This window comes from Diadema antillarum, unplaced genomic scaffold (genome assembly GCF_040938485.1).
Source record: "Diadema antillarum isolate AM-2024a unplaced genomic scaffold, OU_Dant_1.0 seq00000217_RagTag, whole genome shotgun sequence".
Taxonomy (NCBI): domain Eukaryota; kingdom Metazoa; phylum Echinodermata; class Echinoidea; order Diadematoida; family Diadematidae; genus Diadema; species Diadema antillarum.
In genome coordinates, this window is record NW_027271272.1 from 2,496,531 (window position 1) to 2,560,307 (window position 63,777).

The window sequence follows — 63,777 nt, forward strand, 5'->3', positions numbered from 1 at the left end:
TTAAAATTCCTCCAGACAGACAGATTTTTTTTTTTCGTCTAGACTATATGTCCCCCGTCCATACCTCAGGCCTGGCCCCACTACTTGCCAAATGTGCATGCATACTTGCATCCGTCTGTATTATCAAAAAGACAAAAGTTACTATTAGCGAGGGCATGGTAGCATCAAATGGTACAGCAACATTTGTAGAGATGGGGGGGGGGGGGGGCATATGGAAGTCTTTCCCTATTATTGGCTATTTGGCTACACAGAGGTATTCAACTGCTGTAATTTGTTGCCACACAGCTTTGAGGTCCCCTGCGACAAGACCTGAGGCGTGTGACTCTAGACCTCTAGACTAACTAAAATGAGGATTAACTACCACTGTGAACATTGGTGAACCCGGAGTGCTCCACTGTCTACACTGTGGGCTTCGCGTTCGGGCTGATCACTACCACTGGCACTGCACTGTATCTTACACAGTCCTGCCTAGCCTGACCAGACGCTGTTAGTACGCTGTCGCGCTACTTACACTTACAGCGACTGGGCTGTGTATAGTTAAGTCTTGACCGAAAGATCGCTCTGTATCTGGTCGTCGGGGAATGTTCTGCGGAGACTACGTCAGGCTTCACGGATCCCCTCCTTATACCGTCTATTATGGAGGAGAGCGATAACGTCAAAAATATAAAAGACTCCTCCAGACAGACGGATCTTTCTGTCTAAGTTATGTCCTGCCATGTGTCTGTAATGTCGCATGGGGTTGGCACAGCGTCGGGTCTTTGGCATGGTCCAGCTAGTCTACTGGCAGTACTGCTATTGCAGCTCCAGGGACCCTCGCTCAGCTCACGATCACATTTAACACCACTACCACTGAGCTAGCCCGACCAGACGCCGTTATATCCTTACGCTGTGCTGTGTGACAACAGCGACTGGGCTGTGTATAGAAATTTCTACTACTATAATAGTTTACCACAGTGAGCGTGAGCCAAAATGGCTTCCTACTACACATTCATTGTACGATTGACTACCGGGGCGGTATGTGTCAAAGAATGTCATAAAAATGAACAGCAATACTTCATTACGATCGTACAGTTTCAGTACTGCACCCCCGCTGTAACCCCGGGCGCTCCTTGTACACAGGAACTAGTGAACTGCTAACTAACAGTTACTAAATTACTGACTACTAACACCAGCAATAGCCTACCAGACATGTAAAAATACAACTCCAACTCCACTTCACCTGTAAAAATTTAAAGCTTTAAGTTTAACGTACGGTATTAAATTACACCACATGTAGGCCTAGCCTACACAGCAGCTCTTGAGCTGGCAGTGTAGGAGTGGTCCGTGATCCACTAGCACTAGATCTAGGCCTACTATAAATGAACACCATTACGGGCATTAGCTTGTTCTGTTCCATCAGCTAGAAAATATGATAAAAGGCCTCAACCTTACCAGGCCAAGTCAGTAGGTGTGCTCCATCAAATCAAAATAATGGTAATTTCACGCAGCACTGATTTCACGACACAAGTAAACAAACCCACGTGCGGGAGTCCGTCCGTATCCTTTATAACCCGGAGCGTATCCTTACCACAGAACTCTTACCTGTGATCCTTACCAGCTGAGAGGCTCGGCGTGCTCATCGCCAGTCTGGTATGGAGCGCCAAGTGTCGCATGGCCTATTTCGTTAACGAAATGGTCATTTCGTCAACGAAATGACTGGTTTCGTAATGAAACATTTCATTAACGAAATTAACTTTTCATTAACGAAATGCTTATTTCGTCAACGGAATGACTGATTTCGTAACGAAATAGGCCATGCGACACTTGGCGCCCCATAGGTCTGGGATCAACAAAATCCTCAGAGTTGATGCGCAGAGTGGATGCGCGCCCTGGATGTACGTGGGTAGTTCGGTCGCGAGGCAATTAAAGCTGCCAAGAGCAGTATAAATTGGTACCCTGAGGGCTGAAAAGGCATATTTTTGGTGAAAAAAGCAATATTTTCCCCCTTTTTTTATATAGACATGTGTAGTAATACAATTTGGAAAAACTGTAGTTTTAATGATGCCTGCAATGTTGTGTATCTTTTTTTTTTCGCCAAAAAATACAAAATACTGCAAAAATGTAACATTTGGAATTTCTGTCAAACCTCTTCAGAATTGGTTAGTGGAAGGGAGAAGGGCGGGGGGGGGGGGCACATTGGAGGCCTCTTATACGGTATACAGTACCATGACACACTGTCTTGAACTTGACTTTACAGTGAATGGTTTGAAATACTCCAATATAAACATAATGGTATAACAGTTTCACTGAAATTCTTAATAAGATTTTTTTTTTAAAGTTATGGAATCTAACTATTTCAAGCGCTCTCATGGATTAATGATGATGGGATTGCGAGTGAAGTATAAGTTTACTCTGTTTTTATTTGTGTGTGTGTGGTTTTTTTTTTTTTTTTTTTTAGCCAACTTGTACATGGAGTCGGGTAGAACTCCCTTGAAATAGCATGCACTTCAAGGAAATATTTTGTATTATTACGAACGCAGAAAGTAGGGTTGCATGTAGGCTATTATGCTTGAAACCACTGGTCTAATGTTGTGTGCATGTCCAGAGCAAAAAAAAAAAAAAAAAAAAACAGAATCATATGAACGCCTTGTGATTAGGCTATAATTCAGCTTCCGAGGAGACAACATAAACACTCGTTTTGGGAATTTATCGGTACTGCAGAAGCTCCTTGGTACTGGCCTTGCAGCCGAAGCTAATTCTCTTTCCTCTCTCAATTCTGGTCACTAGTAAAACTTATCTTCTCCAATTCGGTCATCTCTCTCTGTATTTGCTTTTCACATTTGCTATCTTCCGTCCGGCTGGAAAGCGAGACACCGCCCGTTCTCTCATCTAGCAGGTGGCACCTCGTCTACAACCACCCTGTCCACTGTCCACCTAGTCTAATGCCTTCTCGTCTAAACTCACTTCGTCTACTACCAACTCGTCTACCAACCATTTTGTCTATAGGGCCTATGCCAATTAGTCTAATTGTCATTTCGTTTACTAGCCATTTATCTAATGTCCAATTTGTCTAAGTCACATTTCGTCTAACACCCATTATGTTTATTGACCATTTCGTCTATTAATCATAAGGTCTATGAATAAAATAGTCTACAGCTCATTTTGTCTAATAGCCAATTGGTCTACAACTCATTGTCTAATAGTCAATTAGTCTAATAACCAGTCAGTCTACTCCCAACTGGTCTACTGCCAACTGGTCTACTCCCAATTGGTCTAATCCCAACTGGTCTACACCCAATTGGTCTACTCCCAACTCGTCTACTCCCAATTGGTCTACTCCCAACTCGTCTACACCCAAGTGGTCTACTCCCAACTCGTCTACTCCCAACTAGTCTACACCCAACTGGTCTAAACCCAACTCGTCTACTGCCAACTCATCTACTGCCAACTTGTCTACTGCCAACTCGTCTACTGCCAACTCGTCTACTGCCAACTCGTCTACTCCCAACTGGTCTACTACTAGTTATAGTTTTTTTTTTTTGTTATTTAAGTCTACTTCATCCAGTTTCTTTTTTCCCAGTGAAATAGGTTGAACAATCTTGGTGCCCCATTTGGTTTAAATTTTTATGTTCTAATTATGACAATTTTTTAGGAAAAAAAGATAATGTTACAGTGTGAAAAACTTGCTGTGTTATTTTTGTGGTGGATGTGTAATTTAACTAGTGTACCAAACGCAATGAAAATCAAATTACACTCGTACTCGATAATTCCTCATTCGGATCCCGCCAAGATCGCTGCATGCATGCGCACGGAGGTACGGGTGGACTGGGGTGGTCGGTCGAAATGTAATTCTGTTTCGTATGACTGACAATTCGTTTGTGATGGAGGATTGTAACTGAGCTAGTTTATCATTATTTAGTTATTTTACGGCCAGAATGTAGACTGGATAGTCATGTCTCACCATTGATTAGTATGATTTTATATTCAGCATGTGCGGAATAATTAACAACTAGAATCGTCTAATATTGATTTTTGTGCTAATCAAGGGCAGGGTTTAATAGGAATAGTTCATGACAGTGAGACAGACTGGACACTAGACAAAGTGGTATGTTCAGTATTAGCATGACCAGATGGAAATGATCAGTTTGGGTAAATTGTTGAGAGTAAAACTATATCAGTTGGGCTAGTACACCAATTGGGTATAGACGAGTATAGACCAATTGGGAGTAGACAAGTTGGGAGTAGACCAATTGGGAGTAGACCAATTGGGAGTAGACCAGTTGGGAGTAGACCAGTTGGGAGTAGACCAATTGGGAGTAGACGAGTTGGGAGTAGACCAGATGGGTATAGACCATATTGGGTATGGACAAACTAAGGGTTGGACGATATGATAACTAGACAAAGTGAATGTAGACTAAATGACTTGTAGACGAGGTGGGAGTAGACTAACTAGTAGTAGACAAAATATATATTAGACGACATGGCAAATAGACATTGTGAGTGTAGACGATTTGGCTATTAGATCAATTGTTTTGTAGACGAAATGCTCCTTAGACGAGTTGGGTATTAGACAGTACGGGTAGTGGGCAAAGTGACTATTAGACAATATGGGTACTGGACAAAACGAGTTGTAGACCAAATGGGTATTAGACGAATCGGTAATAGACGATATGCCAGTAGACCAATTGGAATATAGACATAGTGGTTGTAGACGAGGTCACTATAAACCACCGTTTGTCGTCCTACTCTTCGTGCTTGTTTGGGTCGTTTATGTACATTCGATACGTTAGACTGAGTTGTATCCACGTATTTTGATTCTGGAAATTGTTATTGAACTTTTTCCTTATTGTTTTCAATGACACAAAAAGACAACGTGCGACGGACGGAGCAAGAAGTGTTTGTGCCATTGTTAAGTCCCATCTGTTTATTTTGCCGTTAGTTGTCAAAACCCGTGTAATAGGCTATAGACCATAGTAGCTAGAGTCTATAGCGTAGGGAATCAAGACGGGCTAATAAATCTGTCTCTGTGTATGCATGTTGCTTGTTACCAGGTATTGTTATGTGGGCAACATCAGTTAAAATAGACAATGAAATCATATTCCAGTGCGTGCCAGTGGGACCAAGAGTTTGTTCATAAATGCTATCTGTAGCGGCAGAAGTGTGATTTTTCCTCTGTATTTGACTTATAATGCCTACACTCATTCAGAATAATAAGATGTCAGTAGAGGAGATCTGATATGTATATAGTTCAAATATATTCATAGAGAGACGTGGGTCATAAGGGTTATGACAGAGGTCAAAAGAGGACTAACCGTGTCAAGATGACGGATCACTAAGGGGAATCTGTCCGACCCAGTGCACTTAGCACCACTGTCGGCACTGTTTCAAGTAGTTTCACTTCTAGAAATCTGGTTTTTGATATAATTTGTATAGAGAAAAGGGAGAATTGGTTTTAAACAGGCAAAACTTCTGACACTTCTTCACTGTGCAACTATCGGTGATAGAAGGCAGTCAGAACCAACGAAGCAGTAGAGGCTGCAAAATACAGTATGGGACTGTATGGCAACAACTGACTGGGGTTCTCAAACAGTTGGTAAGTTGAGATAGAAGCTTAATACTTGTTATTTCAGCCACACATCAATGATTGTCCCGATTCAATTGTGATATAAGAAGAAATGTTTGTTGTCATCATCATTTGGTATAATTAAAGGTGTGTACAGTTGTACAGTTGTAGTAGTAAAGCTTTACAGCAATTTGTATGACAAAATCTCAGTTATTTGAAGGAGATTCACACACACACATAATTCCATGCATTGTTATGACTGTATTATGCAATGATTATAAACCCTCCGTTGACATTACCTAGACAGGGAGTTTATATAATGATTTGTAGAAGGTTATGAAGTGAACCCTTCAGAATGATGAAGTTATAAGACTTTGTCCGATTACATTGTAAATATCATTCAGTTCAAGTGTTATGTTTATGTTCATTGATTACTGTACTATAATCAATTATTGTTTATTAGTAACATTAGTCAAGTATACGCAAGGTGAGCTATAACGACGCTTATGTACCATTTGCAGTAGGCATTTACAGTGTAATTAAAGTGTATTATACATGTATTCCTTTGTTACAGTAAACCACTTCACCCATGAGACACTTTCGAGACACTTTCAAGACACTTTCAGGACACTTCTCTACGACACTATACTTCATCACATCACTTCATCCCACGTTTGAATCTTAAGTTCACGTCGTGATACACATTGGTGTATTTATGTTCAGTTGTGATTCTTCAAGGAATGTTTGATGAATCGATCATTAAATCAGGACAGGCCTGGATTATTGATTCAAGCAAACAACGAGTTGGACAGTGTTTCATTATTTTCTTGACGACTGGTCGTGTGCCGGTGATGCAACAGTGCGTTTACAAGAACGAATCCCACCCAATGTAGTGAAGCTACATTTGAGTTTACAACTGGTTTGGATTTCAGTTTACAAGTGCTTTGAACTAAAGTTTTCAACTGGCTTTGAACGCTTACAACTAAGATGGAACAATCTAACCCTGTTGATACAACAATGGAGCAAGTGACCGCGCTGAAACGGTCTTGTATCGGTCACCTAGGAAACCTCACAAGGAGGTATAAAGAGTTGGAGCAGCTCTTTGTGAATTATGAAAATCAGGATGCCGTGCAACACAAATATGATCAGCTGAAAGGAATGTTTCTTCTTTATGAGAACAAGTACCATCAATACATTGCTTTGCTTAGTGGAGATGAATTACAGGACGCTATGCAGCAGTTTGAGTCGTACAAGCTTAATAAGGAGGAGTTCAACAAGCGGCTGTCTGGCTGGATGGAGGAAGCGACGAAACAGCAGAATGGTGGAGACGACGACGACGATGGGCGCCGATCTGTGAGGTCGATCCAATCAGCTCGTTCCATCCGCACTGCGAGTTCGACAACGAGTAGTATGAAGCTCCGCGAGGCCAGGGCAAAGCAGAGGCTCATGCAACAGAAGCTTGAACAGCTAAGGGAAAGGCAGAAACTGGATAGAGAAAGGCTCGAACTGGAAGCGCGCATGGCTGAGATGGACATTGTTAATGAGAAGGAAAATGCCGACCTGGAAGCTGAATTCTGGGCACAAGAAATTGCAGACGAAGGCAATTCAGCTAACATCGCTGCAGAGAGAGACGTAGAATTTGGTAACGTAGAAGTACAATTACCTAACAATCAAGTAGTACATGAAAATGTTCGTGCCGAGAGTGAGATGTACAAGAAGACTCTCGATAGCAAGAAACCAGGTGAAACTGTTTCTACAACACAATTGTGTAATATGTTGATGTTGAGTATGAATATGCCGAAACCAGATATGATAACATTCGATGGCGATCCAATCAAATATTGGAATTTCATGAACAGCTTTGACATCAATGTAGCAAGTAAAATTTCCGATGATCGCATGAAATTGATGTATCTTGTGCAATTTTGTGAAGGTAAAGCTAAGGAGAGCATTGAGTGTTGTGTGTTGATGGACCCTCACATGGGTTACATGAAAGCCAGGGAGATACTGGCAGAGCAATACGGGCAACCACACGTGATCACGAATGCATTGATGAGAGAAGTGTTGGATAGAAACCAAATTCGGCCAAACGATGGAGCCAAGCTCGTGGAGCTTGCTCGTCAAATGCGCAAGTGTGAAATTACCTTGACACAAATGGGTCACGCGGCAAACTTGAACAGCAGTGAAACTCTGTTGAAGATACAGCAAATTCTCCCAGTTCACATGCAAGTGGACTGGGCAAAGCGTGCTCAGACAATGCTACGATCACGTGTGGAACCCAATTTCTCTCACATGACGGAGTTCATAGAACAGCATTCACAGGTAGCAACCAATGTCTATGGCCAGAACATAGGTAAGTCCACGAGAGACGTTAGTCAAGCAAAGAAGGGTGGAAGGTCTTCTAGTGGTAAGAGACTGACTTCCTTCTCCACTCAAGGCTGCGAAGAGAGCCAGCCAACGAAAGAAAACACAGAGCGGCCTAGACGTAAATGCCCATTGTGTTTACAGGACCATGATCTGTTCAAGTGCAAGGACTTCCTGGCCAAGACGCCGAAGGAAAGGCTGCGAGAGGTGAGGAGGAAACGATTGTGTGACAACTGCCTGAAGCCGTCTCACATTGCGAGTGAATGCAGGTCTTCACAAAGGTGTAAAAATGATGGCTGCGGCATGAAACATCACACCCTCCTTCACTTTCAACGGGACAGTAGCAGTGTCAGTAACCAAACTGGGGCCGGCGCCAGCAATAATAACCCTCAACCTCAGGGTACGAATCTTTCAACAATAAAACAAGGCAAAGTGTGTCTTCGGGTGCTCCCAGTCAAGGTACGCGGAAATGGGAAAGAAGTGACCACCTGTGCGCTTCTTGACCAGGGAAGTGATGTCACCCTGTGCGATGAGAGGCTGGTCAAGGAGCTAGGACTCAAAGGGTCGGCAAAGGAGCTTGAGCTAACAACAATCAACCAACAGAATCACAAATTAATGAGTGTTGAAGTCGACATGACTGTTACTGGAATTGGGAAAACTGAAATCATCCAACTTGACTCAGTTTGGACGGTCAAAAATTTACCAATATCGGAGAGTAGCATGCCGCATGCCGAGGATGTTGAGAGATGGCCACATCTCAAGGGGATAGAACTCCCAAACATGGAAAACAATGAGGTCATGCTGCTAATTGGTGGTGACGTCCCAGAAGCGTTCTGGGTCATGGAAGAACGGCGAGGAGGAAGAAAGGATCCATACGCCATCAGGTCACCACTGGGTTGGACATTGATCGGACCTACCAACAATATGAAGAGGAAAACTGACTTCAAGGTGAATTTCGTCCACAACAAAGATGAGCAACTTCAGCAGCAGGTGGAGCGATTTTGGTACATGGACTTCAGGGGATCCACACTTGGTGCCAAGGTGGGAGAGTCCCTCGAAGACAAGCGAGCGAGATCTAAAATGGACCAATCCATCACCAAGGTCGATGGCCACTATCAGCTGGGTCTTCCGTGGAGGCACGAAAATCCATGCTTACCAGACAACCTCACACAAGCAGAGGCACAGCTGCAATATCTCAAAAGGAGATTAAAGAGGGATCCCCAGCTCCACCAAAGGTACACAGCTACCATGGAGGGATACTTGGATAAGGGTTATGCCAAAGAAGTGGAAAAGACGGCCTAAGGAGAGCCACATGATGGAGACTCGCGGAACGATAGAACCAATAAGACTTGGTACTTGCCTCACCATCCGGTACTTCATCCAAGAAAGCCAGACAAAACACGGGTGGTATTCGACTGCGCAGCGCAGTACAAGGGCATATCACTCAACAGTCAACTCTTGCAGGGACCAGATTACACCAATAGCCTAGTTGGTGTGCTGACAAGGTTCCGGCAAGAGAAGATAGCCTTAGTCGCCGACATAGAAGCCATGTTTCACCAGGTAAGAGTGACGCCAGAAGACTGTGAAGCGCTTCGATTCATGTGGTGGCCTGGTGGAGACTACACTAAGGAGCCGAAACACTACAAGATGCTCGTCCACCTGTTTGGTGCCACCTCATCCCCCAGTTGTGCGGGTTACGCCCTACGCAAGACAGCAGAAGACAACCAAACAGACGAAAATGAGGCTGCTGTCAAGGCCGTACAAGAAAATGTCTATGTCGATGACTGTTTGACATCAGTTGGCACAAAGGAAGAAGCAGTGAAACTATGCGCCGACCTGCGAGAGTTGCTCTCGAAGGGAGGATTTCGACTCACCAAATGGGTGAGTAATGATCATGATGTTCTCCAGACTATCCCTGTATCTGAAAGATCAACCTCAATTCTAGATCTGCATCTCGATGACATGCCTGTTGAACGCACATTAGGAGTACTGTGGAATGTTGGAACTGATCAATTTGGCTTCAGAGTGTCTGTTAAGGACAAGCCAGCAACCAGGCGTGGAATCCTCTCGATCACAAGCTCACTGTATGATCCACTCGGATTTGCAGCACCATTCATCTTGGTAGCCAAGATCCTGCTGCAAGACATCTGTGCGAAAGGTCTAGGATGGGATGAAGAAGTAGGAGATTCTGAATGCATGCGATGGCAGCAGTGGCTGGAAGAGTTGCCCCAGCTGGAGCGCATCACCATAGACAGATGTCTAAAACCAACGTCGGAGGTCAGTCAGTACGAACTTCATGCATTTTGTGATGCATCTATGCGTGGATATGCTGCATCAGTGTATCTCCGCACTACGTCTACTGATGGAAGCATCAAGTGCACCTTCGTCATGGGAAAGACCAGACTGTGTCCATTGAAGACGATGACAATACCGCGACTAGAATTGTCGGCGGCAGTACTAGCATGTTCATTGATGGAAGTGGTCAAAGCAGAACTCAAGCTACCGATTTTGACCACTACTTACTGGACAGACTCTACTTCAGTTTTGAAGTACATACGCAATGAGAGTAGAAGATTCCAAACATTTGTTGCGAATCGTATCACAAAGATCCAAAGTGTATCTGACCCATCTGAATGGCGTCACGTGGACACCAAGTCAAATCCGGCTGACGATGGATCAAGAGGACTTCAAGCCAGAGAGATGACAAGTGACTGTAGATGGATATGCGGTCCAGAATTCCTACAGAAACCCCAAGAATGCTGGCCACAACCTCCAATTGACTTGGGTGAAAACGATGACCTGGCAGGAAGCGGAGAAGTTCTCAACGACCCAGAAGTCAAAAAGGGTCTGGTAAACCTGACAACTGCTGATCCTGTACAGAAGCTCACTGAACGATACTCCACATGGAATGGCCTGAAGAGAGGCGTAGCGTGGATACTGCGGTACAAGGAATATCTGAGAATGCGGGTGTCAGGAAACCCACTGGCAAGACAGATGAGACACGACCTCACAGCGAAGGAGCTGGAAGTTGCAGAGCTTGAAATTGTCAAGCACGTTCAAAGGCATGCTTTCCCTGAGGAGATGAGAGTCAGGAGCAAGGCAGACTCTGTCAAACTCCAGCGGTCAAGTCGTCTTGCAAAACTGAATCCCATTGTGCATGATGGAGTGTTGAGAGTGGGAGGGAGACTCGCAAAGGCTCCACTCTCAGATGATGTGAAGCATCCACTGATATTACCACACGATCATCATGTGACAAACTTGTTAGTCTCACATTTCCATGAGGAAGTAGGCCACTCAGGGGCGGGAATGACTTGGACAGCCTTGAGGGAGAAATTCTGGATACTTCGCGGAGGAGCAACGGTACGTAAGGTGATCGGGAACTGCTTCAAATGCAAAAGGCGAAACTCCCCAAGAGGAGAACAGTTTATGGCCGATCTACCACGAGAAAGAGTGACCCCGAACGCCCCACCTTTCACCAATACGGGAGTGGATTTCTTTGGACCGTTTCAGGTTAAGAGAGGAAGAACCCAGGTGAAGCGATACGGATGTATATTTACATGCTTGGCGTCGAGAGCAGTACATCTCGAAGTAGCCCACTCATTGGACACGGACTCATTTATAAACGCTCTGAGGAGGTTTATCAATAGGCGAGGACGTCCAAAGAAAATCCACAGTGACAATGGTACCAACTTCAAGAGCGGGTATCGCGAGCTGAAAGAAAGTCTCACACAACTAAATTCCCAGAAGGTCGGAAGGTTTCTGACACAAAAGGGCATAGAATGGGAATTCAACCCCCCAGGAGCCAGCCATATGGGGGGAGTCTGGGAGAGGGTCATACGGGCTGTGAGAAGAATCCTGTCAGGCCTTCTTAAAGAACAGTTGGTAACAGATGAGGCACTCACCACGTTGATGACGGAGGTTGAAGCCATCTTGAACGCCCGGCCACTCACCCAATTGAGTATGGACTCGAACGACGATGAGCCACTTACACCAAACCATCTGCTTCTGTTGCGCCAGAACCCCTCCCTTCCACCAGGAGCTTTCTCGAAGGAGGACAGTTACCATCGGAGGAGATGGCGTCAGGTCCAGCACTTGGCAGATCAATTCTGGAAGCGATGGGTAAAGGAATACTTGCCGCTCCTACAAGTTCGCCAAAGATGGGCAAAACCCAAAAGGAACTTCGCCATTGGTGACTTAGTGCTGTTGGCAGATGACAGCAGCTCTCGTGGACACTGGCCTATGGGCAAAGTTGTGTCCACCTACCCCGACAAAAACGGTCTAGTCAGGCAAGTGGAGGTTAGAGTCGGCGCAAAACACTACCGACGTCCTATTTCGAAGCTCTGCCTGCTTGAAGCAAATGAGTAATAAGAATAATATGTGATTCTGCAATTGTCACAGCAGAGACTGCCGTGATACGTAGCTTTCAGTGAAGGCTTTTGATTGTTACATTTGTTGTTTGATTTTCAGTGCATAACATGGTACATTCATTAGGCAATATGTTTGTGCTTATTTGATTCAAGTTGATTGTAATTTTAAAACTTTGCCGCTAGAATTAGTATTCATGAGAATGAGCAACTGGAAGAAGTTAGCTCATTGGGGCCGGTTATGTAGCGGCAGAAGTGTGATTTTTCCTCTGTATTTGACTTATAATGCCTACACTCATTCAGAATAATAAGATGTCAGTAGAGGAGATCTGATATGTATATAGTTCAAATATATTCATAGAGAGACGTGGGTCATAAGGGTTATGACAGAGGTCAAAAGAGGACTAACCGTGTCAAGATGACGGATCACTAAGGGGAATCTGTCCGACCCAGTGCACTTAGCACCACTGTCGGCACTGTTTCAAGTAGTTTCACTTCTAGAAATCTGGTTTTTGATATAATTTGTATAGAGAAAAGGGAGAATTGGTTTTAAACAGGCAAAACTTCTGACACTTCTTCACTGTGCAACTATCGGTGATAGAAGGCAGTCAGAACCAACGAAGCAGTGGAGGCTGCAAAATACAGTATGGGACTGTATGGCAACAACTGACTGGGGTTCTCAAACAGTTGGTAAGTTGAGATAGAAGCTTAATACTTGTTATTTCAGCCACACATCAATGATTGTCTCGATTCAATTGTGATATAAGAAGAAATGTTTGTTGTCATCATCATTTGGTATAATTAAAGGTGTGTACAGTTGTACAGTTGTAGTAGTAAAGCTTTACAGCAATTTGTATGACAAAATCTCAGTTATTTGAAGGAGATTCACACACACACATAATTCCATGCATTGTTATGACTGTATTATGCAATGATTATAAACCCTCCGTTGACATTACCTAGACAGGGAGTTTATATAATGATTTGTAGAAGGTTATGAAGTGAACCCTTCAGAATGATGAAGTTATAAGACTTTGTCCGATTACATTGTAAATATCATTCAGTTCAAGTGTTATGTTTATGTTCATTGATTACTGTACTATAATCAATTATTGTTTATTAGTAACATTAGTCAAGTATACGCAAGGTGAGCTATAACGACGCTTATGTACCATTTGCAGTAGGCATTTACAGTGTAATTAAAGTGTATTATACATGTATTCCTTTGTTACAGTAAACCACTTCACCCATGAGACACTTTCGAGACACTTTCAAGACACTTTCAGGACACTTCTCTACGACACTATACTTCATCACATCACTTCATCCCACGTTTGAATCTTAAGTTCACGTCGTGATACACATTGGTGTATTTATGTTCAGTTGTGATTCTTCAAGGAATGTTTGATGAATCGATCATTAAATCAGGACAGGCCTGGATTATTGATTCAAGCAAACAACGAGTTGGACAGTGTTTCATTATTTTCTTGACGACTGGTCGTGTGCCGGTGATGCAACAGTGCGTTTACAAGAACGAATCCCACTCAATGTAGTGAAGCTACACTATCTATCATGTATTTTATATCCATCTTCTCTTCTTCTTCTCCTTCTTCACTCCTGAACCCCCTGAAGATTATTGCAGAAAGGGGGTGTGTTTGTCACTTAAAGAAGTGAAGTACTGAGCATGCTGCATGCTGAGTGTCCTATTTATTTAGGTCTAAGGTGCAAGTAAAAATCTGACAGGCTGATTCTACCTAGGTTTAGGTTTATCCACGGCATTTTGTCAATATTCAATGAAAAGTTCCTACATGGAGACTCTCTCTGTTTACATCTGCTAGCAGTAGAGAGTTCTATGTACACACGGTCCTCGGGAAGAATGGCTGCCTGTGTAATAAATGATCGCCTGTGTTAATGATTACCTGTGTTACCATCGGGTACTTATCTCTTTGCGTAGAGTTTCCAATTTTCACCCACTCTACTACTAGCCCGACCAGACGCTGTGCGAAACGAAGCATATTATATAATATGCTTTGATAGTGAGGCCCCGTCTGTCTGACGCTATATAGCGTCAGACAGACGGGGCCTCACTATCAAAGTGGGGAACCACAACACAACTAAAAAACTTATAGCAATTTAGCCATTACTTATAGACATTTGCACGTTACTCACGTAAAGTGCATGCTTATATTACAGAAGGTACATAAGTCCATAGAGAGCCCTCACGATAAGTCCATCCTTTCTAGCGCAATCCCCGACCGTCGGGGTTCATCGTTGCAGAATTCAAAATGGCGCGTTGACCACTCAGCAAATGCAAATTATGCGAGCGCGTGCGTGGCTGGAAGTGCAGCGATCTACTGAGTGCGTGCGCTCTTTGGTAGCAGCACGCATGGTCCGATCGCGTGAACTCCCGATTATCAGATGTACTGTTCGCACATGCTGTATATAATCTTTATTTTCGATAAGTTGTGAAATGTGTATGTCAGTATCGATAACATAGCTATGTAGTGTCATTAATGAAGATTACATTTAATGAGTTTGAGGTGACAAAAATGATGTCAAGTATCAAAACTCAAAGCAATCGTAAAGCGATCGCTGAGCTCTCTTTGTGTTGTGGGCCGTTCCAGTACGGCTCTGTCGCTGTTTATACAGCGACTGGGCGGTAAATTGGCACCTCGTCCTCCACAACCACCCTGTCCACTGTCCACCTAGTCTAATGCCATCTCGTCTAAACTCACTTCGTCTACTACCAACTCGTCTACCAACCATTTTGTCTATATGCCAATTAGTCTAATTGTCATTTCGTCTACTAGCCATTTTATCTAATGTCCAATTTGTCTAAGTCACATTTTGTCTAACACCCATTAGGGCCTATGTCTATTGACCATTTCGTCTATTAATCATAAGGTCTATGAATAAAATAGTCTACAGCTCATTTTGTCTAATAGCCAATTGGTCTACAACTCATTGTCTAATAGTCAATTAGTCTAATAACCAGTCAGTGTACTGCCAACTGGTCTACTCCCAATTGGTCTACTCCCAACTGGTCTACACCCAATTGGTCTACTCCCAACTCGTCTACTCCCAAATAGTCTACACCCAACTGGTCTACACCCAACTCGTCTACTGCCAACTCATCTACTGCCAACTCGTCTACTGCCAACTCGTCTACTGCCAACTAGTCTACTCCCAACTGGTCTACTACTAGTTATAGTTTTTTTTTTGTTATTTAAGTCTACTTCATCCAGTTTCTTTTTTCCCAGTGAAATAGGTTGAACACTCTTGGTGCCCCATTTGGTTTAAATTTTTATGTTCTAATTATGACAATTTTTTAGGAAAAAAAGATAATGTTACAGTGTGAAAAACTTGCTGTGTTATATTTGTGGTGGATGTGTAATTTATATCAGAAGCAATCATGCAGCATTTATATGTCCAAACTTCAACACTCCATCCATTCAACTTTGATACACAATCATAAGTATGGTAAAAATGAAAAGCAGCACATTAGAAGTACATTATTAGTATTCTTTATTCTGTCTGCCACGTACTGATGTATGTAAACGGTTAAATGCACAAAAAAGGTTGAAACATATACACAAAAATATGATTTGCGATGATGGAAAGAAATTAAATCTTGATCTAAAATATGGTAACGTAAGTTTCACTATATACAATTCGTCGGTCGCATTACGAACCGGCGAATGTTCGAATTTGGGTCGATTTTTCAAAATTCACTTTTTTCCATTTTTTGAATGTCCATACCAAACTCTACCTATCCCCAAAATATAAAATCGCAAAATTCACGAAAACACGTATTTTTGGTAATGACGAATTTTCAAAATGTCCAAATGCTGCAATTTGTGACATTACGAACCGGCAAATGTTCGTATTCGCCGGTTCGTAAAATCCCTATTCAGACGGTAACACACGTGAGGTATGTGGGGCGAATCGTTTGTGATGGAGGATTGTAACTGAGCTAGTTTATCATTATTTAGTTATTTTACGGCCAGAATGTAGACTGGATAGTCATGTCTCACCAGTGATTAGTATGTCTTTATATTCAGCATGTGCGGAATAATTAACAACTAGAATAGTCTAATATTGATTTTTGTGCTAATCAAGGGCAGGGTTTAATAGGAATAGTTCATGACAGTGAGACGGACTGGACACTAGACAAAGTGGTATATTCATTATTAGCATGACCAGATGGAAATGATCAGTTTGGGTAAATTGTTGAGAGTAAAACTATATCAGTTGGGAGTACACCAATTGGGTATAGACGAGTATAGACCAATTGGGAGTAGACAAGTTGGGAGTAGACCAATTGGGAGTAGACCAATTGGGAGTAGACCAATTGGGAGTAGACCAATTGGGAGTAGACCAATTGGGAGTAGACCAGTTGGTAGTAGACCAGTTGGGAGTAGACCACTTGGGAGTAGACCAGTTGGGAGTAGACCAGATGGGTATAGACCATATTGGGTATGGACAAACTAAGGGTTGGACGATATGATAACTAGACAAAGTGAATGTAGACTAAATGACTTGTAGACGAGGTGGGAGTAGACTAACTAGTAGTAGACAAAATAGATATTAGACGACATGGCAAATAGACATTGTGAGTGTAGACGATTTGGCTATTAGATCAATTGTTTTGTAGACGAAATGCTCCTTAGACGAGTTGGGTATTAGACAGTACGGGTAGTGGGCAAAGTGACTATTAGACAATATGGGTACTGGACAAAACAAGTTGTAGACCAAATGGGTATTAGACGAATCGGTAATAGACGATATGCCAGTAGACCAATTGGAAAATAGACATAGTGGCTGTAGACGAGGTCACTATAAACCTATAAAACAAAGAGTTTCAAACACATGCTCCTTGTATAAAACTACTTGTAGCACTTCTTCCTCAAAGCATGGAGCTACAAAGTAGCTCCATGCTCAAAGTAAGGGTTTCGGCCTGTTTGTAATTTAATCCAAGGATAACAGTGACGGACAGTCTGTCCTTGGAGTTGCACAATATACGACTCACGACTATTACGACTGACAGACTTTGGATCCGAAATAAATCTTAATAGCCTCAGATTAAACACGCTTGTTTATTTCAGATCCAAAGTCGCTAAGTCGTATAGTAGTCCGTGAGTCGTAAAGTGTGACGACTTTCACTCGCACGACTATAAGCGACTTCTGGTCTGAAATAAACAAGCGTGCTTTTTCGGAGGCTATTGTGTTTAATTTCGGATCCAAAGTCTGTTAGTAGTAGTCGTGAGTCGTATAAGCCAGTTCGTAGTTCCACTTTGCGCATGAGCAGAAACAAGGTCATTCGGACCAACAGGCGTAATGATTTTTAAATTCACTGGGATAAGCTTCTGTAATGTAATGATTATTCATGAGATACTTATAAATGCTGCTTGCCAGCACATCCACCTGACAGACAAAGTGGTATTTGGCAATATCAATAGAAAGAGATTGTCAATACATTCAATGCAAAATAATGAAATGGATGCTTTCCTAAGTGTAAATTGACGGATCGTTCTGCTCATCTGGTCTACGCAACTCTATTCTTTGTTTGTACAGGATTGTGAATTCCATAAATTGTTATGTAAAGCTTATGCATTATGTCGCTCTAAAACGAGTGAAGTGCCCCTAACCGACTGAAAAAAAGAGAAAGGTCATTCGTACCAATGTGCCCATGATGCTAACTCCGAACTAGCTTATTAGTCTAGTTGTGGTCGCGTGCCAGAGAGGTCGTCCAAGGCCTGGCCTATAAATACACTGACACTAATCGTCTGGAGAGGGGCACTTGCATGGCATCCTTGGAGATAGGACTTTCACTTTTACTTCTCAGGCTATAGAGACTTGGCCCAGTCCGCTCCCTAACCAGTTGTATCGGCATCAACACTGTCGCTGTGTAAAGACCGAACTCTCGAAGCAATAAATGCTATTTCGACAGGAACTTAATCTTCCCTGTCTTTAATTAGTCTGAGTGAGAACGATCGTATGAGTGTGCTGCTGCTATTGAAAGTTACTAACATTAGATCATTAACCATTGCACCCAATGACGTAATTTACAGCAGTCGTATAAGGAGTATGGGCCGAAATTACGTCACCGTTTCATCATAACGCCTTCTGAAATGAAACTTACAAGGTTAAAATAAAAAACAAAGTAAAATATAAAAATGATATGATAATTTTGGTCATAAATATAGCAATACCAGTTACATTAACCATAAGAGGTGACGTTCGTCATTCCGAAGGTTTGTTAATACGAATCTTTAATGACATAAGGGTCGTTCACAAACTCCCCATATCTTGGATGTTGAAAATGAATACACGTGTACTTTAATAGAGAAATCTAGAAAATTAAAGTATAGATAGGGCTCATTAATCCAAACATTTTGTGGCGTTATTCCGCGCGAACGTTCATTATTCCGAAGGTTAGTTGATCCGAAAATGAAATAAGGATAATTGATTCGAGAATGAAATCAGATTCCTTAATCCGAAAATGAAAGAAGGTTCTTTAATACGTAAATTAGATAATCTGTGATGACGAAGTCGGGACAGGAGCGGGATCACTGTTTCTGACGGGTATAATGCAATTAATTCCCATCCGCATAAGATTTGTACAATCCGAAGGTTCGTGATAATTAGACGTACTTTTTTTTTCCTTTTTCGGATTAACTAACCTTATTTCATTGAATTCGAAATCGAAATCGTTATATTTCCTACAAGAACTAATGTCTCGTCAGGTGATATACAAGTGTGTATAATTCAACAGTTCAAGGATTTAGAATGATATGATGTGTATTTATGAAAACCGTATATGTACGAAATATTGTCTTATCTATCGTTGTTGTAATATTCATACCACCCGACATTCCCTTTGGTATAAGACTTATGTTTTCCCTTAGAGACATTATGGGGTCAATAACTCCCGCTGAGATGATCACATCTCTATCACAAAAGGGCAATATCTGTATATTATGATAAGGTATACTAGAGGTGATATGAATACATTAATTTCTTCCGCCATTAGATTCTACACTTACACACTCACACACACTCACACGCACACACACACGTGATTAAACACATCCTTATGTGAATGATCCTAATCACTGTGGACTATTGATGATAAAACACATTACAATGTCGACATCACCCGTGATTAATCAAGTATAATTTCGACTAAAATCTTAGCATTTGACACAGCATAAAATCATACCCGAAAGATCCGCGGAGTGTATTATTGATAAAAGGGTTTGTATTTCAAATTTTCAAGAAGTAACGACATTGCACTCTTCCACTGGATCGAGCAGCTTGGAAGTAAACACTGCTGTACAGACTACGGATCATATATCTTCACAAAATAAAAGGCATACATTGACATGATATAAGTTTTACAGTTTCATTCCACACCCTTGTGGCTAGGTGCGTGTCAGCCGTAAAACCTCTAATTCAACAGGTTCTAAAACTAGAAACAAATAATTTTGACGACAATTATCGTGAGATATCAGCGCACATTAATTCTGACTCAGCACACATTCGAATAAGCTTTTACTTAAACTGTAGGACTTAAAGTTTTTACGATAACGACAAATATATGAAATACATTGTACATTGAAATATCATTACACAGTACTGGAAACTCGACAAGTCAAATCCCAGTGCACATTTTGACACATTGTGATTCATATCTTACGAAATATTTCTCAACATTCATTTCAGCAAGACTGGCATAGTCGGCAAATGGTATCACCGCAGGCACATTAATTGTGCCCTACGAAGACGAATTAAGGCAATTAATCAATTCATATCATTTAAGGTGTCGATAAAGGTTAAAATGATTGCTATCATTTATTATAGTGACTGCATTCCAAATAAATTAAATCGAATACAATATGTACAAGTGGATAAATGAGCTGGCTCCTTGCCCTGTAAGTGAATCAAAACAATATCCTCCAATCTGAGTTAAGCTTGAATACAAAATTAAACTATATGACCAATTGCTCTAGCTATAGTTTCGACGGGTAACACTTTTTTTTAATGGTAATCTGTATTGCCACTATAATTATTCAATGCATATTAACGGGAAAGCCTGTTGGGGAATTATGAGTCTGAAACATCATCACCAGTCTGTTAATTTGAATGGGCGATTGTGACCAGTATCCATACCCGGTGAAAATAAATTACACTTTGAAATGCTATAGCTTTAATTCTGCCATTCTTAAGTCCAATGCTGGTGAAAATTCTGTCATTTTGTGCGCTTGGATTTTTTTTCCAAAATGTATCAAAGTTACTTGGACATTATGCGGAACGGTACTTTAATGACAAAGCCAAACGACTGTATGCGTATTTAAAGTACCGATTTCTTTTTTAACGTTTAACAAATGACATAAATACATTAAAGCCTCAAGTCAATTTGATTTCAGTCGTTATGTTAAATTCAAAATGTTGTTGATAATGACAAAGCCACATAACTTCACGTGCACACGCATTTACCATTAATATCGACCAACCTCAATGCGTACATTGCAAGGTATAATACTCAATAGATTAATGAAACGATCTATTTCACATGTTCAGGCAATGGCAATTTCAACGCTTGAAACTTTGTGAAATGCAGCATCCAGTGTCCCTGAAAGTAAAATAGCGCCCTCTAAAATACTGTTTTGTTTTTTTTTTTCTAATTGACATAGCCTCAAGTCATGCAAGTGTCAATTCAGTCGTAATAAGGTTGGAAACCATAAAGCATATTTCAGTTTGTTTGCCTTTCTGCTACGAATAAACGAGAATAAACTATTTAATTCCTGCAAGAAAACAATGCATATTTATGTTCAATATCAACCTGACTACTAACTTTTCAGCGCTGTTCAGCCGTCATTTTTTTTCGCCATGATGATAATTCCATTCATCGCCAATGATGTCAAGGCTCAAAAACACAAGAGATAGTCTCACTTCGAGTCACTTTTAAGTATTTAAGCAGTCATTACACTGTCCCGAAATTGACCAAAGACGGACACGCGATAATGTTGTAATTCGGCATTGATCGTAGAAACATAATAGGAGTTTTTCAGCCACCACCAGGCAACTTTGCGAGCGGTGCCAAAATCTTCGTGTAGCTAACGTGCTTCCTTCGTGTCTCCTTCGGGTAAACTTCTTAATGAAGATTCACATCTTTGTGTAGCCTCCGTGTGTGGTTCAGTCCTGTGCTATAACCTGTGACCTTCTGTATCCTCGTATTGCCATCTTTTGTCAATTTCGTGACAGTGTAACGCCACCCTATCTAAAAATTAATAATCATCGACAGTCATTCACGAGACGAATTGCACCTGTGCTGTTGAGTTCTAGAAAGAGCCGATACTCCTCCGGCATTTTGTGGGCGTTTTTCGAGTAATTCATGGTAGTGTTCTCGTAGTAGTGGTGCCGGAGCGGTTGGTTCCTCGAGTCCGTCGCGAAGGGGTAGAAGCCGAAGAGATGGACGTGACGGCAAAACTGGGTGGCGGCGGTGTACGTGGCCAGCCCAGACGAGGGAAAACGAAAACGCCATGCCCTGCATTGTGACAAAATCAAGAACGTGTAATAAGTGGACGTACTTTGAATATTTACGTTCACAAACAGGCTTTACGTGGCAGGAGTGGGGAAAGGATTCTAATGACATAAAATGGGTGATGTTCGCTATTCCAAAGCTTCGTTAATTCGAAAAGGAAATAAGGTTCGTCGTTCCGAAGTTTCGTTATTCCGAAACATACAAGTTTCCTGTTTGTGGATCCGAAATGAGGTAGGTTTGTTAATAAAGTACACTACCATTATAACGAACATGCTCGTTACAACGAAGTGAACATTCAAGTCCAAAAATCATCATCATAATATTTATGTGCTGAAAAGAAATTTCGATATACCGCCAAAGGACTTCGTTATAACGGAAGTGCACTGTGCGAATATTTCTAGCCTTATTCCGAAGGCTCGTCATTCCGAAGGTTCGTTGTGAAGGTTCTTTAATCCGAAAACAAAATATAGTTCGTGTTTCCGACCTGAGGTTAGGACGCGCCTTCTGTTTTCACTTTCGAAATGACGAATCTTCGGAATAACAAACCTTCCCATTTTGTAAAACTGGCACAAACGTGTTGTCAGTGTGTGACACCATTTTAAGATGTTACATGTTGATAACAAGTGCATACACAAGAAATTATGGATGTGCATCTGAACATTACATTTCCGTTAAACATGCTTATTTTATTACACTTTATAACCTCTTTTTGAAACTTCATTTTGGTGATGTCAATAAAGTGTTGTTGCATTTTCTTTTGATGTTCTGCTTAAAATTATTGAAAACTAAAATCTATAATGGGAAACATCTCGTCGTATCAAAGACAGAAAAGCGGGTTTTGACTGCGGTAGATGTGCAAAATAATGTAAAACTTCGAGCCCATTTTTGTCATCTCTTCATTCAATTTCACCAATTTCCAATTCAATTTCGTCCGACGAAGCTTACTCGTTTCAAGTCCTTTGATTAATATCATCAAATTTCGTGTCAGCTGTATTCGTTTTAGTCGATCAAGTTTGTAACAAAGTGAGCATTCAAATTTGTCAAAATGTCCTGACATTCGTCTTTGTCGCTAACCATGGTCATGGTCAGTTCGTCATATTTTTAGACACAGTCATTGATTTTTGTAATTCAAATTCGTCAAGTGTATTAATATAGTTCTTTAAGTAAATGGTAAACGAAATCTTTGTTTTTCTTGCATGTCTAGAAATTGCAGGATAGACGGCAGTGAAAGGGTTATAAAAAGAACTGAGAAAAAATGTTACTTTAAATGTCATACAATTGTATGATATGCTAGGACCTTCCACCGTAGTGCACAATCTAATGTTTATCATTCCCCATGCCTTCGAAGATGTCATTGTAAATAATGCAATTTTTGTTTCATAAAAACACTTTAGTGTGTTTATACTATGTCAGAGATCAATCAAATGCTAATGCTTCGTATCTATCTGTGGACCGTGACAAAATTCTTTCCATGAATCTAGTTGAAAAATCGGTCAAAGTATTTCAGACGGAAGATAAACAATTGCTTTGATATTCATCATGAAGATTTTTTTTTAACCATCTTTACAACATTCTTCTAAAGAAAGAACGTCTTGAGTTGTTTTCTGTTTTCCCTTTCCAAATGGAATTTAACATATTGGCTTCTCTCATCTTTCGAAAAATTGGGGTGATGGAATTTTACAATAATCAAATGAGTAATTTGGCTTTGATATGTTTGACTTTTCTGCACAGCAATTCTTCCAAAACGGATAACCTTTTTGTTGACCAGCTGTCAAAATTAGTCTCTGCTCCCAATCCATGATTAGACTACCATTATCAATCCTATTTTACAGGTTGTTATTCAAAATATAAGGTCATGGTTCTCTAAGCTCGCAGTACAATATGCACGTTTCCTGGCCGTATCATCTTTTCTTTATCTCATCACCCAAATGATTTCCATCACTGTTCATGGTGACCAATATCTTAAGAAACAAACAAAGAAACAAAGAAAAACAAACAAACGTGAGATTTCATTACGATCTTATTCAATTTCAATGAAACGTCTTCGGTTGTTTCCCATTTGATGTGTGAATTCTACTTTTTAAAATAAACTTACATTTGGAATAGCTTTTAAAAAGTTGACGAGAGTATTTAGCAATTCGTCACGTGCAACCTTCCAGATTTTACCTAACATGCCTAGGCATGCAGTAGGCCTAACAGTAAAAAAAAAACCCAACAAAAACAAAAACAAACAAGCAAAAATCAACTTGCAGATTAATAGTCGTACTGATTATTGAATTAAGATAGAATAACAGGATGGAGGAGGTGATAGAGATGGGAAACACAATGTGATCATGGTATTTACTCCAGGTGTAAAAAGTGACCGCAATGCCAGCGGTGAGCGTGGCAGTGATGATGATCAAGATGATAGCAATAATGGTAGCAAGAGTGATGATGACAAAGGCGGTGGTGATTAGATGCTTCAGTAAAAATGAGAATAGCAGAATGTCTTTAAAGGAAAGCCGGCCATTTACATCATCGCCGCCGTCATGGGAAATGCAGGGCTGTACGCGAAGCTCATATTCAGCTTATGCTCTGTCCGTAGGACCCTCAACATTCGCCGCATGGTTCGGAAGTTCTTGGGGGTTTTGAAAAACCAGAGAATTTTCCCGTTGGCTCCTTTCAGACGGTGGATTAGAGAGGCGCAGTCCTCTCGATCGGCAGGGGTTTCCCCTCCTAAGGGATGGCTGGTGCAAGAGACGAGAGCGTTGAACTGCTCGTAATTCGCCGTAATCAGATCCACCGACGAGCCGACATCGCTGGAAAACTCGCCTCCGTACGGCGCGAGGTTCACACGAATGACGCAGTCGTAGCTGTCGATTGTGGCGCCGCAACCGCTACCGAGTAGGACGCCCCCGTTCCCCACCAGGGCGCAGTGGTCTTTCACGGGGAAACCCCTGGATCGGTTACGCCGCAAGACAGTCACGTGGCTGGTCTGAAAGCGATAGTCTAATTCGGAGACGCCTTCGTGAAAAATCTGCACAGATTGCCACCATTTGATGTGATAGGAAATACGGCGCCTGTGATTATAACAGGAAGTAAGGAGAGGGGAAAATGAAACAGAACAACAGAGAAAAAAAAATACAACTTTGTAGAGGGTTTAACTAAAACATAAAAGATAAAGACAATCTATTGACCGATTCGGGCTCGTTGAGGGCAGCAGACATTTCATGGCACTGGGCGCAGCCATAGTGGGTGTCTCAGCCGACCCCCCCCCCCCCCCCCCTGCTCTCACCCACCCCGGGCAACATGTTTAATGTAGGGAGAGGGGTGGGGAGTGGGAAGGGGGGGGGGGGGGGGGGGGGGGGGTCGGCTGAGACACCCACTATGGCTGCGCCCAGTGCCAAAAATACACATAGCGCGTCACAGAATCGGTCAATACCAAGTGCTAAAGGGCCAAGTTAAAAGTTAGTCTGAAGAGAGAGAGAAGAATATGACAAGCACAGCAGTGAAAATTTGGTCAAAATCGGATTATAAAAGCAAGGAAGTTATGAAACGTCAAAGATTCGTTATTACTTTTTTTTTGCAAAATAATTCCTGAACAGTTGATAGGAATATTTTAATGAGTGAGCTGATGATGTCTTCATCTCACAACACTATTTTCCATTGATTGTGTGAAACATAGATAAAACATAATAATGATAATAATAATTGCATATATATGGCGCTTTATACTGGTGTTTCTCAGCGCACTGGTGTTAATGTTAATGTTAATGTTGATGTAAATGTAAATGTAAATGTAAATGTAAATGTAAATGTAAATGTAAATGTAAATGTAAATGTAAATGTAAATGTAAATGTAAATGTAAATGTTAATGTTAATGTTAATATTAATGTTAATGTTATGCCTAATTGAATAACTTTATAATAATTATCAGTCAGATACGATATCGGATTTGAGACTGCGGCATAAATGCAATTTGACCCCCCCCCCCCCCAAAAAAAAAGAAAAAAAAAGAGAAGAAGGTGAAAATGCAAAGATTGTATCTACAAACTATATGTCAAGTTTCGAAGGTGATGACATCATCAATTTACTATTTGTATAGTATTGACTGTTCAAAAACTGTTACGTGAAAACTAGTGAAACTCCACAATTCCTACTCTCTAAAAAAAATCGAGTGAAAATTTTCACTCTAAAAAGAGTGAATACAAAAAAGAGTGAATTTCGAGTGAAATTGGAGTGAATTTTGAGTGAAAATGTTCATTTTCACTCATTTTGGAGTGACGTCAGGGATCACTCGAAGATTTTGGAGTGATCCCTGACGTCACTCCAAAATGAGTGAAAATGAGCATTTTCACTCAAAATTCACTCCAATTTCACTCGAAATTCACTCTTTTTTGTATTCACTCTTTTTAGAGTGAAAATTTTCACTCGATTTTTTTTTAGAGAGTAAACTTCCTTAATTTTCGTCCACGTTTGATCAAATTTTCATTGTTATAAGTCAACAAGTTACTCTTTCTAAATAGGCTTCCTTTCAACTGGAGGTCCGGATTTGCCATTTAATCTAGCATTCCTTTCTCTTCTTTAATTTGGTGCCATACGCTGAAAACTTTGGCAAGCACACTAATCACCTTAGTCATGTCCCCACCTCATTTGTCTTTACTTTTCTCAAAAAAAAAAAAAATTACCCTTCAATACTAAAAAAAAAAAGTTAACCAAATGCCAAATGACCTTTAGGGTGGGATGAACTGCGTGTGCAGTTTTTCATAAGTTGGTTAGGAAAATTAATTCTCTGTAACGTTCTTAACATCACGAATATAGGTTTCCGGCCCAATTTCATCAGATTTGCATTCAATTAAAGGATGCGGTCACTCAAGTTCGAGTAAATTTAAATGATCACCGAGATCGACATTCAAAAAGGTGACTAGTTCATTCAATTCAATTTCATCAGCGTGCGATTTTATGAGTATCTCACACAGGGCTGTAAAAAGGGCATGAAAATTAAACATGCAAGTGCAGCGCATTCAAATTCGCATCAGCACCGCCGTGGAGAGCGTTAAAGTATTCAAATTCTCGATAAGGCAAACAATTACAAAGTATGAGCACTCTTTTTTTTGTTGCCTGCTTTTATTCCTTGTAGTTACTCAGCTGTTTGAATAAACGAACTCGATATACATGTACCTTCAAATGTGTGTGACATTTTACTCACACTACAGCTAATAACTCGTATAACCCCACTTTCAAACACATACATTTACACTTTATTCATATACGATTTTAGCCGCTGCTACATTACAGAGTATGCGTGAACATCTCGAATACTGACAGAATTAGTGGATGAAGCATGACCTTGTAGTCTATCTACATGCTGATCCGATTGCGGCAACTTATGGCATGGACATGGGGAACTAAGGAATGGAATCAAAGTGGATTAATACGGAATTTGACGTGTAGGACCCATATTCGTAGGATATGACCAATTCCTAAAGTTACATCCATACTGTTAGGGATGAATTGAGAGTGAAAGAAAGGTCGATAGGAAAGAAATACATAATGAAACTTTGAAATGAAAATGAAATTGTATCATCCCATATGACAGTGAAAAAAGGGCCTGTAGAAGGTGTGTATGTTGACTAAATTCGAACGTCCAAAGTGTGAAATTGTGTTCCTATGAATGAAATTGTAACTCGTATTTGGCACGAATTTGAACGTCTCTCCAGCTAGCGCGAAATTGAATGCCAGCTTTGAGTCGCTAAATTGAATGAATTTCTCTCTAATTTGAATTAAATGAAGTCTAAAAGGAATGACATGAAATGATATTGAATACTCAAAGAATCAAAATGAAACGTGAGAGTATAGAGCCAGGACCACGCTAGAAAATCGGCTGAATTTGAACTCCTTTCAATAATTCGAATGCAAATCTGATGAAAATGGGCGGGAAAATCTAGACCATTAGTCAAAGGGGAAAATGTCTTACCACTCAAACTACCAGAATGCAATGTTTGTAATGTATTAAGATTTTTTAAGCATGCTTTGATCCACATAAGTTGCCCTTAACAACCTCAAAACTTGCTGAATGCTTGCCCTGCCTAGCAGCAACGGAGTGAATTCCTGCCAATATGGAACTATTATAGTGGTAGGGAGCAGCTGAATGAAATACTTCGTTACTAGGCGGTTGGAAAAGAAACACCCATAATTTGTGATAAATTACAGAAACGGCCTATTGATCAACAGCAGGCTTATATCTCGCTGAAAGGCACGCTATATTTTATCATCACATCTTTACGGCTGCACTAAATCACCAGCTATATCGATTTCTCAGCAGCTTGTAGGCATTAACATCTACAATTCTGATTTACAGTCAGACCATGCTGCTATATTTTTGTGTATATGTTTAATTTTCGTGTTTTTTCCCTGTTATGCCTGTCGTTTTGTCCTGTTTTTGATTGAATGAGCGATTGATTGACTTCATTTCTGCACTTCTTTCATACATAAATGTAACACAAATTCAATTAAACAAAGTTATTGAGTAGGTCTACAATATTGTTTGAATGCGTTATGAGTTGCTTTTTAATCTATTCTTATAGTTAAGAAAGTCTAAGTTCCTGTGTGTATTGCTTGGGTTGTCAAAGATAAACAGCGCCGATACTTCAGTAACTCCTTTTCTTTCTTTCTTTTTCAGGACTTAAATAACGCAATAAATTTGATTTGAAACGTATAACACATGCTTTTGATTCATAAATTCCGTCAATGTTTATCGTGAAACTACCCAATGTATACTTAGAAGAAAAAAAATAATGTGTGCGAGTGTGTATGTGTTTTACAGGATGTTGTTGGGGGGGGGGGGGATTAAAAACTGATTTTATCTGAAATCTCCTGGAAATTCCCCGGAAAACCGAAATGGAATATCAACAGGAAATAGATACAGGTTGTAAGGACAAAGTTTGAAAATAATGGACGGAAACGAGCAATCAAAATGATATCACAAGGACAAACAAAGAACGAAACAAAGTGGTCAGATGGATAAAGAATTTGTATCAAAAGTGATAGAACGGAAGAGGTGGGACACTGTCGAAATGATAAAATCATGTACTCACTGAATTTCCTGGGCAGCGGTGAGATTGTTTATTGAGTCCAGATCTCGTGTCCTGTGATATAGATCTGCATTCGCCCGAAGTGAAGAACAACAAATATTGATACACTAATGATAAACAGGTAATTTAAATGTTTCCTTAAAGAGGGAAAATTATAATAAAAGTATGAATTAAAAGACAGCAGAATCACCATCCATCCAGTTTCATTACAATCATCGTCATCATCCCATTACCAACGTGACATAAATTTCAAAGGTAATAAGTGAAGAGTTTAAATGCAAAAAAAAAAAATGAACGCCAATGTCAAAGGTTTTTTTTATTATTATAGTCATCATCAAATAAAGAAATATCAAATCTTTTCAATAATACCGCACTCATCGCATAACAAAAAATATTCCAGGAGATATCATCAAAATAATCACTTTTTTTCAATACCTGTCCTCTTTGTTTTTCAGCAGCTTCCATCTCAATTACCTCAAGTTGATAAATATGGATAGATCGGATTTTGCATTTAAACTCAAGTGTATAATAACGATGCTAGTGTCTTCCCCTTACTAGTATGAATCCATTCATTGACTTTACTTCGTCAACACAAGGCTCAATGGGTAGAAATGAGAGATACTTGTATAATCATATTATGAACAAAAATTCCGCATCGTTAAAATACATGGAATATACAAAATATAAGTTACGAAAGTCAAATTTTAGAGAGTGCATCCAACTAATAGGGTTACACGTTCTACTTGTACATGCATCATGCATGTAGATGAATTACATGATATATCAGACTATGAAATATAGGTTTTCCCCGTCAATTTCATACCTTTGCCATTCAAGTTCCTATTCCGAGCATTCAATTTCATACCTTTGCCATTCAAGTTCCTATTCGACATGAGCATTAAATTTCATACCTTTGCCATCAAGTTCCTATTCGATCCGAGCATTCAATTTCATACCTTTGCCATTCAAGTTCCTATTCGATCCGAACATTCAATTTCACGCGGAGGTAGTTTCCAGCACGTAGAAGATTTTCAGCGGGCGAACAAGAATGTTTGCAATTTTCATTCATGCCTTGTCATACCGCACGGGGGAACTTCTGCGGCTTGACTTGCGGGGAAAAAAATTTACTCCAAGGAGCTCTCCGCAGTTGGTCCGCACCTGACAGTATCTACTAGCGCGTAGTTGCCCGGAGGTGCTCACGCAAGTCCGATTTAACCGCAGCCAAGTTTTGAGCATGACCAAAACTTTTTCCGGGTGAGTCGCGGGAATGCCCGTAGAGGTCCACGCAGAACGCCAGTAGGAGACCCTTAGCGGCAGTACTTCCCAGGCAATTCCCACGCAGGTACTTCGCAGTCCCGTATGCAGCCAAGATAATGAAATTCTGTGAGATTTCAGCCATTCCATTAGAGGAATTCCTTCACTAAGTTGTCAGCCCCCACCCGACTGGTACAAAGGTCACACAGTATACTCGCAAGTATAACGCGTCCAGCAAGTAAGACACTTACTCGCACAAATCCTTTTCCGCCCTCAAGAATGTCCGGTATGCTAGAAAATCCCTACACGTAACAAGCCCGAGTAGCTTGCCCGGAAAGGTGTGACAGGGCCTAAACACGGTTGCGGGTAAAAAAAATATGCGTGCGCACCTCCGGGCGACTACTTTTGAGATACATGCTAGGTATACTGTCATGTGCGGATATCTATGGGGACCTCCGGGTAGTCAAAATTGTTCTTTGCAGGTCGCACGCAAGGCTGGTGTGACACGGCCTTTACAGTGCGGGGCTGGGCCGAGCCGCGGCCGAGCCCAGCCTCAATTGCGAGGCCGGGCCCCGCAATTTTGTCCGTTTACACTGTCGGGCTCGGCTGCGCTTTTGATTCAAACCTTTCAATATGTTGTCGTAGTGGCGCTCTGCTTGTAAACAAATGCTATGTGGTATTGTCTGGTTTTCAGGCCCTTTGCCAAATGAATTCCGTGACGACGAAGTCACCGTTCGGTCAAAGGCCTTTGCGGAAGGAAAAAATCCTTTGCAGGACAAAACCACCTATAATAAACTATACTAGTTTTTGACATTGCGGGGGTTAATATCCTGAATAGCGAAATAGTACAGGTTTGGGAGCCAGACTAAAATTGGCCGCCCATTTGGCCCAGTTTACGTTTACACTGAGACCCCGTTTACAGTGCGAGGCTCGGCCGCGGCGGCGAGCCCACCTTCATTTCAGTGTAAACGCGCAAAAGGTCAAATGCGAGGCAAAAATTGGCCGCGCATTAACTTAAATCTTTGGAGTAGTATAATATTATGCTTGTAATGTCAAATAGTACACTGCAAAAAGATCGGTGTTAGATTTAACACCATGGTTGTTAAAGCTAACACCGATCACGTGTCCGTAGAGGACCATACCCACAAGTGTAGGAAGTATTTAGTTGTGATGGTGTTGAAAAGTGTTCACCTGTCCATTCGTGGTGTTAATTTGACACTGTAGCTGGTGATATTTTAGACACTGCAATGGTGTTAAATCAACAATGACACTACTTTATGTTTTGTTTTGATATTTCTGTTGTTAATATCAATGGTAAAACTCTAGCTCCGTGTCAATATGAGACCAAATCAATACTTATCAGCGTGTTTGATACAACAACAACAAAAAATTTTCATTTCAGTGAATTTAAGCCTACGGGCAGGGATATAGTTAATTTTACAAACTTTCATTTTAATGCATCTATACTGACCAATACCTGAAGAAGAACACAATCTCAATCTTATTTCAATAAAACTTTATTTAAAACATCAGCTATTTATTTATTATTTATCCGTTTGTTTTCACTGTAACCTTAATGTCAAAATCAATACTTTTTAAAAAGAAACATTTTGAAAGATTTTTATCAGTCTTATCACGATTCTGAAATGTATTCTGACATGTATTCTGATATATAACAATTCTCCTTAAAAAAAGAAGGAATTCTTTCTTTAAATGAAAGAAAGATATTATGCAGAGGGGTGAAGGTTCAGGTTTGAGTTTCTTCAGTTTGTCTCCCTCTTGTAGAGGGAGACAAACTGAAGAAACTCAAAGCTGAAATCTTTCTTTGTTTATTTTATTTGTCCCTTATTAAAAAATCCTGGCATTATTTGGTTCTTCTAGGTTGTCTTCTGTTTGTTTGTTTGTTTGTTTGTTTGTGTGTGTGTGTTTTTTATGTAATCATTCTGTCATGAAAGTTTCAACTAATCTACCTATTGCTATCCAGTATACACCTCTTTTTCGACGCATTGATATAAAAGCGCATATCTATCATACATTTTTAGCAGAGCACTTCCTTAAACAACACCATATTTGTGTTTTTTTTTTACTTTTTTTTTTACAAAAGACAGTTTTTTAACTGTAAAATGTCAAAATTTTCAAGCTCGCTCGCATTTAATTGTTACGCCATTCTCCTGATGTTGCTGCCAGTAATTGCCAGCAGTTGCGCCCGGTGCGCCCCCCCCCCTTAATTTCCAAAGCAAAAAAATATGGCTACAAACGGCAGTTTTTGGACTGTAAAATGTCAAAATTTTCAAGCTCGCTCGCATGTAATCGTTATGCCATTCTCCTTATATTGCTACCAGTAATTTGTCGTTTCACACCGTCATTCCATAATCCATTTATAGGGGGGACAACCCCCTCCCACAACCTCCCCCCCCCCCTCCCCTTGCTCGTTCCGCTTGCTCGGGCTCGGTCGCGTTTATGACATCAGTGTAAGAATTATTACTTGAAGTTCATTTAAATTATACCATCTATAGGCAAATTGTTCAATAACAATTTACTTCAAAATGTACTGATACCTTAAACAAGTGGGACTGTTTCAAGTCGATAAAACACGCAAAAAATCTGCATCAAATTGCACCATTTACAACATCAAAATGAAAAAAGTGCTCACTGTGGGAGGGGGACACTCCCTCCAACATCCTCCCCCTCGCTCACTCCTCTCGCTCTTGCTTGGCCGCGTTCATGATATTAAGTGTAAATATCAAAAAGGAAGTTTATTTGGGTGATACTATTTTATAGGCAAATTGTTCAATAATAATCTACATCAAAATATACTGCTACCAAGGAGACCTCCGGATGATTTTCAGATTTTTACATTTGAACAACCCTAAATTAGTTATACTGAGGACAGAGTTTCAGAATTTATGATAATTGGGATGAAGAATAAGAATATTTTCAAAATTTAGAACAAATTGCAATGAACAAGGATGATGACATGGCAGAGTCACCATGAGAATGCATGAGTTGGGCTCAAGGAAGCAGAACAAAAGAAGAAGGCATGCGTATCTGATAGATTATACACAGGTGAACTCGCAAGCAAGCGGTATTGTAATGGAATTACACCATTACATTTCTGAAATATGTGAACCTCCTATGTCATCATCCTTGTTCAGTGTAATTTGTTTAAGGTTTTTCAAAGTATTGTTTCTCTGCTCAAGAACCACAATAAATTCTACAAATCTGTACATGGAGTTGTCAATTTATGTACTACATGATGTGAAATTCTGAAAATCATCTGGAATGTCCTTTTAAACAAGTGGGACTGTTTCAAGTCGATAAAACAAGCAAAAAATGCATCAAAATGCAATTTCAGTTCCACCCGTGGGAGGGGGTTGGCCCCCTCCCACACCCTCCCCCCTCGCTCGCTCCGCTTACTCGGACTAGGTCGCGTTCATGACATCAGTGTAAGAATCAATACAAGAAGTTTATTGAAATGATATAGTTTATAGGCATATTGTTCAACAACAATTTCCATCAAAATATACTGCTACCTTAAACAAGTGGGACTGTTTAAAGTCGATAAAAACACGCAAAAAGCCTGCATCAAATTGCACCATTTACAACATCAAAATGCAAAAAGTTCTCACCGTGGGAGGAGGGGGGGGGGGGGGGGGACAACAGGCACTTCCACACCCTCCCCCCCCCCCCTTGCTCACTCCGTCGCATACTAACCCCCCCCCCCCCCCTCCCCAAGATAAAATCCTAGCTATATACGCCGGTGCCCTTTCCCCGCTTGGTTTCCCTCAAAAAACAGTAAAAGTCTATAGGGATTGAGAGCTTCCTATATTCCAAATGTCTGTCCAAAAAATCTCGTTGCATTTAGTGTCAAAACGCACCCCCCTTGAAAAAAAGCTGGTGACGCCCCTGTTTATGAGTAACATGATGTGTAAAGGCCTACTATACAGAATCATCACTTAAACCTGCGGTTTCGACTCCCAACTTAACTTGAATTAAGCGATGAGCTGGAACTTTCCAACTAATTGTCTTAAATGTGTTGCTTTCACGTTATGATTGATGTCATTGAAAAAGGGAAACAAAGATCATTGCTCTGTTTGCTATCATATTATCGTCATCTCATCTGTAACTATGGTAACCGCAGTTCTGTCTCCCCTCATCATTGTGTTAATCTGAGCCCCTGCACGCCAACGGGTGTAGCAGAGATTCTTTATAGGGACTTTTGGTTTCGGTAACTTTAAATTGTATTACAAGCGATGTCTTTGATCAGACAAGCTATCAAAAAAACCAACATCTGACACAATGTATGCTTCTGTACGCCTGGCGTGAAATGAGTAGATCGAGTGTGCAAGAATGAATATGAGTTGGATTATTAAGAATATGATTCTGTACACTGCAAAAATTGGCTGTAAACAACGAGCTGGTGTTAAATTTCCGGTGGTCATTTGTGGTGTTAAATCAACACCTCCTGGTGTCACTTCAAAATAATTATACTCTTTTTAAGATACGTTATAACAGCCATGGTGTTAAATCTAACACCGCTTTTTTACAGTGTATAATATAAGATCATAAGCATCAATGGTCTCCGTCAATGCTTAATAGTGGGCGCTATATATTTGTATATGGCATCATTACAGCGTACTGTATTCGTCACCAATCTGCCTGTTATATCCAATGTTGTGTTCTTCGAAGCATGGTACAATACTTTTAAAAAAATACTACTGCCGTTAGAAGCCATTTTACTTCCACTGCACTTACAGCAGGCCTAGACATAGAGATGTGGCCGTATAGTATCATTCATCATAATAGTCATAGTAATAACGATATGGTCATTTTTCATTGCTGTTCTATTTATTTAATTCAACATATTTTGACAGGATATATATAGCAAGATCAGCAGGTGAGTGTTGTTTTACATCAAGGTCCTGCACAATCCAACTATATAAACATAAAATCATGTTACATAGATATAGTCATAAAAACTACTACAAACAAGCAATCAGAGTCGTCTCGTCAAAATCAGTAGTAACCGGATCAATGTACGATATAACAAAGCAGTATAATAAAAAATATATATATAATTATTAAAACAGCGAGTAAAATGATGCAAGATTATACACAATCAAACCATTGGTGTACAAAAGAGTTTAAAAACTCTTCTAGTAGGAACTTGAATTCACTAGCCCACAATCATAAGCAGAAAAAAAAATGCCTATGGAATAGTCAACTCTGATAGATGAATTACATGCAATCTGGCAGTCATGCCCATTAAACCCAAATAGTAAAATGCTTGTATACCCGTACCACACATTCGAGCATTCACGCATACAGACATTGCACAAGGCAAGTTTGGGTAATACAGTCTGACAAAAAAGAATATTGCCATAGTTATTCATTAATATTAGTGTATCAGTATCGTCAGTAGCAGCAACAGCTGACTATGATAAACATTAAAGTAAAATATCATGTAAGAATCAATTGTTTGTACTATATTTCTCTTACAATCATTTCCATGGCAATTGTAACTGCTTCTCAAACGAAATAACGTCAGCAGCTATGAGCTATGAGCACCTTTAAGTACCAGCTCAACTCAAATGCACGGATACTTCACGTTCAGAAGAAATATTTCACATCCAAATAATACGATCCTGTCTCCACGGTCTCTGTTAGTACAGATATTTCCTGTCTAAATAACACGATCCTGCCATCTTTAGGGTAAATATTTCTTGTTGAAATAATAAGATTCTGTCTTTGATACTGTTCTTTTTTCCTCGTGTTTCATTTGCTGCAGACTGCAGCTGTCTAGGGCAGTCCATTCATTATCATTCTGAGAAAATTCCAACAAACTTATCAAGACAGGAAAAGCCATCTTCATGCCTCTTGATAGGAGAAAAGTAAACATCTAATCATAATTTGGGAAGAGATCCCCAGTTTGGAAATATTATCATGATGTATCCTGTAATGTGGTATTCAAAAAGTAATATCATATTCAAGTGTACGTGACTATTCTGTGTGTGCCTGTGCGTGTGTGTGTGTGAGTGTGTGTGCATGTTTGTGTGCACATATACGTATCTGTGCGTGTACACACGTCTCTTTGGTTTTGAATATTCTTACTTAAAGGTTTGATGCGCTGGAAATGTTTATCTATTTATTTTTTTTGATAAGCAAAATCGCTAATCATATCAGATGAAAAATTATAACATAAATGGTATACCATAACATAACAAAATGAAACATTTACTATGCAACAGAATATAACGTCTGTTGGGTGTATTCAATGTTGTATCTCTCTAAAAGACAAAGCGCTCTGATATACAGCACTCTTTATCATCCATAGGCCTAGTACATTATGTTCCCGCGGTGTAAATATTACTTCAATGAACAATACACAAATATGACCTAACCACAATCACTGAGAATGTGGCATTCAAATTCATACGAGTACTAATTAATCCGAAATGCCTGATAAATAGCTCCACATAGTTGGAGCTTTAATAGGCATAAGTCAACCATTACCGACATAATTTGCATTTTCAATTGGAGAGGATAATTATAGATGAGGGTGACTGATATTATCAACTGACTCTACAGGTCCGGAGAAAAGTAAGGGGTTCATTAATTAGGTCGTTGTAACAACATAGAAAATACCGGGGTAGTTAAAGACCAAACCAAAAATTGAAAAATAAACCCGCCTTTAACGCTGCACTGACACCGAGCGAATCAGGCGTATGCAAAAAGTGGTTGAGCGGACCGGAGCAAAGCCCCCAGCCAGAAGTCTGGCGAGCTCGGCTCCGTCTTCCGTCGCTCGCTAGCTATCACGCCGACGAGGGGATACCTTTTTGGATTGGTATAAAGGAGAAAAATCATCGTATCAGGCATTGACAGTTTTCATATTTCAGCGGCCTTACATCACACGCAGCAAGTCCTCGAAATCATATATCAAACTTTAAAATTGTTGAAGGCTTCCGTGGCGGTAGAACGTTGGGTAGTACGTATCAGAAGGCTTAACAGTGCACCACGTATTCTTTCTTGGATATGACGTGGCCCTGAAAAAGGCCTATACCCACTCCCAACGTTTCGGCAATCATAATGAGTAATAAACTTTGTGAAGAAGTCGTATGTAGTCATGTTTGAGGGATTGTATAGTTTTGGTTGAGACCTTATATCAGGTTTTTAACATTTTTTGGTGAGATAATGAGAAACCTCTTATGAAGAAAGAACATGTAATTCTAAGAGGAATTCAACGTTTATTCGATGAAAATTTGCTTTGAAATGGCTGAGATATCAAAAAAAACAAAAAAACAGAGCGATTCTAATAAGTGTGGGACGTACCCACACTTTATCAAACTTTGTTTTTGGATGTTTCAGTTATTCCAAACCCGATTTTCATCAAATAAACTTTCAATTCCTCTTAAAATGGTATGTTCTGTACTATATCATATCATAAATGTTTTCTTGGTATCTCGCAAAAAGTTAAAAGCCCAATTCTCATCTCCACTACAAACTGTGCCATCCCTTTAAATCAGCTCGAACTCCATGGGGACGTGCGTGAGAGGACATTCACAAAATCCCCTCCGATTGTAAGCGTGTTGTAAACAAAAGTCATTGGTAAGTGATTTTTGTTTTCCCCTATAAGGTTGGGATTTCATAACTGGGATGCTTAACATGCACTAAATTACTGATACCCTTTAACTACATGTTAATATAAAATCATTGTAGACGCGTGGCTGCTTCAAACTCTCTAAACTTTTGCCGCTTCCAAAAAAAGACTTGACCAACACATGCTGCTAGAACTCAATGTGGGAGTTTTCAAGGGGGCCAGACGCGATATATGTATGCACTTATCAGCTACTGCAGAAAAAATAAATGCGAGTTTGAGATGGACGTCCATCGCGGTAACGAGTCATCTGAGTTCTTAAGTGGACGTCTAAAGCCTGAAACTATATACAACTTTCACGCATGAACACGTGTCTTACACTGCACCACGTCCTTGTAAAATGCCACTTTCGGGATACATATACATGTACCGAGTATGATTAATTGCGGCGGACCATTTCCAGACTTGACACGATTTTATGTGGCTTTGTCTGGGCGGCCATCCCAAAATCATAAACATTCATGGGGGACGCCATTAGGCGTCAGTTGGCAATGCATTCAGAAAATCATGCACATTAATCATGCAACATGCAGATGTAACAATTCTAGTCATCTCTTTTCAGAGAAGTGATTATCATGCATGGGTCTCCCTGACAACCGCCTGATGGGAATTAAACGCGATCATCTGTTTTGTATCTGATAACCATTACAATTTGAGGATTCACATCAGGAAACAGATTCATCAGTTATAAATATCCATTGTATAACAGATGAGGATGGTGTTGGATAGATTTAAATGTTCTTCATATCAATTGGCATAACGACATTGCTCAACTCAACGTATTGATTCCGAGATATGGCAATTATGTATAGGGTTCTTCAATAGCGGTGGCCCCCATGGGCATGGGATCATCACCAGAAACTGACGTCGGGTCACCAAACTTTCGAACAGGCTACTGGTATCTTTTGGTGACCCGATCAATCTGTTAAAGGAAACCAAAACCCAAACAGAAATGTGGAATGAGCGAGAGCAGCAACATTAGGAGAACACATCAGTGAAAGTTTGAGGAAAATCGGACAATCGATGCAAAAGTTATGAATTTTTAAAGTTCTGCTATTGGAAACGCTGGATGAGGAGACTACTAGAGGTTATGACGTATGTGGGAACAACAATATGAAGAAAATATAAAGGGAATTCCATAAAAATTCATTTTTCATGAAACATTCCATCAAGTTGATACTGACATATGTTAAGGGTAGCAATTATTCCCCCTGCTTTCTGAAAGTGCGGTAGGTCAAGTGCTCTTTCATTATGCTATATATATGATTATGCTATATAATATATATATAAAACTGCACTTAGAAATGTTCAGCCGTCGTATGTTAGGATAGGATTAGCGCGCATTGTGCAGCTCTCCACAGAGCTCCTATTTACTTTGTTATTTATACTGATTTAGCACACACTTTACATGTTGTGATCATTGTTATCTTGTTGTACTAGTGATCTAGACATTACTAGACCTTTTTTGAAGTGTTTGATCATTTTGGTCACTTATTCTACCAGGATCAATTTTTCTTTGCAACTGAGCCATTTTCAGCCAAGGCATGAAGGCATGGTCTCCCATACATTGTAAGTAGTTGCCTATATGTAATGTACTGCTACATGTACAGCTGTAAACCCACTGTAGAATGTGTATTCACTGGACCTGAACTTGGACACAATGGGACTTCTTCAGCTGTGCCTGGTGCTTGCTGTGTGTCTTCATGTGAGGCTGAATGGACCTGAACATTATGGACGCTCAACTTTCCTTCCTTTTGTTCGTCAGCCTTTCGTCAGAACGCATTTCTTGAAGTACAGGATCTCCTATAGCCAGAACTGCAGTGCTTCTTTTCAGATTGAGATACTGCAAGATGGAGATATCCACCCTAACCCAGGTCCAGACCAGCAAATGTCACCTACATCTTCTTTGCTCAGACTGTCATCTTCTGAACGAGGAATCAAGTACACTCCAACAGAGCTTCGCCACTTCAAAGACTGTAAGTCTTCATTACCTGGGCATGTATTTGAAATTATCAACGCTCTTCATATTAATCGTGCTAAAATGTCAGACAATGTCGAATATTTTGGCATTAAGTGCAGAAAGAAAACCAGGAGAGGAACGCGTGGAGGTAAGAGACATACATATGATAGTGCTACACCCTCTGCCTCTACTCCTCGTAGCTATCTCAGGTTGTGCACTGTGAATACTCGTTCAATACGTAGTAAGTCAGCATCTATATTTGATTTCATCTGTGAAGGAAAGGCTGATTTGTACGCCTTAACTGAAACTTGGTTGACAGATAATGACTCCGCGCTCATCCATGATATCGTCCCTACTGGTCACCGATTTGTTCATTGTCCGCGTATTGGTCGTCGAGGTGGAGGAACTGCCCTCCTTTTTAAGGACACTCTTGATGTCCATCAATTTTTTGCTGGTGAAAAGAGATCATTTGAGTTTGCGTGTTACCACATATCACTCAAATCTTTCAAACTTGATCTCATAAATATTTACAGGCCGCCATATTCTGATGCTCATCCTATATCAATGTCTACTTTTATATCTGAATTTAATGAGTTTATACAAGAGTATTTGTTATGCAACATACCTGTTGTAATCACTGGTGATTTTAATGTTCATGTGGATATGGATAATTATGAGTCTAGGTCATTTTCAGATTTGCTTGAGTCATTTGCTTGTATTCAGCATGTTGATTTTAGTACTCATTTGCGTGGTCACACTTTAGATTTGGTTATATCTCGTAAGTCAGACAACTTAATTGTGGGTCGACCGTGGCCTGGTCCTTTACTGTCTGATCATTTCTCTGTTATGTGTGAGCTTAATTCAGTCAAGCCACATGCACCATCTAAGAAAATTTCTTATCGCAAAATTGGTTGTATAGATTTAGATTCATTGAAGCATGATGTGGCTAACAGTTTATTATGTACAGACACTCCTGACGATCTTACAGAGTTGGCTATCCTATACAATGATACACTTAGTTCAATTTTGGACAAACATGCACCTTTGATTACCAAGACTGTGTCATCTCATCCACGGGTACCATGGTTCACAGATGATGTAAGAACACAAAAAAGAATACGAAGGAAAGCTGAGAAGAAATGGTTGAGAACGAAATCTCCTCTTGATTATGAGAATTTCAAAGCTGCCCGTAATAGAACTTTATTTGTTATGAATAGTGCCCGTCGTACATATTACTCTCAAATGATCAAAGAAAATAGTTCAGATCAAAGGTGTCTCTTCAATGTTACTAAATCACTGCTGAATATGACAAAGCTTCATGTTGTAATACCTCACCATATTGATAAGAGGACATTTGTTGATGATCTGGGAAAATTCTTCTGTGATAAGATAGTAAAAATTCATTCTCAGATTGAGTCCTATGTAGATGATGGGATTTGTCCTTTTGATGATATAGATTTTCAGATTTCACACAATGCAAACTTCAATCATTTCAAAATGTTATCTGTAAGAGATGTTGAGAAATTAGTTTCTAGTCTGAGCAAAAAGTCCTGCTCCTTGGATCCCATGCCAACAAACCTTGTTTTGCATTGCACAGAATCACTCCTCCCGGTCTGTACTAAACTCATCAATGTGTCTCTCTCCAGTGGTCTCTTTCCATCTGAGTGGAAAATGGCACTAGTTAGGCCACTTCTCAAAAAACGTGGTATGGAAGTGAGTTATGACAACCTAAGACCAGTTAGCAATCTACAATATGTATCAAAACTGGTTGAAGGAGCTGCTACTCAGCAGATTTTAGAACACCTACAGGGTAATGAATTGCTTCCATGTATGCAGTCCGCATACAGGCAGTTTCATAGCACAGAAACGGCCTTAATTAAGATCAAGAATGATATTTTATTGGCAATGGATGATAAAAAGGTAACATTTTTGGTATTGCTCGATCTAAGTGCTGCATTTGATACTATCGATCATGGGATATTAGTGAAAATATTACATTCATCTTTTGGCATGAGTGAGTCTGTCCTTGCATGGATTGAGTCTTATCTTTTTAACAGACAGCAAAAGATTATGATAGAGGATGTAATGTCAAAGAATTTTGATGTTCCATACGGGGTGCCTCAGGGGTCACGCCTTGGGCCCCTTCTTTTTACACTTTATACAAGTAATCTGATCAAGGGTATTCAATGTTGTTTCCCAAATATTTCTTGTCATTGTTATGCTGACGATACACAGTTGTATATTTCCTTCAGTCCTGATAGTGAACAACACATTGATAGTATTTCAAACTTAGAATCCTGTATATGTTATGTCCGTTCTTGGATGTCCAAACATAAGTTAATGCTTAATGATGGAAAGACTGAGTTTCTTGTTGTGGGGACACCAAGACAAGTAGCAAAGCTGGATATTAGTAAGATATCAGTTGGAGATTTGGAAGTTAAACCATCGAGCTCTGTGAAAAACCTGGGTGTATGGCTTGATTCTCGTTTAAACATGGAGAAGCATATATCAACCACATGCAAGTCTGCTTTTTATATGTTGCATAACTTGCGTCACATTCGTAGATATTTGAGCCAGGAAGACGCTGAAACTCTTGTTCACGCATTCATTAGCAATAGGCTTGATTATTGTAATGGGCTATTGTTTGGTTTACCAGATTCACAGATAACCAAGCTTCAGCGTGTACAGAATGCATGTGCAAGACTTGTGTTCAGTTCGTCAAAATTTTCACATATTACACCCGTTTTGAAGAAGTTACATTGGTTGCCAGTAAGACAGAGAATTGTATTTAAAATTTTGATACTCGTTTATAAAGTATTGTATGGTCAAGCACCTGGTTATCTATCAGAATTGATATCAATGAAATCACACTCATATTCTCATAATTTACGAAGTACACAGGATAAGTTGCTTCTAAAGCAATCTCACTTAAAAACGAAAGTAACTTTAGGGGACTGTGCCTTCAGCTGTGCTGCTCCAAAACTTTGGAATAAATTACCTGAGAAACTGAGGAAGGCATCATCACTTGTTGTCTTCAAATCTTTATTGAAGACTTATCTTTTTTCAGAAGCCTTTGATTAATTTGTTATTTATTTTCGTGTGTCTAATCAGTGACAGGAGCTCTGTTACATCACAGCGCAGTAGAGTATATTTACATAGTAGCTGCGCTATACAAATTTGTCTAATTATTATAGGTCGCTGTTTCGTTTCCGTTTTCAGTTTGATTTTATTTGTCTATTATACTTGTACAAATATACAGAAATACACACAAATACGATGAAAATGACAAAATCGGGAAACTGTAATCTTACCCGGGGTTACTCATAAAATAATCTAGGAAACACAAAAGAAAACGACATACTTGTGAACAACTATGTATTTCGAGAGGCAAGCGGAGGAGACCGTCATCAAAAAGCAATGAGCTTCATTGGGATGACAGCCTCGGATAACATGATACCAAGAAAAATCGAAGTTACGCTGTCTTCGAAAGTTTACCCACGAGTGATGGCTTGGAGTTCGGCCAGTTTCCTACCGTTTGCAGTGTTTATACTCCCCACAAATCTAACAGATATAAGCTATTGTGAGATAAGTTTGAAATGTTCAGCTATTGAGGAGCCCGTGTTTATGCGACATTTTCCATGTTTTCTGACGGTGTCTGATGGAACATGAATCGGAACCAAAATCTTGTACAGTTTTTTTTTTCATTTTCAATTTCAATTCAATAGCTTATTTCCATCATCAAAAAAGAAAAAGAAAACATGATTCAAAGCGGTACATTTATCGAATGTTAGGAGACATCAGGGCATCTGGTGCATACGAGGCAGCAATAGTTATTGCTGGAGTAGGAAGAGTGGTTGGGTGGGTGAATTGTGTAGCCGGAGAGGACGACGTACAGATGTTTTTGAGGATCTGTGGATTACATTATACGGGCAAAGTTGGCACAGGAGTTTAGCGCAAGATTGTCTCGGGGAGATTGTCCGTATCGATGATTTTTCACGAGAAGTCAGTTTCATTTTCATTTTCAGTTTAGTTTATTTTGCACCAAGCATTAAGAAATATACAGAGCATACAATAAAATATGAAAGTACATAATGAGATGCAAAAAGAGAAAAATTTCATAGGACATACAACATACAATTAGAAATAATGTGGCGGTATGACTACCATTATACAAAGACAATACCATTGGTGGGGGAAGCAGCAAGAAAGGAAAAGCCCTTGTGAGTAGCTGACCCATGTACTGTTACATACATACCTTTGACAGATTTAAGAAACAAATGTCAGCTAAGTTGACAAAACAGAACAAATCAAAACAATGCATTCATTACAAAACAAAAGTACGGAGGTATGGACGATAACAACACAGAAAACAGCAACAATAAAACACGCCTTGAATTAGCTATGTTTGTAATCTTCCAATAAGAATTGTTTATATTTGATTTTGAAACTATTGATAAATTTTGATGCTTTAATTTCTCTAGGGATAGAATACCATGTATGAATACCCTGATATCTACTTGAAGGAAACATAAACCCAAATATAAATGTGAAAGTTTCAGCAGCAATATCAATTGAATTCATATGTGAAAGTTTCAGGAAAATTGGACATTCCGTTCAAAAGTTATCAATTTTTACAGCTTCAGTGCCGACATCACTGGACAAGGAGACTACTATAGTTCATGACGTCATTGTGGACAGCAATATAGTATAGAAAATATAAAGTATATTCAACATATTTTCACTTTTCTATAGCATTATGAAGAGCACTTTACTTACCTCTTTCAGAAAGCAGAGGGGATAATATTACCCTTAACATGTGTCAGTAGCATGCCGATGGAATGCATATTTTCCATGAAAAATTAAATATTGTGGAATTCTTCATAATTATATCCTCTTTGTATTGTTGTCCACAATGACGTCATGAACTCTAGTAGTCTACTTATCCAGCAGTGACTGCACTGACATTTTAAAAAATCATAAATTTTGAACTGAATGTCCAATTTTCGTCAAACTTTCACTGATGAGTTCAACTAATTACTTTCAGTCGATCCAAATTTATATTTGGGTTTGGTTTCCTTTGAGGTTGGATAAAACTTAAGTCTCTGCTTGGAGGGAGAATTTTGGCATGATTTTGGCAAGGTTTTCATCAGTCATGTCTGGCTACTCTTTATTCACTGTATCCTTGTATGGGCGAAGTTTCGAGTTTGCGGATTGTACTGTGTTTTTGACTGTCGACACGCAGAATAAGTCAGAGTAACATGCAACACCCGAAGGAATCGCATCCGATCCCCAGACCTATAAAACGAAACAAATGCTCTCGAGCTCGACAGACGCTTTATTTAACGAGACTATTCTGTCAGCATGGCATCGTGACTAAAACTGAAAAGTATAATGATCCAATCCTTTCATCTCTAATAGGCCTACACATACCCCCCCCCCCACACACACATGCATATATGTGTATATATTATATATCATATCATATAGCAAAAATCCATCAAAGAGATGCTCATAGTGCTGATGTGTATGTGTGTGTGTGTATTATACTGTATATATATGTACGTATATACGTATATTCTCTTTGATGGATTGTTGCTCTATAATAGAAGTGTACACTATTATATAAATATGTGATATATAATATATGTGTATATAATATATATATATATATATATACGTATAGGCCTATATATCATATGTATAGATATACGTAATCATCGCCTGAAACAGTCAATGACAGTGAAGAAGACGCATAACGCGTCGAAAGTTTGGTGCAATAAAAAGTTGTTTGACGCTAATGATGCATTAATCTCTTCCCTTCATCTTATATACATTATAAACATACCATTTAAATTCTCTCCGATATAAACAATGTCAAAATAGTGAAATGTAACAGACAACACTTGCTAAGATCATAACAATAGCACAATGGTTTCTACCCATAGTAATATCTGACACACTGCGACACATTGCTCAAATCAGACAGTATCTTTTTCTGTCACAAAATTATTCATATCATTATTAACGTCTTGGTCTTCTTAACCTCATGGTTAATTTCAAGTAGCCTATATTTAATGTGAAAAACTTTACACTGATGATGTCTTTAATGATTCTTTTATGTAAGATCCCTGATTGTAAAATGTATGCTTGCCCTACAAATACCAAGTGATACACAATCCGTCATAAAAACTGAACTGATATGTTATTCAAGTCTTTGAGGAGAGCAATTGTTCATTGATTGGCTTAACATGTCGTGTCATGGTAGGATATTGCGTGTGATCACTTCGATAAATTCCTGAAATATCTTAGAAGTGAAAGAAATGGACATCAGAAGCCAACCTCTCGCTGACAGCATTCACATAAATCATTGTCTCGAAGTCCCTCTCTTTGGAGGATATTTTTGTGAGCTGGTAGACAAGCTGAATCGAATCAATGCATTGGTGTTTATAACTTTCAAGTACAAATTTATCATTCAGGATTTACGTAAATTTAAAGTCTGTATAAATGATACTGTTGTATCATTCTAATTTGTAACTTGTTCATATCACTTTTAGTATTTATACCTACATAATTGTTCATTCCTTTACTTATTTTTTGAGGTCTTCCGAAGTCACCAGGTGCATGCGTTATGATGTCTGCCATTTACATGTTGAAATGAATTCAGTTAATACAGCAACAACGTAATTGCTCATACCTGCTTCAGATTACCTTGTGTGCGTGTACGTTTCCCTGCAAGAACCGTAGTTGTTTAACTGATATTCTAGCTATCATGGTTTAAAAAAAAAAAAAAAAAACATTCTCGCTTTAAATCGTAACTTATTGCCTTTCCGTTGTTGCTGATTTATTACACAAGTGCGGGCTTTTGGGGGGGGGGGGGGGGGGAGAGATCCCAAACCCTATTTTAATTTATTATTTTTTTTATTTGATTTGATTCATTGATTCCTGTATCATCAATGTAGGCCTACATGAGCATACATGTACATGTATAAATACATACACTGTTGGAGCCGTAGATATTATACATAAACATCAGTTGTTTACATTCTTATCATAGCATTGAAATAAAGTTTAGATAATAAGGTTATCACGAACTATAACGTTTCACATGTTTCATTTTGCTCACTGCTGTACGACCGGCACCCCGCCCCTCCCCGTAGAATTATCGATATTTCCTAGCCTTAGCTGACTTTCACGAGGGATTATTTAAATCATCTTGCGCCTTTCCTTTTAAAAGGGGCAATTATGAAGTATATGTGCTACAAGGAAAAAAGTCAATGAAACACAACGTAATTATCAATTCGACGCACACTAAAAAGAAGGTATATGAAATGATAATTGCTAGTTTTCTTTTTTTTCCGGGGGGGGGGGGGGGGCAACGTATTGTGAAGAAAGAAATCCAATCACCACAGATCGACCATTCACATTTATGTTTACAGTCAATTACAATAGGTTGTCATCGAACGGGTAGTGGAATTCAATTTCTCGCGAACCTTGAAGTGAACTGCGTGAACTTTTTACATTTTCAGCTCCTCCTTGAAAACCTCATTACAATGCCTGAAAATGCCTGATAGATAGGATAAGTCCATGAGAAAAAAAAATGGGCGAAAGGTGAACCAAGTTTAAGGCCAAAGTCTGGCTTTTGCATTCGACTATTTGGGCCATGCAGTCTTTCCTAGAAAACACAACGCCCTCGCACGTTCACCATTTGTTATTTCATGTGCAGAAAAAAAGCCGTCCGAATTTGTTCACATTCCCCTTATTTAGCCCATACCGATCCTCTATTCAAACGACTGAAAATATTAAAAGTAAGTGATTTTCATATTTATCAATCCGCTATTTTTATGTTTTTCACAGACACGTTGATCCTTAGCGAGAAATTAAGGTATAAGGTTTTTTTGTTTTGTTCTGTTTGTTTGTTGTTGTTGTTTTGAAATTGTCTTTTTCATACAGAAGGGTGCCCAATGAGAGGATCCTCAGACAATGATATAGGTTCTATTGGAATAACATTACAATCTTTGTGTGTAATGTCCATGAGAGAAAAATACGTGTGCAACTGCACCTCTCGCGTGCGTTGTTTCGCCGTAACAAATAATAATACGTGGCTCGCCTGACCGATACTAAGTTTCCAGTTGCACGTACGTGGTGAAACAACGCGCACGAGAGAGCTGAGTCATTATTTGCTTCTATAAGGCCGTCATGCTTAGGAAATCTTACGTCTGTTTCCTGGAATTTTGTGTTTTTAGTTGTGACGTCGATTCCGACTGAGAAACGATGTTTTCTCATTCTCGAAACTTGTTCCTGCACATACGATTCCGCTGAGGCGTCAGTTAAATGGTATACATCATTTCTATATACTGTGCAGTAGTTTTTAATAAAGTTTTTAATTTGTCATAAGAATGTGCTGTTAACCTACTGTTTTCATGAGTTTTTAATTCGTAATGAGCTCAGTGACTTGTGTCACTAAATCGAGAAACAGACCACATTCACTTTACGCGTCGACAGTGTCTAAAAAAACAAACAAAATCATCCCATAATGATAACTACATCGATAAACGAATTCATATCAGAACAAATAACAATGCCAGGCTGATAACTATTTTGTTGTTCCGTATTGAACTCGTTCCTGTCCTTGTAAACCGGAGAGCTGGAAGATGTTTCCTTCAAACACGATTAAAGCACAAGCATGAGACAGGAAGTGGTCACACGCTATACCGCAATGTATGACCATTAGTGGCCTTCGGTGTCTTGTTTTGTCGCCCGTTTCCATTTTTGCTCTTTTTCTTTCTTTTCAATGGAATTTTACGTGCGGAGAACGTATATCCTATGTACCAATTAAGTGTCCAGTTTCGGCACCTATTCACTAACCTATATCCACAGCAAGAAAATGTAGAATTTCGTCAAAGTTGCTATGGCTGGCACGATTTGTTGATAAGAAAGTTTCACATTTTGACCCTTCTCTTGATCCTTTAATCCCTGTCACATCAATTTCAAGGTCAGCTGTAACCTCTTCGACATTTTGATAGTCGCGATTTCCCTTTGAGTCATCGTGTAAATGACGTGTAAATCACGAGTATCGTATTTTCTGTATCGAAATGATACCAGACAACTATCCACTCGAAATGAGATCCTGCCGTATAAGGGAAAAATATAGAAGAATGAGTCAATTTCTGTCTGCAAATTGTTGTGGTATTGCTTAAAGGTACAATTTACCTTTGAGAGCAGTGATTCAAATGTTCTAGTTATTACATTAATTTTGATGCATACATGTAGGTTACTTGTATCACAAAACATCCTATCATATAAAAATTTTGCAATAAAACCTAAAAATAGGGAGATACCGCTATTTTTCTCAAGGAACCATTTCTGTTGACGGTTTAGTCTAGAAAGAATTTATTATAACTATTGTTCACATTTTGTATATTTAACTATACTTAATATTGAGTATCGTGGTTAAAATTTTTACAATGGTTGTTTCTATCCCTAACTCACAATTTACGAACTATTTTGAAGCACTAAAGCTGGATTTTTGTTTTATCTGCAAATGGTGAAAGTGCCTTTAAATTAATCTTTAAGTCGCTTAGAATAAAGATGTCTGTTTTAGTCTTCGCCAATCACGCAAGATCGCTGAGCCCTTCCTTGACATTCCAAAAATGATCGAGTAGATATTTGTGTTTAACAGAAGGTCTTTAAGCAGGAATTTCTCACCTTCATTTGAAAACAATAATTGATCAGTTCAGTCGTTTATAACATACACAATAAATAATGATAACGATGATAACAACTAATAATAATGATAACATCAATAATAATGATGATAACGTAGTAATATGTACACAGGGTAGTCTTCAGTGTATTCAAAGCATTAATGGCTCTCTCATAGATCCCTGTTAAGCGCTTTTTACACTTGTGTTTCTTAACCCCGGACTTTCTCTGACCCAGGACTATCGTTAGTCCCGTACCAATTTTTTCAGCTTTTTACACTCGCCAATTAGTCCCGTACTATCTCTTGTCCGGGGCTAAGGAGAAAACTGACCTTTTTACACTCGTATTTCTTAGCCCCGGACTTTCCAAACCACATGAATATTCATAATTACGCTGTGTACTGTACACGTACACGCACGCACCGGCAGCACTTGATTACCTCGTTTCTGATTGGTCAGTGAGGGTCGCACTTCGTCTCCGTCGCTTAGCCCAGGATTATTTTTTCGTTCTGTTTACACTCACTTGCTTGGCACCGCAATTGCGGTGCGGTGCTAACCCCTGCTATTTTGCAGGGCCAGATAGTACCGTACTATTGGTGGGGCTAGCCCACTTTGGCAAAAACGAGTGTAAACAGAAAGTGGGCTAAGGATAGTCCCGTACCAACGGTGGGGCTAAGGCCCCCCCCCCCCCCCCTTAGCCCCACCGTTGGTCCGGGGCTAAGCAAAAATTTACAAGTGTAAAAAGCCCTCTAGGCTCCCTATTACCCCACCAATATCAGATACCCACTTTAACACGTGGGTCGAAGGACGGGACATTATTTATTCATGTTTTCTTTTAAAAATAATACAGGGTAGGCACATTCAATTTGCTAACTGCTTTACAATGGCGCCCTGTATATTCACAAAATAAAACAACAAATACATTTGTAGTAACATGATTCACACAATTACAGATCAATGACATAAACAAACAAAAAAATCGACTTAACTACACTTCTGTTACATGTATACATAAAAAATAAGGCCTTAACGATTTAGAAAAGGGAAGAGTATATAATCACAAACAAAACAAAGAAAAAAAAGTCCAGTGGGTGTGAAAATGTAAAAAAAAAAGGAGGTCTTATTGGATTCATTGGAAGACAAAAGCGAAAGCATGCAGATAAATCTTAAGCAATTTGTTTTGAATATAGTCAGTGACGAAGACAGTTGTACTTCAATGGGGAGTTTGTTGAAAAGTGAGCTACCGGTGTACGAAAAGGAACGTTTCGTCACCTCGGTTTTCGGGTAAGTTATTGATAGAGTGCAATTCTTAGAGTATCGTGTTTTGTAATAATTAGCTGAATAAGAAGTGATTAGAGGATTTAAATAAGTAGGTACCAGATTATGACGGATTTTGAAGGTGAGTATGTAATATTTTAACTTGATTCTTTCTTCAACCGAGAGCCAGTTTAAAGTGGTGAGCAGAGAGCACTGAGGGGTATAACAATCAACATTAAGTACTACAATAAGCGCGCATATTTATTCCGCATTCTTTGTAATTTTTGCACATTAGTCTTAGAACAACTACCCCATGCCGTACAACAATAATCAATATGTGGCAATATAAAGGCAAAATATAAATTAACAACATTTTTAGGGGTAACAGATTTTTTATACGACGGATGCATCCTATTGCTCGAGATATCTTTCCACGTACATGCAGTATATGATCATTCCACAATAATTGGGAATCTAATATAACTCCCAAATATTTAACGGTATCAATGGTTTCTAATACAATATCATTGTACATTATTACAGGTACTTTATTTCTCAATTTTCTTTTCGGACCAAAAAAAAAATTACCTTAGTTTTCTCAGAATGCAATATCAAATCATAACATTCCAACCATCGTGTAATTAAATCAAAATCATTTTGAAGAATTTTTTGAATTTGTAAAAAATTGAGTCCATTAGTAAACACTGCAGTATCGTCCGCATATAAGGACAATTTAGTAGAAGCATTAAATTTCAAACTGCAAATATCATTAATATACAAACAAAAAATCAGAGGACGAAGGATGGACCCCTGGGGTACCCCCAATTCCATGACTACATAATCACTTGTATATTCATTTACAGATACACACTGCAATCTTTCATGAAAATAACATTAGAACCAATCATACTCTCGACTTGAAATACGATAATATGTCATTTTTTCAAGAATCTTACTATGGGGAATCACATCGAACGTTTTTTTCAAGTAAAAAATATTGCCCCTGTAAGATGTCCCCCCCCCCCCCCCCCCCCAAAAAAAAAAAAAAAAAATCAACTATATCGGATACGCACGTTGCGGTCGAATGTGATTGCCTAAATCCAGACTGTTGTGAAGATAATAATTTATTTTCATTTAGATAAGTATACAACTGTTCATGTACTGCTTTTTCTAAAATTTTTGATAAAATGGGAAGTATCGATGTTGGTCGAAAATTATTGATGTCATATGTTCCACCTTTATGTACCGGTGCAATTCGAGCTTTTTTGAATTCTGCCGGAATTTGAGATGTTTGTAATGAACGATTGAATATAAAAGTTATCTGTTCACGAACATAACCAGCTGACAATTTTAACAGTTTTGGGTGTATATAGGCCATCAATACCCATAGCTTTTTTGCAATCAATGTTAAGCAGTTCATTTTTTACAAATTCAACAGATATTTCTTTGAATTGGAACTCTGTGCTTACTTGAGCCAAAGTTTCCATACTGTTGACACTTGTATCTGGGGACTTGGTGTTATTTTTGAATCTTTCACACACGTTATTAAAAGCTCCATTAAGAATATTCACTACCGTACTACCATCATTAATTACTTCATCATTGACGAGGAGCTTGAGCTCCGTTTCACTTCTTTTATTTGGCAAGAGATTCCGTAAAATCTTCCAATTTCTATGAACATCATTGCCACAAGATGAAAATGCTTCTTTACAATAACCTTGTTTTAAACGTTTATTCAAATTATTAGCTCTATTTCGATAAACTTAAATTTTTGCCAGTCAGATTCGGAATCAGTTTTTCTGAACTTTTTTTCTGTAGAAATCACGTTCACGGGCCAGCTTTATGTATTTTTTTTTTTTATCCAAGGGACTCCTCTTTGTTTTCTTCTAACTGAGATAATCGGGGCGTGTTTATTGCTACATGAGCTAAACATAGATTTGAACATATCCCATAATTCTTGAACGGATTTTTCTCCTGAGTAAAAGGAACTCCAGTCCAGGTCATTTAAGTCTTTTTTAAACATCTCTTCATCAAAGAAACGAAACGATCTAATTTTGCTGATCTTTGGTGAAAAGGGACGGCTTTTACCCTGAATAACTGAAAAAATCAAAGAGTGATCACTGAAGCAAACACACTGTACGCCTGACTTAACGATTTTCATTGAGTGCGAATTAAAGGGAAGCAGTCCTGAGATTTTCACTGTACTGATAATTAAGAAGAGTAAAAGATATAACCTTTCACCAATTCATACGCGTGGACATCAAAAATTGTCTCCGTACGCGATTTTTAAAAAATAATTCCTGCAAGCGATCGTGTAAGAGCCTGCCAAAAGGTGCAATGTCATTGATGCCCTACTCTCAAGTTGACAGCCGTGCCTCAGAAAACCAATTTAAGTGTTCAAACTGATCATATCTGATTTTTTCATAAAATGTGACAATATGTGGTTTTATTATTTCAAACAAAATATTTCAAGCTTATTAATATATACAATTAATATAAAAATAAATAGTATACATGTATTTATAAATAACTAGGGATGACGAGCAGAACACCGCTGGAAAGAGTTGTGCATCGATGACGTATGACTCTCCGCCAAGACTTGCTCATTTGCAGAGTCACACTTTTTTAACCGAAATGTACGAGCTTATTTGGTGATTTGAAAGTTTGTTTTTGATGAAAGTAGTTCATTGGAGGTACCAACAACATATATTTTTACATTTCGTGAGGACTACGTCCCTTGAAGTATTAAGTCTATCACAGACTTACTACGAGATGTTATCCTGGTTGGTTCTTCGATGATTTGTCTCATTTGTGTAGTGGCACAAAACTCTAAAATATTCTTTAATAAATTATTTTTCGTACTCATATCACAACTGAAATCTCCCAATATCATAACGTTATTTGACAAGGATAATAACTTGTCAACTGACTCTTCGAGAGCGGCAAAAAATGACTTGTGTGCATCGGGCTTTCTATAAAGAATGCTGATATATAATGAACTGCTTTTTTCACGCTTTATTTCCAACCATAACATTTCACTCTCGCTTCGTTCTAAGTCATTTCTTCGTACATATGAAAAATTTGCTGTTGACATAACACTTAACTCCTCCACCATGACCATTCTATCCAGTCTCTCAAAATTGAATCCATCTATTGATACCATGTCGTTTGTAATATCATCATGTAACCAAGTCTCGGAGATACCGAATATATCATAAGGGTTTTCGATCAACAATTGTTTCAGATCCATCATCTTATTTATCAAACTCCTTATATTCAAATGAGCAATTTTAATACCCTTTATATTAGGGAAATCAGAAATACAACATAATTCTCTGTCCGAGTTTATTTGAGTATCCGTTGAAAGGTAAGTAAACGAATCAAACTGATCGAGACTGTCAAATTCTTCACCCCAAAAGGGTAAGTACTGTAAAGTACATTTTGGGCATTGTCAGTTTTTAAATAATACTTTGACATCATCATATTTTTTACGAGTAACATGTCCGCAAGAGATATGAATCCATTGGTTACAATTAGTACAACATAATGCTTTCTGGTTTTTGCTCACATTTTTTGAGCAGCAAGAACAAGCGTACGAAGCCATTATAGAAGGAAATGGTAATGTACAATCATAGTAATCATTGCATAACGTGGGGGGAAAGGGCACAGGCACTAACGTAGTATTGGTCATTGTGATCACGGATCCCTCGTGTGATCGTTTTCCCTCCGGAGGCACCAACGAGCGCAACAACGCCGCCATCAGAGGTCCATGTCGTGAGGACTTTATCGTGGGCCTATAGTATCTGTGAGTGGTTGCTTATTTCTCTTTGTTAGGTCTTCGTAGATAGCGATTCCAGGTTTTTTTTTTCAGTTTCCGTCTCTCGGTGAGTACTGTTTTCTTTGTTTGGTAGGATACGAACTTCACTATTATGGGTCTATGTTTTTTGTTGCTGTGACTTTCCGTTCTCGCATTTGTACTCTGTTTTGCCCCCGTTCCCTCTGCTTTGTTTCGTACATTCTTCGTTCCGACTCGATGACTTCGATCTATCTCAGATTTCTGTAGGTCTATCCCAAGTTTCTCTTTCACGATGTGACAAATGATCACTGAAGTGTTCTCTTCCCTTGATTCCGGTATACCGAAGAAGCTCACGCAGTTTCTTCGTGAATATTGTTCAAGGTCATTACATGTCTGTTGTAGATGGATGATCTCCACATTCTTTCTCTCTAACTTCGACGACAGGGCAGCAGCCTCTTTCATTGAACTTTCCGCAGACTTTTCAAGATCCATGATGCGGCTTTCCTGTCGTTCATTTGTCTCGTGTAATCAAGGAGGTTTGAGAAATGGAGTAACAATAGTCTCATTCCCTTTGATCCCATGTTTCATGCCGCCACTCAGAAATATTTGAAGTATGTGCTAAACTGGAGCTGCCTCAAAGATAGAAAGACAATTGATTTATGTGGCATTGCATCATGACTCGTCACTCTCAAAGGAAGATATGTCTGTATGATGGTAACTGCTTTTCGCCGTCCCTTTTTAGCAAACAAGCGGCACATTAATGGTACAGGCACGGGGATGTGCGAATAAAATTTGTACAAAAATTGATGAAATGAAAATCAAAATTACTCGTTTTTACATGACTTTACACTAATCTAACATATAAATGAATAAAGAACTATACTCGAAAATTATACCATATCAGTTTCATTTCTAGAAAGCGATCGGAAAGATGATAAAATCGGCTTTGTAGTGAGAGTACAGTTTCAAATATTTTCACGACATACAGCTCAGGTATACATTTTTGCACATAATCTTGGACGATATTTACTTTTGTTTCATATGCTTTATCTTTAAGAGAACATTCATTCTATTTGACAAATAAGCAAGCAGAATATAGACGATATAATGTTAGAGTTTAAAATGAATCTTCAGATTGCTCAAAAAGACGGCGGCATGGAACCCTGATCATCAAAGGCACAAGTGCACCTGTGGAATTCTTTTGTGCATCAATAGACAAATGGCAGCTGTTTGAATAAATACAGCCAGTTGGAACTCCATCTCTTAAACCTCCTTGGTGTAATGAGGCAAATTCACTCCTGATAGCTTCTTTTCACTACGTCCTAAATAAACGTGAGGAATGCTTTGTTCGTGCTCAGCTTTGTAGCCACCAAGTCGACCGAAGCCTCGTTAATGGTTAATGGCGCCTTCTCCCTTGTAGTCGGCGCCATTTTGGTAGAAATGACGTACACACGAACAAAATTTCATGAAAGTTAAGATGGAACTAATGGCGTTCAAAGATCATATCAGGCATTGCGCAGGGCCACTCGAGACATATACTTCCGGTCATCTCAGAGCATACTATGATGCTCTAATGTTCACATACACGGAACCAAATATGCCTTCTAGCAATAAGTATAATTAGTATATTGTTTTACTGGGATAGTGGAAGATTGCTGGATTTCGATATTTGTGTAGAGGGCACGAGTTCTCCAAACAAGAGCAAGACCACACAGTAGTTTGTTTTCCTGCAGCTCGAGTGCAATGAAAGTTGAACTTCTGAGCTATTTCAAACAAAATGTCATATATCACGGTATGAAGACAAACTTACGCCTTGAAAGTGTACATGGGACTGGGGCGTCCAAGAATGTATCAGCGGGTGTCCAGGACCACTCAGAACACATCCTTCTTGTCACCAAAAAACACACTGTAAAGTTCCAATGTTCCCAGAATAGAAACCATTTTAGTCTTCTACAGTCATCGTTAGTTTATATCACTATTTCACAGTGACAGATGTGAACTTTTCCTCAATTTTCCTGATGTTTTCTGAATCTTTCTGATCTTTTCTGAATGGGCTGCAGACGGAAAATGTACAGGCTAGGAAAACGTCAAGGAAAAACATCAAGGGTAAGTTATCCCGTCTTGGGAGCTAGCTAGCACTTAGCAGGACTCGAACTCGTGACCTCTGTTTGCTCGTCAAAAGTCATATCCACTACACCACAATTCATCCTACCCCTCCCCACATATGCACACATAATCATAAACTTGAATTCCGCTGAGATATTGCGATTATCAGCCACTGACCTCACATATATCACAGTTTCAAGCGAAAATCAAGACAAGTGAATAGCACTGCAGATGACGAACTGCAAGGATGAGTTCTGGTAGCGTAGTTAGGCCTCTCATCGCTAGAACTCTGCCTAGTTTTACCCCGGCATCACAACTTATCAAAGAGAGCGTAGCCTTAGCTTTATATCGCCACAGTGCCCCATTTGGTGAAACCTTACCCCCGTCACTCTTATTCGGAATCAGCACGAATCGAACAGAACCAGCCGGTATTAAAGATTTTCCAAATTCGTGCCACATTCGGGAGAAAAATTCAAATTCTAACAGTTTGGTAGGGAATGCTGTTCGAATCCTTGGAATGGACTTCGAATCCTTCTCGAATCATTCTTGCACATTCCGAATGAATTAGGTCTCGAATGCTGCTCGAATGTCCTTGGAACGCTGTAGGAATATTCAGAATACTGTTAGAATGGGGTCAGAATCTTTAGAAAGCACTTCGAATGCCGCACGAGCGTGGTTCGATTGCTGCCCGAAGTCTGATGGTCGGAAAGCGTCTCGCATGCAGTACAAACTCATTTCAACTGCGGTCAGAACGTTCCAGGAATGGCTACCAAATATACTTTGAATGTTGACGAATTCAAACAGAACGCAGGCCGAAAATTTGGAATACACCTAGAATGTACTTAGAATGCAACACGAATGTCCCGTGTGTGTCAAGAATGCCGCCGGAATGGTCTCCGATAGCGTATATAAAAATGGTGATTTTCACGAGTCTCAACCCGATCATTCCTCGACCATATTGCTTTGCTACAGATTGCTGTCCTCCAGCAAGACCTTCTTGAAACAGAGTGTATAGGCTATAGTTACCCCCTGGGCAATTACCCCAGACCCTTCCCGTGACCCTAACCCTACTCCTATCCTGAACCTAATCCTAACCCTAACCCAAACTCTAACCCTAACGCTAACCCTAATCGTAATCTTTACTCTAACCTTTTCACTAACCAGTATTTAACTGCGGGTAATTGTATGAACATTTGAGCAATTGAGATATTTTGGCAGAATTTGAGGTGCAACAACGTTCTGATTCTCCCTCAAATGAGATCAGATTGTTTCAAATGCTGTTAGAATGCCGTCAGAATACATTTGTATTTAGAATGCCGTGGGAATATTTAGAATGCAATCATAGTCCAGTTAGAATACCCTTCGAACAAAAATCGATATTTCTCCACTTCGAATGCTCCTCGAATGTTTTAAGCATGCTTAAAACATTCGGGCTGGCCACAAGAATGGGCCCGAATGTTTGGAACGCACTCAGAATGTCGTCAGAATTTTTAGAATGCACTTCGAATATGCAGGAAGGCAGACAGAGTGCTCATTCCAACGGCATCCCGCCTCAATTCTGCCTCTATATAGTGTGACGGGGGTATACCTAAGCCCTCTTGATCCAATGGCGTCAATATTTGGGTGGTACGTGTATATTTCCGGGAAATAGAATGCGCATCCCGCAGAGGGGAGGGGCGGGGGGAACAACGCATATAGATGTCGGTGAAAAAAGAAAAGAAAAGATAAATCACTCTGACAATTTTACACAACTCATGTCATGTGGTGAGATGTTCCACATTTGTAACAAAACTTGGATAGCGTCACCGATAGTGTGATAACTTGCCTTCACGCTTTCCGTTAAATTAATTCGGCAGAAAGCTGCATGCTTCTGTGGGACATTTTCTTCTTTTCTCCCTTTCCCTTGCTGGGATTAGTCCAACGGAATACAATCGACAATATTGATAATCATCACTCTAATCATGAATATACTAATTTCTATCGCCACCCTGATCACCATCACCATCACCGCCACCAGCAATCACCATTATTGTCATCCGCATCACCCTCCACTGCAAACTCTCAGACCGTGTGCTCACTGTCCCCCTTTACCTTCGGCATGGAAATCCACGATCTCCTCGCCGAGAAAGATGGTGACTCCTGACAAGATGAGAGCGAAGGCTGCGACGAGTTGGATGCAGAGCTTCGGGGCTTTCTGCACGTAGCGGGACTGCCATTTTCCGACCGGGGTTGGATGAGGCATGACGGTTCCACGGTGTGCCAAAAAAGCTGACGATTCCAACACTAAACACTACTTCCTTGTTGAGGAACCTCCTTCCGTTAAATCCCACTTGCTAAAAATTACTGGTTTAGAGGTCCGTAATCTCGTTCCGATATGCCAGACATCAACTATGCACACGCCGCACATGCACACGTGATCATACATGTGACGTCACGCGTAGCGGCACCGAACAGGGGCGTGAACAAAAACCGCATGACGAGAGATGCAGCTGTATTGCAACAAAGTGAAGTAACCTTCTGTGAAATGTGCTATCAATCGGAGCCTATGACTTCAGGCTCAGATGCTACATCTCATCAAAGAGGTATCATACATCCTTGATCTAATCAAGTTCAGCGATTTCAGGTAATGAGGATTTAGATTTTGGATTTCTGCATGCAGGGCTTTTCACTTTACATAGTATTGCCTTATTTCCCTGAAACTTTGGATCAATTGTTGTCGTACATTCCGACCTGTCCTATCCAGTCTCCCTTTTACTATCCGGATTTCTCTATTATCCGGATGCAATCTCGACGTGATTTCTCTTTTTTTAAAATCTAATAATAACGGGGGTGGGGAAATTTCAAACTCTTAGCAAAATTCCTACACAAGCTCACATGAATAACATATTATTCCCAACATTATTGCCATATATTCATATCTAATTTTCATCTGAACAACATGCATTCAGACATTCACTACCCCCAAATCACCTCAAGAAAATGGACAGAAAACTTTTCATTAAATCATGGCACGGTACAGGTAATCGATCTTCGGCAGCTGTGTGTATTAGACATTGAATATCCCCTATTCAGCCAAATCCCTTATATATGTCCGGATAGGAGAGGTCGGAAAGTATCTTTGAGAGACCTTTAACCCCATAAAACAAACAAAAATATATTCTATCTTAAATCGTGGGTGCAGGTACTCATGTGTCGTCAGTAAATATTAAGATCCAAACTTTTGCCAAAGCTTTAAAAAAAAAAACGGAACTCACATTTTTCAGCCTGGTTCAAAATTTAAACATAATTTTACAATGTACTTGCAAATTGTCAAATTTATTGCCTGCTCTTTCCTATAAAGCAGGGGCAAACTCTGTCTTCTGTTTGTCTGTTATGTTTTGCCTGGTTTTAAGTACACATACCCGTTCGATTGAATCTGATTGTAACTGAGATGTCAATAGGCCCAATAGCAATGACACAGTTTATCTACTTTTATGTCATTGGTGTCGTTAATTCTCTTCGTTTGTTGTGCATGTTATTGCATTGCTTGAACTGCCTGATCATGTTGATCCCCTTGTGTCTTTTATTAGAACTGCTTTAATGGAACTCTTATTTTCATCTGAACGTCCCCGTAGCGAATTTCTCAAGCTGCCTATGACCACGTCGAAGGCCGATTCAATAAGTCAGTTCACATATGATATTTGAGCATTTGCAGATGAAGGTCGCTGCAAACCTTATCTTAAAATCGACTTGTAACTAGCAGCGTCCAAGTTAATTCAGAAACTGGCCAGGTATTCATGGAAAAACTTTGTTATAGAAATATCTGGTGCATTTCGGAATGTACAACTGATGAATGTGTATGCTTTTCAACCAAATACGAACAGAAGACTTCCATGCAGCACTGACGTATTTGTAAATTTCCACTTTCTGCGTTATTGTTTTAAGCTGCTCATCTAAAATATTAAAGGAGACCTCCGGATGATTTTTCAGATTTTGACATTATTAACAACTATAAATTAGTTATACTGAGGACAGAGTTTCAGAATTTGTGATAATTGGGATGAAGAATAAGAATATTTTCGAAATTTAGAACAAATTGCAATGAACAAGGATGATGACATGGCAGAGTCACCATAAGAATGCATGAGTTGGGGCTCAAGGAAGCAGAACAAAAGAAGAAGGCATGCATAGATTATACACAGGTGAACTTGCAAGCAAGCGGTATTGTAATGGAATTACACCGCTACATTTTTGAAATATGTAAACCTCCTATGTCGTCATCCTTGTTCAGTGTAATATGTTTTAGGTTTTTCAAAGTATTGTTTCTCTGCTCGAGAACCACAATAAATTCCACAAATCTATACATGGCGTTGTCGATTTATGTACTACATGATGTGATTTTATGAAAATCGTCTGGAATGTCCCTTTAAGCCATGTTTGTACAGTCTGTTGTTTTAGAGGTCATTGTGAAGTGGTGGATAACCAAATATCGGTATGGATGTGACGACCGGTGCTACATGAAAATTAGGCCTGCATAATCATAGAGTTTGATCGGAAAACGACTTTGTTACTCCATTCTGGTGTATTTGAGATATTTTCGCAACTATTAAAGCCTCTCAAGAACAAAGGAAATAATAAGACAATATGGGATATCTTCAATTATGATTTCAAGAATATTCTTGTTTTTGCGAGGTACGACTGGAAAGGTTATATATTGACGTACATGTACTGTATTTACAAAATTAAAGGGGGGGGGGGGGGGTAACAAAAAATAAGGGGACGCCCGGTACCTCTCCCTGGATCCGCCGCTGCGTTTGCGCTCACACTCTTCATAGGATTATGTGTTGGTCCGGTTTTATCGTTCCGTGTCCCCAGACTTCAGCAAGTGTTCGCGAGATCTCGCCCTACACGAGATCCGTTGGACTTGAGACAGCGTATCCACCATGAAGCAAACATCTTGGCTTGATGATAACCCTGTCATGGCAATGTGGACTTTGCAATCACCGGGCAGGTGGTTTGTTCATTTCTCATCTGAGAAGATGTCTGGATAGTCCATATTCAGCTGCACTAGCTGGTCTTCCATTAGTCTGGGCTCCGTCCCCTTTTCCTTGGTGCGACCAAGAGAGGGCGCAAATGTTCTTATTGCGATAATCGAGAGACTGCGCGCCCAACGATACTTTCTCGGGTACCGCAATCCTCGGGTGTCACGCCCTCATACGGCTTGTCGCGTACAATCACGGCTACGAGTAAAAAGAGTCCAGAAGCTAGACTACTCTTCCATGGGATCCTGTTGGATGGGAGGCGGGACCACTTCACGGGGGTTATGCACCCTGCTCTTTGCGATAAGTGAATGACGCGGGATTTTTTTTTTTTTTTTTTTTTTTTTTTTTTTTAAACGTGCATGAGTTATTGTGACTCTCTCACACACGGGACCTCCAATTTATGTCCTATCCGCGGGACAGAGTGTTTTGCCTCTTATTAGTGGGGACGGGATGATTACACACAACATTGCTCAGTTCGCCTCGGGAATCGAACCCTTGTCCTTTGGATCTTGAAGCAGACGCTCTACCGACTGAGCTAACTCAGCGCACTTGGTAACGATGAAAGTGTACGTTGGGATATATTATGTAACAAATATTTTTCACGATGCTTTGAAAAGTAAATAAGTTAAGAAGTGTTAGTGTCAATTCCTTTCTTTTTCTGATATACTTTCAGTGTAGGCCAAAAGCCAATAAGCGTTTGTTTAAGGGTTTGTTGTTGTTGTTTTTGGGGGGGGGGGGGGGGGGGACAAAGAGGTGTCAATTTATGCCTTTTCCTAATGTGCTGAGGGTCTAAGCCAAAAAGTGTGGCAAATGGTTTTTGACATTTAATTCTCGAAGTCAGTACTCACATATACATGAGCAAATAAGTTTGCTTAATGTAGTATTTAAAAGACCACAAGTAAAAATTATTCTTTAGTATTTGTTTCAATAATACCCCTTCCCTACAATAAGCCTTTGTTTTAGGGTTCTTTTTCTTTTTTTTTTCTTTTATTGGCCTAGGACGGCCTGTCAATGACTGTACAGTGAACACATGACACACACGTTGTGCAAGCTCTATGCCTATTTCGGCTTTTTTTGGGGGGGGGGGGGGGGGACAATAGACTTTGTTCATGATATACCTGCTCAACCCACAATACACCATATGAACTACAATACACAAAATTTTCCTCGAAGATCTTAATGATTTCCTTGGCCGATCATTAATAAAGAGCAAACTTGTGATCAAATTTATTCAAGAAATGAAGAGTTTGTTCGCAAAAACCGATAAGTCCATTTTTGAAGATTTTGAAGTACGGTCTCTGTCATAAAGTACAAAATAAACCCCTTTAAATGATATATTGGTCACTAATACATAAAAAGGCACATTTTTGAAGTTATGGTCAAAAGAAGCAACAATTTTCTTATTATTCTCTTTATTTTTCTTGACCTTTAATCGCAAATATCTCCATTTGGCAAATATGGACCTATCGGTTTTTGCGAACAAACTCTTCAAATACTGGCATGACCAGATAACCTTGCGAAATTCACCACTCCTCACGCCTCATATAGGCCCTAATGCAGAGATGTCGTTATCAACATACATTATAACTATTGTCATTCCATTGTCAGTTATACAGCCCTCTCTATTTGTTTTTTTTTTTAATAACTTACGAAATAAAGAGAAAAAAATCGGGGGGGGGGGGCGTGCGCCTCCTTTGATTTTGAAAAGGCTCCTCCCCTTTACGGAATTCCTGGACCCGCTCCTATTGATGATTCTTCTTAGTGCCATATTAATTACCTGTCCGTAGGTTTGTGTGTGAATTTTCTTTTTTTCGCATTTTGACTTACTGGAGCAGAAAGGGTTAAAAGTCGAGTGACTATAGCGCCACCATGCGATCATTCCAGCGGAGATCAGCGTTGTTCTCGTTAGCAGGGATTTATTTACACTCAGCAAAAAAAAGAAAGTAAACACTTTTTCAAGTTTATCTTTCTCATAGACTATCTGGCTAAAATGGTGTTTTAAATACCATGTTAAAGGTAATTTAACTAGCTATCAACCCAGTAGGTCAATGAAAATGTTAACTTAACGCATGAGTGAACACATTCGTTTTTCTCTTCCAAGGCACAAAAGTAAAAATTGCAAAATGGACAAGTTATT

General features: G+C 39.5%; 3 protein-coding genes across 3 annotated transcripts; 2 read left to right on the forward strand and 1 right to left on the reverse strand.

Moving 5' to 3' along the window:
* Positions 1–6,559: 6,559 nt before the first annotated feature.
* On the forward strand, positions 6,560–9,208 carry LOC139729088 (uncharacterized). Its single transcript, XM_071640011.1, has one exon. The coding sequence runs from the start codon at positions 6,560–6,562 to the stop codon at positions 9,206–9,208; it is 2,649 nt and encodes an 882-aa protein (XP_071496112.1).
* A 246-nt stretch (positions 9,209–9,454) lies between these two features.
* On the forward strand, positions 9,455–12,271 carry LOC139729089 (uncharacterized). The gene has a single exon (XM_071640012.1). It carries the CDS (start codon positions 9,455–9,457, stop codon positions 12,269–12,271), a length of 2,817 nt encoding a protein of 938 aa, XP_071496113.1.
* An 8,734-nt stretch (positions 12,272–21,005) lies between these two features.
* On the reverse strand, positions 21,006–58,861 carry LOC139729090 (alpha-2,8-sialyltransferase 8B-like). Its single transcript, XM_071640013.1, has 3 exons — positions 58,698–58,861; positions 24,331–24,876; positions 21,006–21,820 (listed from the first exon to the last, which is right to left on the reverse strand). The coding sequence occupies exons 1-3, from the start codon at positions 58,859–58,861 to the stop codon at positions 21,568–21,570; spliced, it is 963 nt and encodes a 320-aa protein (XP_071496114.1). The 3' UTR covers positions 21,006–21,567.
* Positions 58,862–63,777: the final 4,916 nt, after the last annotated feature.

Excerpts from the sequence above, each read along its gene's own strand:
- LOC139729090 (XM_071640013.1), bottom strand. The coding sequence starts at position 58,861 with ATGCCTCATCCAACCCCGGTCGGAAAATGGCAGTCCCGCTACGTGCAG. Across the intron at positions 24,877-58,697 it reads GCCGAAGGTAAAGGGGGACA|GCGCCGTATTTCCTATCACA; the intron begins GTGAGCACACGG and ends TTATAATCACAG. Across the intron at positions 21,821-24,330 it reads CCCATGACGGCGGCGATGAT|GGCATGGCGTTTTCGTTTTC; the intron begins GTAAATGGCCGG and ends GTCACAATGCAG.
- LOC139729088 (XM_071640011.1), top strand. The coding sequence starts at position 6,560 with ATGGAGCAAGTGACCGCGCTGAAACGGTCTTGTATCGGTCACCTAGGA.
- LOC139729089 (XM_071640012.1), top strand. The coding sequence starts at position 9,455 with ATGTTTCACCAGGTAAGAGTGACGCCAGAAGACTGTGAAGCGCTTCGA.